Genomic DNA, 62,441 nt, shown 5'->3' on the forward strand with positions numbered 1-62,441 from the left:
TTCTCCAGCAGAGGGCGCAGTGTGTTAAGAGATTTAGCTCTGCTCTTCACTCTGCACTTCTTGTAAATCAGCTGCTTTACACACACTGCTGCCCACACAAAGACGCTGACTGATTTTCATTTGGATCATGTCTTTCTGTTATATAATCTATTCAATTCAATTCAATTTTATTTATATATCGCCAAATCACAACAAAAGTCGCCTCAAGGCGCTTCATAGGCAAGGCAAGGCAAGGCAAGGCAAGTTTATTTGTATAGCACAATTCAACAACAAGGTGATTCAAAGTGCTTTACAGAGACATTAGAAACAAGAACAAATAAAAAGCATGATTTAAAATTGAATAAAACAAGCAAATAAACTAACTAACTAATTAACAAACAAACAAACAACAGTATATAAAATCAAAACAGATAAAATCAGAACAGTAGATAAAATCAGTAGTTAAATGTAAGTTTTGAAATTTAAGCTTAAAGTGTGGATTTGGTGCTTTATTCAAATGCAGCTGAGAACAGGTGAGTCTTCAACCTGGATTTAAATAAACTGAGTGTTTCAGCTGATCTGAGGCTTTCTGGGAGTTTGTTCCAGATATAAGGAGCATAAAAGCTGAATGCAGCTTCTCCGTGTCTGGTTCTGACTCTGGGAACTGATGGGAACTCATAGATTCATAATCTAAAATATGAAAAGCATCTAAACTGTCTTCATACATCAGGCTGTAGAAACAGGATGTCAGGATTTCACGGAGCTCCTGCTGCACCTCAAACTCACAAAATAAATTTATATTAAAAAAATCGATTCAGGATTTTAATGAATCGATTTTACGTTATCCAAGCCAGAATCGATTTTAATCGATAAATCAATTATAAAAACCCACCCCTAGGCAGAACGCCAGTCTGTTAGTTTTATGTCACCAGTTTAAACAGTTTCACTTGCTGTGTTCAGGGGGAGGGGCTAAAGACAACAAACAAGTAAAGAAAGAAAGTTTGAGCCAGCACAAGGATCCAGTCCGTGCAGACCGCGTCATCAGAATTACTGCTGAATAAAGTATTCATCATCTTTCCAGGACCAACACGCAGGTAAACTTCCATCGTTTGGTGAAATGATCTATGACCTGTTTCTTCTTATTTGTTCTTAATCTCGACAGAACCAAGTAAGTGGGTCGATTTGTCTGTGCGTGTCACTAAAGCAGCTACAGCCGCAGTAAAAGGAAACGGGAAGGGGGAAGCATGGGGGGGGGGGGGGGGGGATTCACGTGATGGAAAAGAGGAAAAACAACATCGAAATAAGAGAGAGAGAAATGATTATTGTCTTGCACTGCAAAATGTAACCGCCCGCCACTGAAGGTAATAGAATCACTTCCTTACATTCAGTTACTGCACTTTCAGAGATCTACCTATCTTGCCTTTTGCTGGGAGTTGGCAACAGAGGCGGAGCCAGACATTTGAAACACCCGGGGCTTAGCCCAAAAAGGTAGTATGCATGTGGGATTTTTTTGGGGGGGGGGGGGGGTAGAAATGACTGAAAGATTAATTGGCTCTGTTTTGAGCTTTGTTCAAAAAAGAATGACTTCATATAGGGAAAAATATATATCACATATGCAGGACACCTTAAACTAGTTTTTTAATTAAGCAGCAAGGCAGAACAAAATCGGGGCTGTATCAAGACACGAGGACTAAACCCCAATTCAACCAGACCCAGAACTGATCCGGAATTAAAACAGGACTGCAACAGTTCAAAATCAGGACTACTTGGGACTTAACCAAGACAGAACCAGAATCAGAACTAGATGATAGTAGCACTAAAAATCATCATATATCTGCACTGCACTTATTTTTTAATTCTACCAAAGTCCACTATTTAGATTGAGAAAAGTTTATATAATTATTCAGCCTCGTTGTGCAAACAAGCCTGCAGAACTTAATAAATGTAGAATTTGAAAAATAACAAACCTAAAAAGAAACACTAGGTACGAGATACATGAGGACCTATGATACGGTGATACTTTTGGCAAACAACCATTTGTCTCACCTGCTCTTGTTCATCGCTGTTCTGTCCTCATTCTCCTCTCTCTCCCTCTCTGTTCCTCTCTCTCCCTCTTTGTGCTGACAATCATCAAATATACAGATATTTACAAACTCTTCAGATAAAAACACAAACACTTTTTTAATTGTAACATCAAATCAGACTAAATGTTTATTTTTTTAGATTGATAAATATAAAAACATATTTGTTAACTTTAAGAGTAAAGAGATAAACTGTCTGTATTTCTTAATTGTAAATGGCATCAAATTGTATTCAAAATTGAGCCACACTTATGGAGCTCCACAGTTCTTTTCCTGGTGTTTTGGTTCACATCTCTTGATTTTCCCATGTCAAAGAAACAGGCTCTGTGTTTTGCCTTATATGCATCCACAGCTGTGCCACCAATTTACTCACATGGACTCTACTAACCTATCAGAAGCTTCTTCAGCTCAGAATGGAATCGTCTGGAGTTTCTTATTAATTAACAATAAACTTAGTGTACGTGTACTCCTAAATTTGATGAAAGTGATGATAAATAGACAGCTCTGTCTCTCTTTATTCTGACATTTAACTAATTCAAAATATATTTCAATATTTTTTAAAACAAAAGTTTACTCTAAATTGATGTTGTACAGTAAAAATGTTTTATGTTTTCTCCCTAAAGTGTATGTAAATATCTGGTTACAAATGTGAATATCCTGCTGTGTACTGAAATCCCTCGTTTTGCATAGAAATATACTGAACAACATACAAAGCATAATATATAAAATAACATTTACCTGAGTTTTTTCTTTGAAAGAACCCTCTAATGTCCATTCTTATATTTCAGTACATAACTGAAACCGATTTAGTCGGGGAGGGTAAGAACTGAAAATATGAAATAAACACACGTAAGCTAAGACTCTCTAAAAAATAGCATTTGTTCGGCTTTTCATTTCGCCTTTTGTTGATTCACTTGAAGAGCAAGTAACGTAATATTGGTCAAGTGATCAGTTTGATATCAATCTTTGGTGATGCACCGTCATATTTACATTATTTGTACGGTATGAATGATTTGCTTTGGTACCTGGTCAAACTTAAGCTCTCCTTAGTATGGCTGGCTCCGTTTCTCCAAACGCGCACTCACAGGCAGCAGCTGCCCCGCCCCCTCGCTCAGTCGCTTAGTGCCTGAGCTCGGATCATACCAATATCAGGGGGGATTCACGCACAGTCGTAAATTCCCACAGTGTGCACTATGTGCTTCGAATATTGTGTGTACTTTTTGTTTTATACAGTTGTCAGCCAGGCATCTAACTATGAAAAAATTACACTCCAAAAGACCCCGGGCTTCTGACAAAACAACCCGGGCTTAAGCCCCGTAAGCCACCCCCACGCTCCGCCCCTGGTTGGCAACCCTATTAGTTAGGTTGTTTAATAGATCTACTAAGTACTGTTTAGAATACCAGAATAGGGAGGATGTGGTAGGTTTAAGTTTATTAGATTGATACATCTCCAACAAGACAGTGTACATCACTCTGACAACGGCGTTTCTTTTCATTCAAAGGCTTTATGGCTTTTCCTGTAATACTCTGCACTTCTTGTAAATCAGCTGCTTTATACACACTGCTGCCCACACAAAGACGCTGACTGGTTTTCATTTGGATCATGTCTTTCTGTTATATAATCTATTCAGTTCAATTCAATTTTATTTATATATCGCCAAATCACAACAAAAGTCGCCTCAAGGCGCTTCATAGATTCATAATCTAAAATATGAAAAGCATCTAAACTGTCTTCATACATCAGGCTGTAGAAAAAGGATGTCAGGATTTCACGGAGCTCCTGCTGCACCTCAAACTCACAAAATAATTACACTGAAAAAAATATGTTGTTGGATTTACTTAATTCAATGGTGGACATTTGTTGCACACAGATGTTTTGCTTTGGCAGCAACTTAAACAATTGAGTTAAATTAACACAATTTATTCATGTTCAATAAACTTGTGCAATTTGTGTTGATAAAATGTGACTTAAACATGTTTTGATGAAGTAATTTGAGCTCTTGAAATATTTTAATCCTTCACAATTTTCTCACTTTATCCCAACACCATTCAATAACTTTTACCCAATACTACTTGGTCACTTAAATGCTACATGTTATCTTCAAATTACATTTTGCTATTATATTCTAGTATCAAATACACAATTTTCAAATGGAGGCCTTATAACAGATTGTATTGTTCTCTTCCAAGATGGTTGCTGGCATCCACCAGTAACCTTTCAAAACAAAATGTCTAATTTCACTGCATTGACAGTAGGTAAAGAATTAAACTGACATTACTCCTCCACTGAATCTACATAAATCAACAGTTAAATAATGTCAGTTCTTCCGTGTTCTCTGGAATCAATCACAGCAAAGAAATTAGACTGTTTCTTTTGAAAAATGTTGGGAAAGAACAAATCAAAACATTCTATTTAAGGCCTCTGACGTCAAGATTCAGTTAAACAACAATTATAACTAAACAATTTGAGGTAATGTTAGTTTCCATTAACATTAAATTAGGTTACTGAATTGGCAAACACCTTCCTATTAACATTACCCATTTTACCCCAATAACTAAAGAAATTAGCACTTGCAGGTCAAAACCTTTATTCAAGAGATGCAAAAATAACATTGATACAGTGACTGTCAAAAATTACAGCACTGATCATACTGTGACATCTTGGTTCAAAACAGCACACTTAGAAATATTCAACGTTCTTTACTTCAACTGAATGAAACTGAAAATACCATTTCACACGACCCATATGGGATATTTAGACTGCATAACTGTTCATGCTACATCTCTTCACTAGTAAAAGAAAGAAAAAATACAAAGAGAAATTTAAAAATGCTGCCAAAATGCTGTACAGAGCAAAAGGAAAAACAAACAACAACAAGAAAAACGGCTCGTCCTCATGGCAGTTGCAGAGTATATAAAAATGAACCCTGCGATCTGTTCCTGGACTTGAGCTTCAAAAATGCAGCAGAACAAGTGTGAGATTTAAATGTCCTCTCACCTAGAGCTGATCAGCTTGCATGCATAACAGTGAGCTTTCCTTGCAGGAGCAGTTTTGTCTTAGTTGTGAGTTTTTCTTGAGAGCTGAGTTGCATCCAACTCCATTACCACCCTTTGAATCACCTCAAAAGTGTAGCAGAGTTGTGATGGGTAACTGATATTGAAGGAATAAAAAAGGTCCAAACAGCATGGCTACTGCAAAGGTCACGTTATCCAGATCTTGAAGAACTACTATACCCTCGATGATGATGCCAACATCAGAAAAGTCATTGCCTGGTGCATCCTCTGGAGACAGATGTTCATTGTGGTTTTCTCAATCTGTGCAGTGGCCTCAGTCAAGTCCTGGTTAAACACAAAACATTTCTTTAAGATTCCTTTTTAAACTCATCTCTTTTGAATCTACCAGTTCTAATGTTAGAGTAATTTAAACCAATGCAAGCAACATAGTAAATAGCTATAGCCAAAGAGTGGCCTGCCATGCTGCCATTCATGGTCTAACAGAGTTTCTAAGACAGAGTGAAAAACATAATAATTTCAAATGCTTTACATTAGTTTTTGTTAGAAAGACACCGGCCCATCAGAAATCCAGGTTATGTCACTCAGAAGATGTTAGAATTTAGACTTTCAGCCCCACAATTTGGTTAGCTGTTGGTCTTTTTTTTTTTCAAACAAAACCTAATGTAAATATTGGTGGGATTTTCCTTTGTTCACTAGAATGACAAATTTAAAGTTTTTTCACACTGATGTGACCCCTAATATAAGGGGGTGGGGCCTCAAGGGGGGGCGGCCGAGTTCGCTACCAGGCCTCATGTGAACTTCAAATTATTAAAGAGGACTACTGGTCCTAACCAGTCCAATGAGGATCAAGTGGATAACTAAATGCATTTTTAAATGTTGCAAAGCCACAATCTACTCATAAAACACTCACCATGAACTCCTGCACCAAGATGTTGCAATTATCTTTCACACAGATGCGGAGCACTTTGATGAGGGACTCCGAGCATTAATGTCATCCTAAAGTATTATAACAAAGAAAACAGAGATTTGTGAACTTTTCAGTAGCACAGAAGAAAATGATCCCAGACAAAAACTTAAACCAGTCAACATGCAACACCAGCATCTACAAAGAAATATCAAAAGTTCCTGTTTGACATCAACTTTATGGATATATAGTTCCCAGAACATTTATTTTTTTAAAAAGATAAATTTTTCTCAGTGGGCCAGTAAATGCATAATGAAAATTATGGCATCCTTTCGGTGGAATCAGTACTCACGGGTAATAGTTGACTGTTTCAATGGATGCAGCATAAAAATCTTTTACTGACCTAATGCAATACATATACACTTTGTAGTTAAAGAATTTTAAAGTTCTTACTGTCATCATGGCAGCTACATCCTTTAGCTTTGTGCCCTGTTCCCCCAAACACTTTCAGCAGACTGTCAGAGAGAAACTCAGCTCCGTCAGAAACCTTGACTGTAAAGGCAAGGTTGGGATGCACTGGAATGCTGCATTTCATCTAAAATGACATAAAATTATTTTGAAATAACAGCAGGCACTGTGCTTGGTTAATCAGTAATGTTTTGTTGAATAAAAACTGTGTTTCCAGATCTTATGGGATTAAAAAAATCCAAAGATGTTTGTTTCTGATTTGCAACCCAAGAACCCACAAGTTACAACCTCATTTTAGTTCAAGTGTGCATTAATGTGAGTCCAGTAATCACCTTTCTGACAATACATACAGGTATAAGTTAAACCTATGGCAGATTTTGGATTTCTCAGTTGTATTAATAGGGTGGTCTATTTGAGTATGCATGCACCTAATAATTATAAAAAACCTATTATAATTAAGTTACAGAAACCTTAAGCGAAAATAGAATATACTTTCTTACCATAACACCTTGAACCCACAATCCATCAGCTGACTCCTGGTGAAATGCAGAATAGAGGTAATCTCTCAATGTGCAGCAAAAAAAAACAAAAACAAAAGGACAGCAGGTGAGGGCAGGGATGTAAGCTAGCATAATGCCACTGATGATATTAGCTAAAGCTGTTCAATGTCCAAAATCTCACTAACACCACGGTGCAGTAAATACACAATGTAACTGAAGAGTCAGTTGGCAAATCTATTCACACAGAAAACCAAATTATGTTGTGAGTGCCTCGTAATTAGGTTTAATGTGATATTACGGCTCTTGTGCCAAAGACAAATTCAAATGAAAAAGCGCCAATTCTTTGACAACAGATAAAACAGCAAATAAGCTAACGGCTCTTTTTTAGCATGTTACATGGCGGCACTCTAGACGTTTAACTACATTTGGCTGAAATATGGTAAACATTAATTCAAAAAATCAAGACATACCAAAAAACGTAGAGTTGGCTGCTCGACTTGACTGAGATGGATGCATTTTTTAAACCACGATCCAAAGCCCGCGAGATGAAATCACGCGTGGTTTCACGAGATTTAACGTTGCTATCTTATTGACTTACTTCACCTGAACATGATATGAACAATTTAATACACCCTTTCTGCATATCATGTAGTTTTTACACTATATAGTTACATTTATCTTTAAAACATGAGGCAATTGTGTTAAATACATGCAAGATGCTTACATAAATCCAAGAGATGGCCAGTCCCTTTTTTTCAGTGTACTCATATAGTTCCACTGTTGAGGGAAAAGTCCTGTTAAACTGATGGAGGCAGAACTAGGGCTGGGTATCGTCACTGATTTCTAGAATCGATTCAATTCCGATTCACAAGGTACCGAATCGATTCGATTCAATTCGATTTGAATCTGGGAAATTTTGACAGTCAATAATATTATAATTCAGATCAGTACATTGACATATTTTTGTATCTATAAAAAGGAAGCTGACACACACAAGACTTTATCAAAGGTGTGAGCATCACAGCCGATGCCTTTGTGTCAAAGTAGCTGAAGATAAAACACAGAAACACATGAAGGTGATTTTCCTGGCCTGGATCTTTATGTATTAGGAGACCCTTCAGCTTTGAGTCACTTATCCACTTCTCTTGCTCATTGGGTACAAACGGCGATTATGCTGAGGAGGAAGCTGCTGGTGAAAGAGTGGAAGGCCTCATCGACTCCTACCTTATCTCAGTGGTATATCTCTTTGGGACAAGTGGCAGCTTACGAAAGATTATCATATAGACTGCTAAATAGACTGGACGACTATAATGATAAGTGGGCTAATTACTTTTTACATACATGTCAGTGACGCATCCGGCTAAAGTAGTTAAGTTCAGACTAAATAAGATAGCTGTAATCTGGTCTATGTGGAATGTTGGCATCACTTTTTTTTTTTTTTTTGGGATGGAAATATGCATTGATGCTCAATTTGTTCTGTTGTTACTGGGAATGTCCATTCTGCTAGTTTTTGGGTGGTTTTTTTTTTTTGGGGGGGGGGGGGGGGGTCTGGGTTTTTTTGGGGGGGGGTTGTATATTAAAATCTAATAAAGTTTGAGTCATAAAAAAAAATTCTGCAGTACATCAAAAACGAAAGACAACCATTAATCAACACATGAATGTTACCTCTGAAGTTACAGCGGTTTTATTAGAGACACGGCTAAGCGTTTTGCATTTTGCATAATTTTAAAAAGTTTAAATTTGTTCAATATTGAACGGCAGAAATTAGGTTCTTTTTTCAGAAGTATGTAAAACGAAAAAAAAAAAAACGTCGGCCGACAGCGCTGTAAACAACGGTAGACTTGTGCGTAACAAGCAAGTGAATAATGCAGAAAACAGACAGGGAGAGAGAGAGAGAGCTGTGCATGAAGTGTGATTTTATCGTGGTGGAAGCAAAACAGCAAAAGTCAGAGGGAATTCATGACGATGTTTATGTGAAGCGTAGTTTGAGTAGTTAGTTGATCTTCTTTTGCAGCTGTCGGCTTCCAGCCCCGAGCGTCAGCTGAGAAAGGCGACATCTCACTGATTCTGATCCGTGGGTCTGCGCTGTGTGTTTACGCCTTTGTGCAGAAGCCGTGTTCCTCCTCTCATTTACTGTCTTAGCTGTTTGGTGGTTGTTGAAATTTTGTGATCTTTCACCTGAGATTCTGGCATTTCGGGCAAAATAAATTTATATTAAAAAAATCGATTCAGGATTTTAATGAATCGATTTTACGTTATCCAAGCCAGAATCGATTTTAATCGATAAATCAATTATAAAAACCCACCCCTAGGCAGAACGCCAGTCTGTTAGTTTTATGTCACCAGTTTAAACAGTTTCACTTGCTGTGTTCAGGGGGAGGGGCTAAAGACAACAAACAGGTAAAGAAAGAAAGTTTGAGCCAGCACAAGGATCCAGTCCGTGCAGACCGCGTCGTCAGAATTACTGCTGAATAAAGTATTCATCATCTTTCCAGGACCAACACGCAGGTAAACTTCCATCGTTTGGTGAAATGATCTATGACCTGTTTCTTCTTATTTGTTCTTAATCTCGACAGAACCAAGTAAGTGGGTCGATTTGTCTGTGCGTGTCACTAAAGCAGCTACAGCCGCAGTAAAAGGAAACGGGAAGGGGGAAGCATGGGGGGGGGGATTCACGTGATGGAAAAGAGGAAAAACAACATCGAAATAAGAGCGAGAGAGAAACGATTATTGTCTTGCACTGCAAGACAACCGCCCGCCACTGAAGGTAATAGAATCACTTCCTTACATTCAGTTACTGCACTTTCAGAGATCTACCTATCTTGCCTTTTGCTGGGAGTTGGCAACCCTATTAGTTAGGTTGTTTAATAGATCTACTAAGTACTGTTTAGAATACCAGAATAGGGAGGATGTGGTAGGTTTAAGTTTATTAGATTGATACATCTCCAACAAGACAGTGTACATCACTCTGACAACGGCGTTTCTTTTCATTCAAAGGCTTTATGGCTTTTCCTGTAATACTCTGCACTTCTTGTAAATCAGCTGCTTTACACACACTGCTGCCCACACAAAGACGCTGACTGGTTTTCATTTGGATCATGTCTTTCTGTTATATAATCTATTCAGTTCAATTCAATTTTATTTATATATCGCCAAATCACAACAAAAGTCGCCTCAAGGCGCTTCATAGATTCATAATCTAAAATATGAAAAGCATCTAAACTGTCTTCATACATCAGGCTGTAGAAAAAGGATGTCAGGATTTCACGGAGCTCCTGCTGCACCTCAAACTCACAAAATAATTACTCATATAGTTCCACTGTTGAGGGAAAAGTCCTGTTAAACTGATAGAGGCAGAACTAGGGCTGGGTATCGTCACTGATTTCTAGAATAGATTAAATTCCGATTCACAAGGTACCGAATCGATTCGATCCACGATTCGATTTAATTCGATTCGATTCAATTCGATTTGAATCTGGGAAATTTTGACAGTCAATAATACTATAATTCAGATCAGTACATTTACATATTTTTGTATCTTTTTTTTTTCTGTGTCCCGTTTGGATCTTTAGCCATCAGAATTGTTGTCTTAAGGCCAAGAAAGATGCCAAGCGGATTTATTTTACCAAGTGGATCATCATGGCCTTGCCATATTGGTCCATTTGATTGACCTTTATTATAATTATGAATTTATTTTATTTTCAGTTGCTACAAACCGGACAGACATGACTGGGGGATAGGACAGGGAGAAAGAATGAAAGAAAGAGAGGGAGAGAAAGAAAACCAAAGGGGAGAAGAGAGGGTGAGAAGGGGGGGAAGAAAGCAAAAAACAAAACAAAACAAAAAAAAACACACCTGGGTCACCTGTATGGAGAAAAAAAACAGAAGAGAAAGCAAACAACAAAGAGCAACATAATAAAAAAATAAAAAACAGCACCATCACAATAAACTAGCTAGCAGTAGATATCAGTAGATACTAAATAATAAACGATATTGTGCAATCAATCAATCAATCTTTATTTATAAAGCACTTTTCATACAAAAAAAAATGTAGCACAAAGTGCTTTACATAGTTAAAAGCAGCCCACCCCACCCTCCAACTCACTCCCCACACTCTCAATACACATATATCCCCCCCCCCCCCAACACACACACACGCGCACACTTAAAGAGTAAAAATTGGGCTGTGTTCGCATGAGCCAAGTGAGGAAACACTATAACAGGGAGCCGTCTGCACCGGGAGCCGGTCACAGACCGCAGCCTCCAGGCTGGGCACACAGCAGGAGGGAGGCAAAGGAGCCCCCCAGCCAGGCTGAGAGGACCCCCAGAGACCCAGCAGCCACGGTCAATCACAGCCCCGGTGCAGAGAGCGCCCTCCGAGGAAACACTGGAGATATGACACAATACGATATATACAGGGTAAAATGATAAAATAAATAAGAACAGGATACAATATAAATATAAATATAAATAGAGTAAGAAGATTAAAAAATGAATAAGAATAAAATCAAAAAATATTAGGTAAATCCTAAATTAATAATAGAATAACAGGATAGAATAAATAAGCATAAAATAAATAAACGCTAAGTAAAAGCTAAATTAAAAAGGTGGGTCTTGAGCCTGTTCTTAAAAACATGTACGTTCTCTGCGGCCCTGAGCTCCTCCGGCAGGCTGTTCCACAGACGAGGACCATACCACTGAAAAGCTGCCTCTCCGTGAGTATGTGTCCTGACTTTAGGGACAATCAAAAGGCCAGTACCAGAGGACCTCAGGGTCCGCGAGGGTTCATATGGTAAAAGCAGATCTGAGAGATAAGAAGGCCCAAGACCATTAAGACATTTAAAAACCAATAAAAGAACTTTAAAATCGATCCTGAAACACACGGGGAGCCAATGCAGCGATTCTAAAACCGGTGTAATGTGGGCCCGCCCTCTGGTCTTCGTCAGCACACGAGCTGCCGAGTTTTTCAAAAGTTGTAAAGTTGAAATATTCTTCTTAGGAAGACCAGAGAGCAGGGCATTACAGTAATCAATGCGACTGGTAATGAAAGCATGCATCAGCATCTCCGTGTTGGCCCGAGAGAGAATAGGGCGGACTCTGGCTATATTTTTTAGACGATAAAATCCAATTTTGGTTACATGTTTAATATGTGGGATAAAACCAAGCTCAGAGTCGAAAATAACACCCAGGTTTTTCACTTGTAGCGAAGGACATAGTGAAAATGCCTCTAATTTAGACAAGAGTTTCTCTCTCTGAGCCTCAGGACCGACGATTAAAACTTCAGTTTTGTCCTGGTTAAGCTGTAAAAAGTTTTCTGCCATCCAAGATCTTATATCTAAGATACAGTTAAAAAGGGCATCCATTGGTCTGGTGTCATCAGGAGACACGGAGATGTACAGCTGCGTGTCATCAGCGTAACTGTGGAAGTTCACTCCATGCCTCCTGATGACACTGCCGAGAGGGAGCATATACAAATTAAAAAGTACAGGGCCTAAAACTGACCCTTGAGGCACACCACATGTCATTTTATGGATCTTAGAGGAGCATGTATCCATACTCACCATAAAAGATCTGTCAGAGAGATAGGAAGTGAACCAGTTGTGTACAGCACCAGAGAGGCCCACCATGTGTTTCAGTCTGTTTAAAAGACTGAAACACGTTGTGCGCTGTCTATCAGCACGCAAGATAGACAGCGCACAATGTGCTTTGAGGCAGCAGCCAAGAAAGCTGTAGTCCGCGTGTTACGTCTCCTGGCTAGTCTAGGGGGTTGAAGGGACGAACATAAATGTGGATAGAGAAGGAGGAGCCAAGATGGTAAATTTAGAAGGTTTATTTAATACTGGTGATGGGATTTGGGTTCAGACCGAGGTGTAACGTCAGGGAGAGCCAAGGCCAACATAACAAACAAAACATCCCTGACGTAGAAATAAAAGAAACTTACCTAACTCCAAAGAAACAAAATATACAACCTATAACCATAACCTACCTAACAACACATAAACAGGAGAAAACAGGGTGTCAAAACAAAGGGCAGCTCTCCCCTACAAGCAGTCTGAACATGAAACAATAATGCTCACACAAAATACAAAGGCATGCAAGCCTGCACAAGTATGGCAACCAAAATGGCCGGAGGGCCCAGAAGCACAGCTCCACAGGCCTTAAATAGTGCTCTGCTGATTACCAATCAGCCAGACTCTGCGCAACATCCAATCAGGACAGAGGAGGTGGAGCCTGGACAAAACAAAGGGTTAATAGGGAGAAGAGACATCCTCCTGGGGGATGTAACACCGCGTCTGTGAATACCCATGTGTACACCTGTGTGCATACCTGTGTGGATCAGCATGCTTGCATACTAAGGTTTCTCCATGTAATGATCTGCTAGGGAGTGTGGGGGGGCCACAGCCCCGTCCTCCAGGGTATGAAGCAGGTATGGAGGAGATCAAAACTCCAGACATCCAGAGGTCCCCAGAACACAAGAGACCAAGGAAGACCCACAGAGGGGCAGCCGCGCCACTGTCCCAGTAAGAGCTGAGGAGAGTCCCAGATGAGGGCTCATTCAGCAGCCGTGGAGCAGAAGCCAGGGGGAGTTGCAGTGACGCGCCCGTGAGCTCCGCCGGCAGCCAGCTGTGCCTGAGTGACCGAGCCCCAGGGCGAGAGGCCGGGGGCACCCCACCTCCGAAGTGGCCCGAGCGAGCCCCAGGCCCCAGGCCCCGATAAGCGGCCGCCAAGGAGTGAGCCGGTGTGTACCCGGACGCCCACCCCCAGACACAAAGAACCACCAACGCACCGACACCTGAGGGAGTCTGCCACCGGCAGGGGAAGTGGTGGTGGGTGGAGATAGGCCTCCAAACCTTGGAGGGCCTGAGATGTCCCCAGAGAGGTGGCGTCTGATACCCAACCTGACATATAGATACAGACATACAGGCACACACAGACACAAACATCCATTCCCACCCTCATGCTCTCATATGCACTTACTCCACACTCAACCAACGTGGAGACAGACATAAAGAGACGCTGTACACACGATCACACTCCCCAAGCGTACTCTACGAACCGGGTCTAGGTACCCTTGCCCCTGGAGGGGGGAACTGCACCCAGACCCAGGTGGTGTTACCCTTTTCCCTGCGGTGGGGAGAGGCAGACCGCCCCGACTCCGCAGCAGCAGGGAGGCCCCACACCCCAGACCGCAGTCGGACGGCCAACTCCTCCTAGCCCCCCCGCTCCAGCAGGCCGCAGAGAATGGGGGTGAGAGAAGACTCCAAACCTCCCTCCACCCGCTCATTGTAGTGTTGATGCATGTGTGTTCTAAGGTGCAATTAAAACCCAGGAGGGCATGGAGCTACCTGCCAGCGAGCAGCAGGTAAGCGCATAGTCCCTCCTGCTAGCCCTCAATGTCTACGTGTATTTAAAATTGAGAGGTGGGCAACGATGCCAGGGGTGAGGTGTACACCCTGATGGTAATTTGGACTCCGTGTATCGTGCCCACCCCCAAAATCCTATATGTATGTGTAATGAGGGTGTGAGTAATGTGAATGTCTAAGTTGTGGGATAAAATTGAGGCAGAGGCAGCCAGAAGGGGACAGAGGGGGGGGGGGGTAGCCTCCTCTGCAGAGTGTAACAACCAACCACCTGTGTGGGAGCGCGATACCACTTTATGTCCGATATGACTGATATCATAAATTTGGATATCTGCCGATATGACTCCAATATAGTGTATTTTATAGTCAGTAAAACTGTTTGTTTTTTAATATCGTGCTGCATTTTGTATAAGTTGATACTCAAGTTTTAAAAAACAAAACACTAAAGCTGTTCTGTTACACCTGTATGCAAAAAATACATAGCACCCAAAATATTTCATAGTTCAGCAACACTGATCAATCTGATAAACTTAAATCTACATCATGGCTGGACTTGGACAAATAAATCAGCCTGGGCATTTTGACTAGAGACCGGCCCACCGGGTATTACAGGAAAAGCCATAAAGCCTTTGAATGAAAAGAAACGCCGTTGTCAGAGTGATGTACACTGTCTTGTTGGAGATGTATCAATCTAATAAACTTAAACCTACCACATCCTCCCTATTCTGGTATTCTAAACAGTACTTAGTAGATCTATTAAACAACCTAACTAATAGGGTTGCCAACTCCCAGCAAAAGGCAAGATAGGTAGATCTCTGAAAGTGCAGTAACTGAATGTAAGGAAGTGATTCTATTACCTTCAGTGGCGGGCGGTTACATTTTGCAGTGCAAGACAATAATCGTTTCTCTCTCGCTCTTATTTCGATGTTGTTTTTCCTCTTTTCCATCACGTGAATTCCCCCCCCCCCCCCCCCCCCCCCCATGCTTCCCCCTTCCCGTTTCCTTTTACTGCGGCTGTAGCTGCTTTAGTGACACGCACAGACAAATCGACCCACTTACTTGGTTCTGTCGAGATTAAGAACAAATAAGAAGAAACAGGTCATAGATCATTTCACCAAACAATGGAAGTTTACCTGCGTGTTGGTCCTGGAAAGATGATGAATGGTGAGTATATTATTGAGTATATTATTGAGTATATTATAATATAGTATATTATAGTATAGTGAGTATATTATTGGTGAGACTTATTGGTGAAATAACTTATGTCCTGTTAATTTAATAATTTACTGTTTTAAAGGAAAAACCTTGGTCACTTGGACAAATATTACTTTGGTTGTAATTATTTTCCTCTATAAAATGTAATTGACTTCTACAGTGGCCTGCTTTTGTTACTGGTAACATGAGTAACATCAAAAATTTTCTCCCCTTTAGCATTTACCATTTTCCCCACAATATAATGTACTACCATAATCTACACCCAGTCAATAACACAAAATTTGCTTAAAGGAAACATCAGCAACCCAAAAAAGTCTGCAGCTCCAAACTTATGTAAACCTCCAGTCTCCCTTTCTCCCCTACGTGGTGAATTGTTTGTTAACCTTTATTCATCCTAACCTTGGTCCAGTCTCAGTGTCAAGTCAGTCTAACCTTTAGTCCACGTCGTCAGTCCATCGCAGTTCAGTCACCCACATCACTCGCATTCACACCAGATATTGCTGATAGTGGAGACTCCCGCGCAAATAATCAGATTCTCCACCCTCAGCAACATGAGCTCATTCATTTGTTTTATTTTCTAGAAAAAAGTTCTTTATAATCTTTAACTGGATTGACTCGCTGCAATCCTTTTAAACAGGAACTCAAATGCTCATCAGTTCCCACAGATGGCTTCTCCTCGGCCCATTATAATCTGGAAAAGCTCACCTTATATTTACTCTCCCGAAAATTTTTACAGCACTGTTAAATCAATCTTGCAGGCCTGCTTAAAACAAAAATGAGACAAAGAGAGCTGATTATTAGCTCATCAAAACACAATCCTGACAGGATTTCTCTAAGTGCACTGTTACAATTTTAAAGGGCCCAGTTCTAATGATTAATAAAACTCTATTAAAATAAGAAAACAACCCAAACCTAACTGTCAAAATCCATCACTAAAACAACAGCCCCAAAAATCTTAATCACAGAAAAGTTTTGCTCACTAATCAATATGTTATGGAGATTAGAACTTCAGGGCCACAAAGGTTTTGCCCTACTCTTGGTTAAATTAATACTTACAGTGGCGCCAGTGTCCGGCAGCCTCGCCTCTGTCAGTGCGCCCCAGGGTGGCTGTGGCTACAATGTAGCTTGCCATCACCAGTGTGTGAATGTGTGTGTGAATGGGTGGATGACTGGATATGTAAAGCGCTTTGGGGTCCTTAGGGACTAGTAAAGCGCTATACAAATGCAGGCCATTTACCATTTACCATTTACCAGAGTCTGAACTCAGACTTAAAATCACTCCCTCTGTTTATTTTCCCCACATCATATTTCAGTGGCCTCAGGTTCTTCAGCGTCCTGACAATCTGAGGTCAAATGACATAATTTCACCTGCTAAATACACAGAAAATCTTGTTAAAAGCCGCACAGTTTGCACACCATTGATATTCTCATTAAGCCCTTTCTAAAGATGTTATAACAATGTGTCATCACTAAATTCTAAATGTATTTTCCAAATCTGCACTACTGCACTTAGTCACAGACCTGACCACTTTATTTAATTATCCTGTATGTTACCAAGCCTTTCTTCTCACAGTCACAGTGTCTCTTTCAGTGCAAGCTTCACTCATCTGGTCAGACAGGAAACCCAAGTTCTCCTTTTTCTTTTCATATCTCAAGAAGTTGCCGTGACAAGAGAAATGCATATTTAAACATTACCACATTATTAAATTATTTTATTTTCTTCCTAGAGTAATCACTTGTTTAGCTCAATCGACACAAAAGCACTTCCAATTCACTATTTTAAAACTACTTTATGCTTTTAATCACTTTTCATTTTCGCCAAAGTCACTCTATTGTCGTGGAACTTTCCTGAGTTATTCCTCACTTCAAGCTTTAAGTATGTTGAATCTACCATTTCTGTCATGTATTCACATTCATGAATGTAAGCATGTCTTCATTGCGTTGTTGTTATGTGTTCATATTAATATTGAGTGTAAGCTGATTCTTCATTGCATATGTGTTTTATAATCAGGTTTAATTCATGCATCTTTGCACTGAGCTGTGGATTCAAACTGTCTCACTTCTGATTCTCTCCAAATATAATTTCACATGTAACAATTTGTATATGTGTGTTTTCTATTCATTAATGTAATTGTTAGTTAGTTTATTTATTTTTTTATCTCTCTATTTTTCTTTTTTTCTTCTTTTTTTTTCTTTTTCTTTTTTCTTTTTTTACCTCTTTGTTGTGATGTGGTGGACATTCCTGAACCTCCATGAGTTCAGTCTCAATTTTCGATCAAATTTTCCCACATGCTTTCACTATGTTATGTCTAGGTTCACCTCTCACTACTGATCCTCGTCCCTGTTCCCACAGTTTCCGGTGTGGGCTCTCAGATCAACACAGGCCCAAATCAGCTGTTTCTTCTCTACGACTTATTTTTCAGTCGTGCGACCGTTTTGGGGATCAGCCTGAGTTTCGCCTTCATCGCTTCGTGTACATGGGGTAACGAGAAGCGATTAACACCTCACTACCAGCTCCCGATCATTAATCATTTGGTCGTAAGATAATCAAACCTGTTTGAAATCCTGTCGGCCGTCGTGAGGGCATCACTGCAGCCTCTCACATTGCGCACACACAAACACAGAAATGAAAGTGAAAAGACGGAGCAGCACGGCAATGCAGCATGTGATCTGGACACAAGCGATGGAGGCACAACTTGTAGAACTTTGGCTCATCCGAGCCTTTTCGATGTGGCCTCACAAAATTATCACGACCACAACAACCGTGAAAAGAGTTGGATGGACACTGATGCTCAATCTCAGCTGCCCGGTCAATGTTTTTCATTAGCAATTTAGAAAGGTTGATGGTGGTGGTCTGTGTGTGAGTGAAAGACAGAGAGGGAGAGACCGATTTTGTATGATGCGTCCATATCATTTTATGGACACACAGTGTGAGCACTCAGGTCGCATCGTGATCTATGAACTTCTAACCCCTGCGAGTCAATCGTGCAGTTTGAGCAGGAGCTGAATAATGGGCCTGAAAAAAAAAGCGCAAAGTGTATGCCCAGCTTAATTTGGCAACACTGCTGCTTTGAGCGCAACTCTCTGTACGCTGTTATAAATGTCAAGGAGCCAGAAACAAAAAAAAGTGCAAACAAGGGAGCCCGGAAAGCAACATAACAAAACACAGGCTCACGACAGGCGCAGGCGGCCAGGAAAAACAGTTCACACAAAGTTCAGGGGGCCGGCCCGGAGGCTGACAGCACGATAGTCCAAACCCGGGCAGTTCAGGGGGGCGGCCCAAGAGCCCAGAAAACAGTTCAGGGGGCCGGGCAGGCAGGAGACACCGGCGGCGACGGAGTAGGTCAGGAGGCCAGCCGGGCGGGAGGCACCGGCGGCGGAGCAGGTCAGGAGGCCAGCTGGGCGGGAGGCACTGGCAGCGGCGTAGTTCATGGGGCCGTCCATGACGGCGGCGTAGTTCAGGGGGCTGTCCATGATGGCAACGACGCCCAGTCATCGGCCGGACAGGACGTGCAGGACGAGCAGGACGTGCAGGCCGGACAGGACGTGCAGGCCGGACGGGACATGCAGGACGAGCAGGCCGGACAAGATGTGCAGGAACAGACACCATGGAGACCTCAGGAGCAGACGAAGCTGAACACTCGGAGGCTGGACCAGGCGGAGCTGCAGAGGCTGAGGCCGGACCAGGCGGAGCTGCAGAGGCTGGGGCCGGACCAGGCGGAGCTGCGGACTCAGAGGCCAGACCAGACGGAGCTGCGGACTCGGAGGCCGGACCAGACGGAGCTGCAGACTCGGAGGCTGGACCAGGCGGAGCTGCAGACTCGGAGGCCGGACCAGGCGGAGCAGCAGAGGCAGGACCAGGCGGAGCTGCAGACTCGGAGGCCGGACCAGGCGGTGGAGCCGGTGGTGGCTGAACGGCCTCGCCAGAACCATCAGCAGACACTGGGACGTGCTGGCTGGGTCCTCCCGGACCCCCAGCTGACGAGGCAAGAGGCTGAACGGGCCCCTCGGACCCTCCAGCGGAGACGGGTGGCTGAACGGGCCCCTCGGACCCTCCAGCGGAGACGGGTGGCTGAACAGGCCCCTCGGACCCTCCAGCAGGAAGAGACGGCTGAAGCGGTTCCTCGGACCCTCCAGCAGAGACAGGTGGCTGAACGGGCCCCTCGGACCCTCCAGCAGAGACAGGAGGCTGAATCGGTTCCTCGGACCCCCCAGCAGGAAGAGACGGCTGAAGCGGTTCTCCAGAACCCCCAGCGGGAACAGACGGTGGAGTGAATGACTGAGGTGAGAACTGAGCAGGTGACTGAGCTGACAGGTGAGCTAATGTTTGAGCTATGGAGAGAAGTTTAAGTTGTATTTACTGTTGTAACGATGGTAGTAATGGTGGGTGAGGTGGTGGATGAGCACAAAGCTGAGCTATGTCTTCCGAGCCTACGGAAAACTGCTGGACGGGCTCACCTGAGCCTCCAGCGAGGACAGAAACCGGTGCAGGGGCCTGCTGGGCAGTAGCCGCTCCCACCCGCGGAATAGGCACGGGCGCAGAGACTAGCGGAGCCTCAGCCAGCCTGGAAACTGGAGCAGGGACAAACTGGGCCCTAGCCCCCCTCACCCGAGGAACTGATACAGGTGCAGGAGACGGCTGGACCGCAGCTGCCCTGGGCGGAGGAGCACCGGAAGGCAAAGGCGCAGGCTCACTGAAAACTGGTTCATCAAAAATAGGTGACGACCCTTTCCCACCACGTTTAACAGTCCGTACAGTCTTAGGTTTAGCAGTGTTCACAGTCTCAGAAAAAACAGACTCGGCAAACTTGGGTTTTAGCTTGTTCCCACTCCAACGAGCAGACCTCGAACTAAAAATCCCAGACGAATGCTTATTGTGATGAACTAGCGCGGGAGGATTCAAACCAAAACTGGCCTCCCAATCCAAATCCTTGTCGAGAAAAGAAATCCCAAAAGTGTCTGAGGTGAGTTCATAGTCTTTACCGTTTAACGGCTCAGGTGGAGTTTGGAAAGTGTAGTCCTTTTGACTCACCACCGGAGGTTGCTCAGACGTGTCCATATGACGGCGACGTGAGCGCCGTTTCCTTTGGGCAGAGGTAGCTGGCGGTGTGAGCAACTGAGCCTCCGGTGCACAGAACGGTGACGCTGAGGATGGAGCGTGAGCGCCTGAAGCCACACGGAGGACTCCCAACTGAAGCGGCCGCATCTTGAGTGCCAGCGAAGCAACAGGTGGAGACTTCTGACAGCTCCGGGGACCACCGAGAGCCAGCTGAGTGCCATGGAAAATGCGCCCGACGTCAGGGGTGAGCCATGGCTTCCAGCGGAGTTCCTCCTCCAGCTGGGCAAAGGCTGCTCGGCGTCGTTCAATGTCTGCTGGGTCCATAGTATGGTCGCGATCTTCTGTTAGGTGACGGCTGTGTGTGGACAGGGATAGGACCCAAGATGCAGACTCCAGAGAGAAACTTAAACCAAAACAGCTTTAATGCTGAACTCAAACATAACATAACTGGAAAAAGGTCAAAAATAAACTAGCACCGGCGGATTGACAAAACACACAGCAAAATAAACGGTAGATCGCGACACAGACACAGAGAAACACAGGGCTTAAATACACAGAGGGAGCAATCAGGGAATGAGTAACAGGAGGGAAACACAGCTGGGACAAATCAGAACTGAGGAGAGCAAAGAAGCGTAAACTGAACACACTGAGATAAGACAGAGACCTTCAAAGTAAAACAGGAAACACATAACACAGACTGAACAAAGACACAGACTCACATGCAGGCACTACAGAGGGAACAGAGACGTGGGACCAGGGCAGACACAAACACTGACTGGACACAGGGATATAGGAACTAAGGATACACAGAGACGCGAACTAGACAAGGGGATACAGGTGACAGGGGAGACAGAACAACTAGAGAAGACAGACATAAACCATAAGACAGAACTCAAAGAAACCAAAGACTAGAAAGTATAAATAATACAATAAACTCAAAACCCCTTGGTCAACGACCCAGGCATCCTAACAGAATTATAATATTTCTGACTGTCTGAGGCTAAATTTCCCCGATTCAAATCGAATCGAATCATTGATTGAATCGATTCTAGAAACTAGTTCGACAATCTCTCCGGCATTGGAACCATCATCTGTTTTCTCTTCGGTAACCTTCGGTCACGCTCTCGGTTGATTTTTCTCTAGTCGGCACACTCATTTCCTCCATTACCGGGCGGCACGGCGGCTGGCTGCTTCCCAAACAAATACACATGTGCGGCTTGGCACTTGTGCTGTACGTAACAAGTCACGTGACGTGACGCTGCGGCTGTGATTGGTTCGGCTCTGCGCTAGTTAATTTGGATTGGCTGTTCTTTTTCTTTTTTTTTAAGAGAGGAAGAGAGAGAGATGAGGTCTATCACAATAGTTTCATTTTTCTGTCAAGAAAAAGTTATTTCGCAATACATATCGTTATCGTTCTATCGCCCAGCTCTACTCCTCAGATATTATGGCAGTAGACCTGCCAGGAAATTTTAAGAACTTTAAATTTTCAGTGCCTTGAAATGTATCTTGACATCATACAGTTTTGTATGTTAACTGAAAAATGTATTATTATTATTTTTCCAATTGTGTGATAACTTTCAACATCTCTCTTACTGCAGTTATCAGGGATCAGGATGGCTGACTTTAAATTAGTTAGAAAACAAATTAAAGCTCTACAACTCCATGACAAACCATCAGCTGTTGGATTAGTTAAGGAGCCACTGGGGATGGATGACATCACACTAAATATCGCGATCACAGGAGAATCTGGCTCTGGGAAATCCACCTTTGTTAACGCTCTCAGAGACCTGTCCGATGGTGACGAGGGAGCTGCTCCTACTGGTGTTACAGAAACCACCTCAGAGGTCACACCGTACCCCCATCCAAACTATCCCAAGGTTACTTTATGGGATCTCCCTGGAATCGGCACCACCAAGTTCCCTGCTGATAAATATTTGGAGCTTGTTGGATTTGAGAAGTTTGACTTCTTCATCATCGTCTCAGCCGTTCGCTTCAGAGAAAATGATGTGAAACTGGCTCAGGAGATTCAGAGGATGGAGAAGAAGTTCTACTTTGTTCGCTCAAAGATTGACAACGATTTACGAGCTGAAGAAAGAAGTCAGAGAGAGTTTAAGGTGGAGAAGACTCTTTCACAAATCAGACAAGACTGCATTCAAGGTGAGTGTCACATAAGATCATTTATATGAGTGAGACCAGTTTCTGGATTTAATGATGGTGATGCAGTTGTTGGAGTGTTCAGGCCACAGTTGGACAGTTCATCTCTGTTAGTTTTATTACTGTGTGGCTGCAGGATGCTTCTTTAGTTCATCCTCTGTTAATCTCCTTCCTTTAGGCCAACTTTCTGCTGATTGGCTGCCCCTCCCTGACACGCATGTGCACGTTTCTTTCCTTCTCTGACGCAGGACTCACAGGATTAGGCATCAAGACTCCGCAGGTCTTCCTGGTGTCCAGCTTTCAGCTCCACCAGTATGACTTCTCCCTCTTACACAAAGCCTTAGAGAGCGGCCTTCCTGAAGTCAAGAGAGATGCTCTGGTTTTGGCCATGCCCAGTATCAGCAGCGAGATCATCAACAAGAAGAAAGAAGCTTTCAAGGTAAGATTGTACTGTCAGCCACTCTGTCTACAGCTTTACTGGAGTCTGATCAGCATACTCAAGGCTTTTTTTCTTAATCTGCCCTCACTCATCATAACATCAACATTCACTCGAACAAAGGAGGTTATCAGCCAAGGTTTATCAGTCTAAGAGCAAATTCATATAAGAGAGGCCATGGTGACACCATGCAACAGACCTGAACGCGTTTGATTCTACAAATACAGAGAAAACTATGATGTTAGAAACATAAAAAGAGACAGAAGAAGAGATGAAGCAGAAGCAGATAATCTCAGTGAGATGACCCATGTGACGAGTCTGAGGTTCACATTGAGGCTTATACAGTTTATGGGTGAAAATATTTACCTCTGTTGTGGGGACATCACCGTTTATAAATCTGATATAACTGTGTCTACATGAAGACACTGATTGTCTTTCAGCAGAATCATAATAAACATCTCAATTTTCTTAAAGCCCCAAAAGCACAACATACGATGTAAGACGCGCTAATGTTGTTTGTTTTTGTGCAAAATTACCATGAAATCTTCCATCCATCCATCTTCATCCGCTTTATCCGAGGCCGGGTCGCGGGGGCAGCAGCCTAAGCAAAGAGGCCCAGACCTCCCTCTCCCCAGCCACCTCCTCCAGCTTATCCGGGGGAATACCAAGGCGTTCCCAGGCCAGCCGAGAGATATAATCTCTCCAGCGTGTCCTGGGTCTGCCCCGGGGCCTCCTCCCGGTGGGACATGCCTGGAACACCTCACCCAGGAGGCGCCCAGGGGGCATCCTTGTCAGATGCCCGAACCACCTCAGCTGGCTCCTTTCGATGTGGAGCAGCAGCTGCTCTACTCTGAGCCCCTCCCGGATGGCCGAACTTCTCACCCTATCTCTAAGGGAGAGGCCAGCCACCCTTCGGAGGAAGCTCATTTCTGCCACTTGTATCCGCGATCTCGTTCTTTCGGTCACTACCCACAGCTCGTGGCCTGACCCACAGGTGAGGGTAGGGACGTAGATTGACCGGTAAATTGAGAGCTTCGCTTTTACACTCAGCTCCCTCTTCACCACAACGGACCGGTGCAGCGTCCGCATTACTGCAGCTGCAGCCCCAATCCGTCTGTCGATCTCCGGCTCCCTTCTCCCATCACTCGCGAACAAGACCCCGAGATACTTGAACTCCTCCACTTGGGGCAGGAACTCATCCCCGACCCGGAGTGGGCACTCCACCCTTTTCCGGCTGAGAACCATGGCCTCAGATTTGGAGGTGCTGATCCTCATTCCCGCTGCTTCACACTCGGCTGCGAACCATTCCAGTGCGAGCTGGAGGCCCTCACCCGATGAAGCCAACAGAACCACATCATCCGCAAAAATCAGAGATGAGATTCTGAGGCCACCAAAGCGAAACCCCTCCGCCACTTGGCTGCGCCTAGAAATCCTGTCCATAAAAATTATGAACAGAACCGGAGACAAAGGGCAGCCCTGGCGGAGCCCATCACCCACCGGGAACGAGTCCGACTTATTGCCGGCAATGCGAACCAAGCTCTTGCAACGGTTGTATAGGGATCGAATGGCCCGTAGCAATGGGCCAGACACCCCATACTCCCGCAACACCTCCCACAGGACACCCCGAGGGACACGGTCGAATGCCTTCTCCAAGTCCACAAAACACATGTAGACTGGTTGGGCAAACTCCCATGCACCCTCAAGTATCCTGGAGAGGATAAAGAGCTGGTCCAGTGTTCCGCGACCAGGACGAAAACCGCATTGTTCCTCCTGTATCCGAGGTTCGACTAGCGGATGAACTCTCCTTTCCAGCACCCTGGCATAGACTTTCCCAGGGAGGCTGAGGAGTGTGATCCCCCTGTAGTTGGAACACACCCTCCGGTCCCCCTTCTTAAAGATGGGGACCACCACCCCGGTCTGCCAGTCCACAGGTACTGCCCCTGATCTCCACGCAACATTGCAGAGGCGTGTCAACCAGGACAGCCCTACAACGTCCAGAGCCTTCAGGAACTCGGGGCGGACCTCATCAACACCAGGGGCTCTGCCACCAAGGAGTTGTTTAACTGCCTCAGTGACCTCGCCCCCAGAAATTGGCGGGTCATTCCCCTCATCCCCAGACTCTGCTTCCTCCTCGGAAGACGTGTCAGTGGGATTAAGGAGGTCCTCGAAGTATTCCTTCCACCGCCTGACAATTTTCTCAGTCGACGTCAGCAGCGCTCCGCCAGCACTATACACAGTGCAGGTAGAGCACCGCTTTCCCCTCCTGAGACGCCTGACGGTTTGCCAGAATCTCTTCGAGGCAGTCCGAAAGTCTTTTTCCATGGCCTCTCCGAACTCCTCCCACACCCGAGTTTTTGCTTCAGCCACTGCCCGAGCCGCATTCCGCTTGGCCTGTCGATACCTGTCGGCTGCCTCCGGAGTCCCACAGGCTAACCAAGCCCGATAGGACTCCTTCTTCAGCCTGGTGGCTCCCTTCACCTCTGGTGTCCACCATTTGGTTCGGGGATTACCACCACAGCAGGCACCAACCACCTTGCGGCCGCAGCTCAATGCAGCAGCTTCGGCAATGGAGACGCTGAACATGGTCCATTCGGACTCAATGTCCCCAGTCTCCCTCGGAATGCTGTTGAAGCTCTGCCGGAGGTGTGCGTTGAAGATCTCGCGGACTGGGGCCTCTGCTAGACGTTCCCAGCACACCCTCACTACGCGTTTAGGTGCACCAGGTCTGTCCAGACAAAGAGCGATTCAGAAGACCCTTATGAAAAGGATATCGAGGGAACAGTTTACCCTGCCCGGGATAGGGTTACCGGGGCCCCGCCCTGGAGCCAGGCCCGGGGAGGGTGCCCGAGGGCGAGCGTCTGGTGGCTGGGCCATGAAATCTTACATAATTAAAATTACTAAAATATCAATAATATGCCACAATTATTATATAATTATTATTACTCACTGCCTTTTATTATAGTGTGCCTTCTTTAAGTATTTGTAAGTAATAACACTGTAAATTCGATTTAATTACGGAGAACTTTTTCTTTCGATTGGGGAAATTTTTATAAACAGTTATTGAAATTTGTTTTTAGAATAAATTTAAATATTTCGGTGCTTTAAAACTGAAAAAGTGTAAGTTGATTTTGTATCAACATAATTAGCTCAAAAATATAATAACAGTAAACACAGACAGACGTAAAGGTGTGTGATGCACATGAATATAATAAAATACAATAAAGTGGCTCAGTTCACAGCATCCTAAGATATTGTAGTCAATTCTCTGTGGAATATTAAGCAGAGTGTGTCATGTTTTGTGTGATGATGATCTAAGATTAAATAAAGCAAAAGAACTCGAAAAAAAGCCCCAAAGTTTAAAGTTTATCCTCTTTTTTTCATTCCAGGTATCAGAGACAAGCACAGACAACCAATTTGAAATTGAAACTGTGAGAGAAGAAATCAAAGAAGCTCTGCTGAACAATGACAAATCGCTGGCTATCACAAAGATCAAGGAGTTACTGGACAAGGAGAGGAACACTCCACTGAATATCGCCATCACAGGAGAATCTGGCTCTGGGAAATCCACCTTTGTTAATGCCTTCAGGGGCATGGACAACAGAGAGGAGGGAGCGGCCCTGACCGGTGTTGTAGAAACCACCTCAGAGGTCACACCGTACCCCCATCCAAACTATCCCAAGGTTACTTTATGGGATCTCCCTGGAATCGGCACCACCAAGTTTCCAGCTGATAAATATTTGGAGCTTGTTGGATTTGAGAAGTTTGACTTCTTCATCATCGTCTCAGCCGATCGCTTCAGAGAAAATGATGTGAAACTGGCTCAGGAGATTCAGAGGATGGAGAAGAAGTTCTACTTTGTTCGCTCAAAGATTGACAACGATTTACGAGCCGAGAGAAGAAAGAGAAACTTCAGCAAAGAGGAGACTCTTAGGAAAATGAGGGAAAACTGCATTCAAGGTGAGACTGATTTGTGTGTTCATCATCTCATACCAAAAACGTTTGTTCACCAAAGCTTACTGAGAGAAAGCTGCTTGAACATCACCATCCAGGGTGATAGACGAGGTACAGCCCAGACAGGAGGAGGATGATTGTCCTGATGATGGTGACACAGCTGCTGAAGAAGTCAGGCAGATGCTGGATAGATTAACTTTGTTATAAGGAAACTTTATTATACTTATTATAGTGTTTGGGAGGAGCTTGCAGTCTGATATCATCAGGTGATTTTGTATTAAGATAGTTCTCGATGAGTCACAGACGTCAAAATCATTTTTGTTGCAGTCGGTAGCTTAAATGTTACACATAAAGTGGCACAGTGTATTTTAAAATATAACTATATAATAAGCTTAATAAGGAATATATAGCAACAGTAAGCTATAAAATCACCAATATGAAAACACGACCCCAGTCTGTATGTGGTGGCTTACACAGTTACACTATGAGTTCAAATCCTTTACACATCTATAAAGTCAGTCGGCTCACTGAATCTGCTGAAAGATAAAATGCAGTTTTAGATGTTTTTATTATTTTGTATCTTATCATCATACTGTTTGTTTTTTCTGTGTCAGGACTCAGAGATTTAGGCGTCGAGGCTCCGCAGGTGTTCCTGGTGTCCAGCTTTGAGCTCCACCTGTACGACTTCTCTCTCTTACATGAGACCTTAGACAGAGACCTTCCTGAACACAAAAGACATGCTCTGCTGCGTGCCATGCCCAACATCAGCCTGGAGATCATCGACAAGAAGAAAAAAACTTTCAAGCGCCGATTGTATTGGTTGTCCGCTCTGTCTGCAGCTGTAGCTGCTGTTCCAGTTCCTGGGCTTTCTATTGCTGTTGACATAGCGGTGCTAGTTGGTGCTGTCACAAATTACGTCTTTGGGTTTGGTCTTGATATCAAGTCTCTGCAGAGACTGTCTGCCAGCACAGGCGTGCCATACGCCGATCTGCGTGCCGTCATCGTTTCTCCGCTGGCTGCGGTGAAAATATCGAAAGAGCTCCTCCTGAAGGTGTTGAGCCAAATTGCAGGAGCAGCTACATTTATGGCACTGGAGGAAGTTTCCAGATTCATTCCAATAGTTGGAATCCCGCTGGCAATGGTGTTCTCTTTTACTACAACTTACAGACTTTTGAATTTCATCCTCAACCAGCTCGCTGAAGATGCCCAGAAGGTGTTCAAAAAAGCTCTGGGTCTGAACACCTCAGTGTGATTTAAATAGTTAAAGGCGATACAGTGACACGTTTAAAACTGAAGGGTATGAAATAAAATTCCTAAATCATTGAATATGCAGTGAATCCAGCTGTAAACCAGCATCCTTACAGCTGATCAGTGCATCAGAGGCCTCAGCAGGTCTCATGTCCTCAGAAACAACAGAGGAACCTCTCCCACCTTTACACAGCAACACAATAATGTGGCCTTTATATCCATCCATCCATCCATCCATCCATCCATCCATCCATCCTGCCTCCATCCATCCATCCATCCTGCATCCATCCATCCATCCTGCATCCATCCATTCTGCATCCATCCTGCATCCATCCAGCATCCATCCATCCTGCATCCAGCCATCCATCCATCCATCCATCCATCCATCCATCCATCCATCCTACATCCATCCATCAAGACCACCATATAACACATCATAACCCCAGCTGAGTTAGTGTCTATAATTACTGAATGTGGTGTGGACAGGATTTTACAAACTGTTTATTCACGTGTTATGTTGAACTTTCGTCTGTACCCAACTTATTGGTTACAAAATGTTTCATCTGCGATGGAATTTGGTTCGAGTCACCACTAAATATGAAATGAAGATCTTGAAAACACCCACAGGCCTGGCAAAAAATCTCCTGTATGCTGTGTTTTTGCTTGTTGCTGCCAAAGGTGATTCATAATGGTGACATATCTATAAAATTTTTAAAACTTCAAAGAATCTCTTTAAAGTTTTCTGCTCATAATAGAATAGTGAGTGTAGAATTATGAGCAGAAAAATAAATTTGAGCAATTGTAGTACGTTGCAGCAACATAATAAAGCTGAAAAAAGTGAATGTCTAACTAATTTCTGAACCCACTGCATGTATGTATGCATTTCTCTCTGATTTATTATCACATGTTGGGTTTGCTTTTGTTGAATAAATTTAACTGCCTGTGTAAGGCAAGGTAAGTTTATTTGTATAGCACAATTCAACAACAAGGTGATTCAAAGTGCTTTACAGAGACATTAGACACAAAAACAAATAAAAAGCATGATTTAAAATTGATTAAAACAAGCAAACAAACAATCTAACTAATTAACAAACAAACAAACAAAACAGTATATAAAATCAAAACAGATAAAATCAGAAGAGTAGATAAAATCAGTAGTTAAAATGTAAGTTTTGAAATTTAAGCTTAAGTGCGGATTTGGTGCTTTATTCAAATGCATATATATATATATATATATATATATATATATATATATATGCTCTCACAGCTAGAGATTGACGAGGTACAACACAAATGCTACGGCAAGGAGGAGTCAGGACGCCAGGTCAGGGGGGAGATATCATCACCCCCACCCGAGATTGGGTACATAGCCCCAAGTGCGATAGGAGAAGGATCGTTGAGTGCGAGAGGAACTGACCTGAAAAATAGGATCATGGCCAAGCTTGAAACCTGGATCCCCCGTAGCCGGTTACCAAGATTACGTGAAGTACCCTCAGAAGGTCTGCTAGATGATGTTAATGCAGCACTACGGGCAATACCTACAACCACGATTACCGACACTAACAAGCTGATCTACAGTACGGCAGCAGTGATCAGTGAGATGCTTGGCTACAAGTTGAACAGCCACAAGGGGCAGTACCCTCCATGGAGAAGGAGGCTAGAGGGCAAGATCAAAGTAGCACGGAGGGAGGTTAGCCAACTAACAGAGTTGCAGAAAGGTGCGACAAATAAGGTGCCTAAGAAATACAGCAAGCTGTCCATACCTGAGGCCTTGGAAACTGCCAAGCAAAGACTCACAGCCTTGGCCAGCCGCTTGAGGAGGTACACCAGAGAGATAGAAGGCAGGAGAATAAACCAGCTGTTCTCCACAGAACCAGCAAAGGTGTACTCTCAGTGGCAAGGGAACAATAAGAGAACAGCACCACCAAGGCTGGAGACGGAGCAATACTGGAAGAGCATATGGGAGAAGGATGCAACCCATAACGGCAATGCTCAGTGGCTAGTGGATCTGAGGGCAGACCACAGCGACCTCCCTGAACAGGGTCCAGTAACCATCACAGTGGCAGATATCCAAGAAAGGGTCTCCAGTATGAAGAGTTGGACAGCACCAGGGCCCGACATGGTTCACGCCTACTGGCTGAAGAAGCTGACTGCACTCCACGAGCGTCTGGCAGCACAAATGAACCAGCTGCTAGTTAACGAGAGACACCCGGAATGGCTAACTGAAGGCCGGACGGTCCTGATCCCCAAGGACCCCAAGAAGGGACCGGTCCCCTCCAACTACCGACCGATAACCTGCCTCAGTACTACATGGAAGCTCCTGTCAGGCATCATATCGGCTAAGATGAACAGGCACATGGGTCAATACATGAGCGGGACACAGAAAGGAATTGGCAAGAATACCAGAGGTGCAAAACACCAGCTACTGGTAGACAGAACAATCAGCCGAGACTGCAAGACCAGACTGACCAACCTGTGCACTGCCTGGATTGATTACAAGAAGGCCTATGACTCAATGCCCCACAGCTGGATACTGGAATGCCTAGAATTGTACAAGATCAATGGGACCCTAAGAGCCTTCATCAGGAACTCAATGGGGATGTGGCGTACAACACTAGAGGCCAACTCCAAGCCCATAGCACAAGTCACCATCAAGTGCGGGATCTACCAAGGAGATGCTCTGTCCCCACTGCTGTTCTGCATAGGCCTGAACCCCCTCAGTGAGATCATTAACAAGACTGGCTACGGATACCGACTACGGAACGGAGCAGTTGTCAGCCACCTCCTGTACATGGATGACATCAAGCTGTATGCCAAGAGTGAACGAGACATCGATTCACTGATCCACACTACCAGGCTATACAGCAATGACATTGGAATGTCGTTCGGACTGGAGAAGTGTAGTCGGATGGTAACAAAGAGAGGGAAGGTAGTCAGAACTGAGGGGATTGAACTACCAGAAGGCAACATTGCAGACATAGAGGACAGTTACAAGTACCTGGGGATCCCGCAGGCAAATGGGAACCATGAAGAGGCCGCTAGAAAGGCTGCAACCACCAAGTACCTGCAGAGGGTCAGGCAAGTCCTGAGGAGTCAGCTGAATGGTAAGAACAAGATCCGGGCCATCAACACATACGCCCTGCCCGTGATCAGGTACCCTGCTGGGGTAATAGGCTGGCCAAAGGAGGAGATAGAAGCCACTGACATAAAGACAAGAAAGCTCCTGACCATGCATGGAGGGTTTCACCCCAAGTCCAGCACCCTGAGGCTGTACGCTAAGCGGAAGGAAGGGGGCCGGGGACTGGTGAGTGTCAGCACCACAGTCCAGGATGAGACAAGATGGCCCCAACTGACCGAGTGCTCAGTGAATACCTCAGGCAGCAGAAACCCAAGAAAGAGGAGGGAGACGAGGAACCATCATGGAAGGACAGGCCCCTGCACGGTATGTACCACCGGCAGATAGAGGAGGTGGCTGATATCCAGAAATCCTACCAGTGGCTGGACAAAGCTGGACTGAAAGACAGCACAGAGGCACTAATCATGGCAGCACAAGAACAAGCTCTGAGTACAAGATCCATAGAGGCTGGGGTCTATCACACCAGGGAAGACCCCAGGTGCAGGCTGTGTAAAGATGCCCCAGAGACAATCCAGCACATAACAGCAGGGTGCAAGATGCTAGCAGGCAAGGCATACATGGAACGCCATAACCAAGTGGCCGGCATAGTGTACAGGAACATCTGTGCCGAGTATAACCTAGAAGTCCCGAGGTCAAAATGGGAGATGCCCCCAAGGGTGGTGGAGAATGACCGAGCTAAGATCCTGTGGGACTTCCAGATACAGACGGACAAAATGGTGGTGGCTAACCAACCGGACATAGTGGTGGTAGACAAACAGAAGAAGACGGCCGTAGTGATCGATGTAGCGGTTCCCAATGACAGCAATATCAGGAAGAAGGAACACGAGAAGCTGGAGAAATACCAAGGGCTCAGAGAAGAGCTCGAGAGGATGTGGAGGGTGAAGGTAACGGTGGTCCCCGTGGTAATCGGAGCACTAGGTGCGGTGACTCCCAAGCTAGGCGAGTGGCTCCAGCAGATCCCGGGAACAACATCGGAGATCTCTGTCCAGAAGAGCGCAGTCCTGGGAACAGCTAAGATACTGCGCAGGACCCTCAAGCTCCCAGGCCTCTGGTAGAGGACCCGAGCTTGAAGGATAAACCGCCCGCAGGGGCGTGCTGGGTGTTTTTTTTTTTTTTTTATATATATATATAAGGAGCATAAAAGCTGAATGCAGCTTCTCCGTGTTTGGTTCTGACTCTGGGAGCTGATAAAAGACCGGATCCAGATGACCTGAGGGATCTGGAAGGTTCATACTGGGTCAGGAGGCCACTGATGTATTTTGGTCCTAAACCATTCAGAGCTTTATAGACCAGCATCAGAACTTTAAAGTCTATCCTCTGACGGACAGGCAGCCAGTGTAAAGACCTCAGAGCTGGACTGATGTGGTCCACTTTTTTGGTCTTAGTGAGGACTCGAGCAGCAGAGTTCTGAATGAGCTGTAGTTGTCTGACTGATTTTTTAGGTAGACCTGTAAAGATGCTGTTACAGTAATCAAGCCTACAAAAGATGAATGCATGGACTAGTTTTTTCCAGGTCCTGTTGAGACATCAGATCTTTTATCCTTGAAATATTCTTGAGGTGATAGTAAGCTGATTTTGTTATTGTCTTAATGTGTTTTTCTATGTTTAGGTCTGCATCCATCCACCCAAATTTCTCGCCTGGTTTGTGGTTTTTAGGTGTATAGATTGAAATTCTCTGGTGACCTGTAATCGTTTTTCTTTGGCTCCAAAGACTATTAACTCAATTTTGTTTTTGTTTAGCTGGACAAAATTGCGGCACAAGCAGTCATTGATTTCCTCAATGCATTTACCAAGAGCCTGTACAGGGCCTCGGTCTCCTGGTGACATTGTGATATATATTTGTGTGTCATCTGCATAGCTGTGGATCAGATGTCATCATCAAGGATTTTTGATATGAAAGGAAGGTTGGAGATTGGCCTATAATTAGCTAAGACTGCTGGGTCTAGAGATGGCTTTTTGAGTAAAGGTTTAACTACAGCCAGCTTGAAGGCCAGTGGTACATAGCCGATTATTAGAGATAGGTTGATCATATTTAAGATCGAAGAATTAATTAATGGCAGGACTTCTTTGAGCAGTTTTGTAGGAATGGGGTCTAAAAGACACGTTGATGGTTTGGAGGAAGTAATTATTGAAGTTAACTCAGAAAGATCAATTGGAGAAAAAGAGTAACTTAACATCAATGGTACTAAGAGTAGCTGTAGATAATATTACATCTGTGGGATGATTATTGGTAATTTTTTCTCTAATGATAAAAATTTTATTTGTGAAGAAGTTCATGAAGTCATTACTAGTTAACGTTAAAGGGATGGTTGGCTCAAAAGAGCTCTGACTTTTTGTCAGCCTGGCTACAGTGCTGAAGAGAAACCTGGGGTTGTTCTTATTTTCTTCAATCAGTGATGAATAGTAAGATGTTCTGGTTTTGCGGAGGGCTTTCTTATAAAGCAGCAAACTATTTCTCCAGGCTAAATGATGATCCTCTAAATTTGTGACATGCCATTTCCTCTCCAGATTATGAGTCATCTGCTTTAGGGTACGTGTTTGAGAATTATACCACGGAGTCAGGTACTTCTGATTTGAGGCCTTAGTTTTCACAGGAGCTACAGTATCCAGAGTCGTATGTAGTGAGGAGGTGAAATTATTACAGTTTTTTCTGAATGCTTAAACCAGGGGCGGAGCGTGGGGGTGGCTTACGGGGCTTAAGCCCGGGTTGTTTTGTCAGAAGCCCGGGGTCTTTTGGAGTGTAATTTTTTCATAGTTAGATGCCTGGCTGACAACTGTATAAAACAAAAAGTACACACAATATTCGAAGCACATAGTGCACACTGTGGGAATTTACGACTGTGCGTGAATCCCCCCTGATATTGGTATGATCCGAGCTCAGGCACTAAGCGACTGAGCGAGGGGGCGGGGCAGCTGCTGCCTGTGAGTGCGCGTTTGGAGAAACGGAGCCAGCCATACTAAGGAGAGCTTAAGTTTGACCAGGTACCAAAGCAAATCATTCATACCGTACAAATAATGTAAATATGACGGTGCATCACCAAAGATTGATATCAAACTGATCACTTGACCAATATTACGTTACTTGCTCTTCAAGTGAATCAACAAAAGGCGAAATGAAAAGCCGAACAAATGCTATTTTTTAGAGAGTCTTAGCTTACGTGTGTTTATTTCATATTTTCAGTTCTTACCCTCCCCGACTAAATCGGTTTCAGTTATGTACTGAAATATAAGAATGGACATTAGAGGGTTCTTTCAAAGAAAAAACTCAGGTAAATGTTATTTTATATATTATGCTTTGTATGTTGTTCAGTATATTTCTATGCAAAACGAGGGATTTCAGTACACAGCAGGATATTCACATTTGTAACCAGATATTTACATACACTTTAGGGAGAAAACATAAAACATTTTTACTGTACAACATCAATTTAGAGTAAACTTTTGTTTTAAAAAATATTGAAATATATTTTGAATTAGTTAAATGTCAGAATAAAGAGAGACAGAGCTGTCTATTTATCATCACTTTCATCAAATTTAGGAGTACACGTACACTAAGTTTATTGTTAATTAATAAGAAACTCCAGACGATTCCATTCTGAGCTGAAGAAGCTTCTGATAGGTTAGTAGAGTCCATGTGAGTAAATTGGTGGCACAGCTGTGGATGCATATAAGGCAAAACACAGAGCCTGTTTCTTTGACATGGGAAAATCAAGAGATGTGAACCAAAACACCAGGAAAAGAACTGTGGAGCTCCATAAGTGTGGCTCAATTTTGAATACAATTTGATGCCATTTACAATTAAGAAATACAGACAGTTTATCTCTTTACTCTTAAAGTTAACAAATATGTTTTTATATTTATCAATCTAAAAAAATAAACATTTAGTCTGATTTGATGTTACAATTAAAAAAGTGTTTGTGTTTTTATCTGAAGAGTTTGTAAATATCTGTATATTTGATGATTGTCAGCACAAAGAGGGAGAGAGAGGAACAGAGAGGGAGAGAGAGGAGAATGAGGACAGAACAGCGATGAACAAGAGCAGGTGAGACAAATGGTTGTTTGCCAAAAGTATCACCGTATCATAGGTCCTCATGTATCTCGTACCTAGTGTTTCTTTTTAGGTTTGTTATTTTTCAAATTCTACATTTATTAAGTTCTGCAGGCTTGTTTGCACAACGAGGCTGAATAATTATATAAACTTTTCTCAATCTAAATAGTGGACTTTGGTAGAATTAAAAAATAAGTGCAGTGCAGATATATGATGATTTTTAGTGCTACTATCATCTAGTTCTGATTCTGGTTCTGTCTTGGTTAAGTCCCAAGTAGTCCTGATTTTGAACTGTTGCAGTCCTGTTTTAATTCCGGATCAGTTCTGGGTCTGGTTGAATTGGGGTTTAGTCCTCGTGTCTTGATACAGCCCCGACTTTGTTCTGCCTTGCTGCTTAATTAAAAAACTAGTTTAAGGTGTCCTGCATATGTGATATATATTTTTCCCTATATGAAGTCATTCTTTTTTGAACAAAGCTCAAAACAGAGCCAATTAATCTTTCAGTCATTTCTACCCCCCCCCCCCCCCAAAAAAATCCCACATGCATACTACCTTTTTGGGCTAAGCCCCGGGTGTTTCAAATGTCTGGCTCCGCCTCTGGCTTAAACCCTAACTGTGATTCCTGTAGCACAATCTCTAAAACTATTCAGACTTATAGCAAAACCACTCACTGAGTTTGCAAAACTAAAAGCACAAAAACTGCTTTGCACTCAGTTTGCAATTTTGTAACACACACTTTGCAAAACTGTAGGCACAATTCACTGCACAGCACTCAATTACCAAAATTCCAACACACTCCTAGCAAAAGTATACACATGTATGGCTATCATTAACACTAATTTGCCAACTGTCTGGCACACTTTCACATGTGAAAACTTTTTTAGATAATTAGTTCAGCCTAAGCACTATAATACAGGTAAGCTGTGTGTGCGGAGTACAATGGAGGGAGCAGAAAGAGTGAGAAGTAGAGGAGGCCGAGGAAGAGGACGTGGAGGTGAAGAAGTAGGATGAAGAGGACGACAAGGACAAGGAGGAGCAAGAGGAAGACGAGGAGGGGGGAGAGGAAGATGAGGAGGGGGGAGAGGAAGGGTAGGAAGAGTAAGAAATAGAATTGCTGATGACATCAGAGCTACAATAGTGGACCATGTAATCAACCGTGGAATGACCCTGAGGGTAGCTGGCCAACGGGTCCAGCCTAACTCGAGCCGCTACACTGTAGCAAGCATCATAAGGACATTTTGAAATGAGAATCGGTTAGTACAGTCACTTCGCACAAAGATTTGTAGCACTGCCATATGCCAATGAGAAACACACCAATACCATTGATGTAAAAATACTGAAATTGTTACTTTACAGAATTGCTAGATGACCAGATGCTGGGGGCAGAGGAAGCATGTTCACTGCAGACCAAGTAACCCATATAGTCATTATGGCGATTGCAAATAATCCTATACTTGGAAATAAACACTTGTGTTTGTTTTGATGTGTTTGAATAAACACCAGTATTTGAAGTTTGGATCCCTCTATGCTTATGGATCTATGACAGAAGTATGAGCTCAAACTGACATAGCCTATCTTGTGCACAGAGAAAGCAAAAGCCAGATGTGTTTTGTATTCATACCATCAGTGTGCAGTTGGCGCATTGTGTGCTTAGTAGATGATGACTTGTGTGTACTGTTTGATACGGAAACACCATTTTTATGAAGGTGTGAAGAGTTAATCTAGCTGTGTTTGCTTTTGCAAGAGAACTACAATGTTTTGATGATTTGGTGACAGGTTTTCTTATTTGTGTGAAGAGTTTTGCAAAATTAGCCAATAGTTACAAAAAATGTGCTTAAGCAATCAGAAAAAACTGTAACAAGATAATCGACCTCTGTTGGGGTAGCGTTCAGATAGCTGCTCTGCTCTGTGTTGGTAAAGGGCATTGGAGATGATAACAGTGGGTGGATTATATTCTTAAACTTAGTTACAGCACTTTCAGAAAGACATCTACTGTGATAAAGTCTACTCTTCACCGCTGTGTAATCAATTATTGTAAATGTAAATGTTATCAGGAAATGATCAGACAGGAGAGGGTTTTCAGGAAACACCGTTAATTGTTCAGTTTCTATGCCATATGTTAAAACAAGATCTAGAGTGTGATTGAAGTGGTGGGTGGGTTCTTTTACATTTTGAGAGAAACCAATTGAGTCTAATAACAGATTAAATGCCATGTTGAGGCTGTCATTTTTAGCATCTACATGGATGTTAAAATCACCCACAATAATTATTTTATCTGAGCTCAGAACTAAATTAGATATAAAGTCTGAGAAATCAGACAGAAACTCTGTGTAAGGCCCAGGTGGACGATAGATGATAACAAGTAAGACTGGTTTCTGAGTTTCACGGCTGGGGTGGACAATGTTAAGCATCAGGCTTTCAAATGAATTAAAAGTCTGTCTTGGTCTTTCATTAATTAATAGGCTGGTGTGAAAAATTGCTGCCACACCGCCCCCTCGGCCTGTGCTTCGAGATTTCTGGTAGTTAGAATGACTCGGGGGTGTTGATTCATTTAAACTAACATAATCATCCTGCTGCAACCAGGTTTCTGTAAGGCAGAGTAAATCGATTTGTTGATCAATTATTAAGTCATGTACTAACAGAGACTTGGAGGAGAGAGACCTAATATTTAATAATCCACATTTCACTGTTTTACTCTTTGGTTCAGATGTGGATACTGTATTGTTCTTTCTTTGTAATTGTTTAAGTTGTTTGTTGGTGGTTTTTAGTTTGTTTTTTGTCTTTTTGGGAGCTGACACAGTCTCTATGGAGATGGGTTTTTTTGGGGGGGGGGGGGGGTAGCAGGAGGAGAGAAGCTGCAGAGAGGCGTGTAAGACTGCAACTCTGCTTCCTGGTCCCAACTCTGGATAGTCATATTTTGGGGGGTTTAATAAATTTGTCCATATTTCTAGAAATGAGAGCTGCTCCATCCAAAGTGGGATGGATGCCGTCTCTCCTAACAAGACCAGGTTTCCTCCAGAAGGTTTGCCAATTATCTATGAAGCCCACATCGTTTCTGGGACACCACTCAGACACCCAGCAATTTAAGGAGAACATGCGGCTAAACATGTCACTCCTGGTCTGATTGGGGAGGGGACCAGAGAAAACTACAGAGTCCGACATTGTTTTTACAAAATACCACAGTTTTTGTTTTGGTCGTATCATTTTATTTGGTTGTATTTATCCACGACAATATTGTCTGACATTAAACCGGTCCATGGCACAAAAAAGGTCGGGGACCGCTGATTTAGAGAGTTGAAAAAAATGTTTGGAGAAGTGCAGCTGGCTAAAACTCTCATGGATGGAAATTTGTTGATAGCCGTTAGGACAGAAGAACAGAAAGTGTTAAATGTTGAAAGCATGTGTGAGAAGACTGTGGGAGAGAAAAGATGTATTAAAGGATGTATTAATATCAAGTGGTGTATTGATGATGGTGAGGTCAGCAAAGTAAAAAGACTATTAAAAACAATTAATGGGGAGAGGGTTGATAGCTTATTGGTACTCCTGGATTTTCAGGAGGCTGTCCTGCAGGATAAAGTCAAAATAGGATGCATAGGATTCCTCATAGGCATCTGATGGAGCACAACACGCTGCTCAGTAGAACATTTTATACCTTTATTCTCTTACAAAATTACTTCTAGAAGGGAGATGCGTCCTGCATGACACTCCGCCATGGATCTCGAAATGGCGGTATGTGCTCAACAGTTTTATTACAGGCTGTCCCACTCTACACTGTTCCAAAAAATAGTAATGTCAAATTATTTTACTGTGTATTTTACAGATGTGTACTGTTTTTCTAGAATATCATTACATTTATGTAAAATAACATAACATCACTGTAAATGTAATAAAACACAATTTACTTGTTTGTTAAATATATTTTGTTGTACATATGCATATTTAGATCGTAAAAATACATCCAGAAATGTCTCCCATCATGCCTTGGGACATGTGCTGCTGTTTAGATGTTCTTGTTTTATTGTTTATGGTTACGTTACTTTTAACTGTTATCTTGAATGTTGTGTTTACGCCGTGGTGCAGCGTCACTGACAGTTGTTGTTTTGTAGAGAGAGTGTTGTACCATGAGTGACTTCTGTTGTGCTGTTGTTGAACCTTGAGGCACATTGTAGCACCACAAGTGTTTTAATAAGGAGCTCCCACTACCAGCTTGGGGTTAAATAACAAGCTCAATCTCTCTCTCTCATGTTTGAGGACAGTAGTGCGAGACGGAGTATCAGCAAACAGAGATGGGTAAGTATTGATCAGAGAACACACATCGGTCTGGGCAGCCTCATCTAAATGTTTTAGGTGGGATTTCAAATTATCCAATATTTCAGAGTTTCTGAGTCGGGAGCAACCCTCAGCACAAACGAAAGCTAAGCCATCACTTTCTGGGCTATACTGAGACGGGGATGCTGGCACAACTACCGGCACGGCAGACAGCGCAGCGGGGGATGAGGAGGAGTTTACACCTGCATCATGAACAAAATAAGGCTTCATCAGATTAACATGACACACACGACGCTTTCTCCTACGGTCTGGGGTACCTATAACATAATCTGTGTCACTCAGTTTCTCTTGGACAGTATAGGGCCCACAGAACTTTGCCTGGAGAGAGGATCCAGGAACAGGTAGGAGAGTCAACACTTTGTCACCCACTTCAAATTTTCTCTGCACGGACTTTTTATCAAATTTCCTTTTCATTTTTTCCTGAGACGCGGAAAGAGCCTCGCGTGCAATTTCGCATGCTTTATGCAGACGCTCCCTAAAACAACTTACGTAGTCTAATACGTTCTGCTCGGGGGTAGCTGTGTCGGACAGATCTCTCTCTTTAAGCAGCCGCAGGGGACCACGCACTGTGTGTCCAAACACCAGCTCTGCGGGACTGAAACCTGTGGAGTCCTGCACACTCTCCCTCACCGCTAGAAGGAGAAGTGGCAGACCTTCGTCCCACTCTCTTCCTGACTCGAGGCAGAACTTCCTCATCATGGCTTTTAAAGTCTGGTGGAAACGCTCAAGCGCACCCTGTGATTCGGGGTGATATGCACTGGATTTTTGATGCTTGATGGATAGCGATTTTAAGACCTGAGCGAATATCTTGGACATGAAGTTAGACCCTTGGTCCGTTTGAACTGATTTAGGCAAACCAAAAGTGGAGAAAAAGTTTACTAATGCTCTGATGATGGCTTTGACTTTGATAGTGCGTAACGGCATAGCCTCGGGGAAGCGTGTGGCGGCGCACATCAAAGTCAAGAGGTACTGATGTCCTGACTTTGTTTTTGGAAGCGGACCTACACAATCGATGATTATGTGCTCAAATGGTTCACCTAAAGCCGGGATTGGGTGCAATGGAGCAGGAGGAATAACCTGGTTGGGTTTTCCACTGACCTGGCAAATGTGGCAAAAACGACAATACTTGGTCACATCAGACTTCAAACCTGGCCAGAAAAAGTGACACAGAATAAGATGGTAAGTTTTCCTAATTCCTAAATGTCCAGAGAAACTGTCATGTGCGAGGCTGAGTACTTGGGGTCGGAAATTTTGCGGTACAACCACTTGTTGAAATACGTTCCAGCCAAGATCACTAGAGGAGGGAGGATGCCATTTGCGCATTAACACATCATTTTCAATGCTGTAGACACGGGGATTCTGATCGCTGGAATTTGCGGCAAGTAAACATTTGGCCAAAGTCGGGTCATTCTGTTGCGCATGAATAAAATCTGTTTTGTTTACCTCAAAAGACATGTCAGGTGTAGCGGGTAGCATTTTATCAGACACACATTTTTCGGCTTTTTCCACAGGCAGTTCAGCTTTCTCAGGAACAGCTTCAGAACATAGAAAAGAGTCAGACAAATCAACATCACCATATTTGCGCTTGTGGGCGCGTGTGACAACACAGGCAGGAAAAACAGAGGGCAGACTGTCAGCAGCAGGCTCAGAAACAAAAACAAAATCATCGACGGGGTTTTCAATTACTTCAGGGATCGGGAAAACTTTTCCATTGGCTAGATCATTCCCCAGAATCATAGTAACCCCCTGCACGGGCAAGCGAGTGCGCACCCCAACTGTTACCGGGCCCGAAACGAGAGGTGACTGTAGGAAGACTCTGTGCAGCGGAGCTCGTAACACACTCATTTTCACTCCCCACACGAAAGCATCAGCACCACAAAACGAGTTACTTGAAAAAGGCAACGCGCTTTCCAAAATGAGAGACTGGGCAGCCCCAGTGTCGCGCAAAATTACAATCGGCACGCGATCCTCCTCTATTCCAGTCAGTGAGGCGAACCCTTGTGAAATGAAAGGTCGGTAACCGCTGTCAAGACTGTCATTTCCTGGTTCATCACTGACGGGATTAGGAGTAGAAACCGACTGAACAAAACCAATGCTTTTTGGCTTTATCCATGTGTGAGTTTGCTCTTTGCGACGGAGCGACCGACAATTGGCAATGAGATGGCCAGTATCATGGCAATAAAAGCATTCTCGGACAGTCATGGGGACCTGATCAGGGCGCGTTTGACGCTTAGGAGAAACCCTCAAACTCCTCTCAGGTTTAGACAACCGGGCACATTCACGGCGCACAGCTGAAAACGTAACGCGATGGGTCAACACAAACTCATCTGCGAGAACAGCAGCTTTAGACAACGAATCCACCTTTTGCTCATTGATATATACAACAACATTCTCTGGAAGACACGTTTTGAATTCTTCCAGCAGGACCAATTCTCTTAGCTGAGCAAAGTCCTTCACTTTACTTGCAGCTAACCACTTATCAAACAAGACAGTCTTCTCCCTGGCAAACTCTACATGTGTTTGGTTGGCAGATTTTTCACATGACCGAAACTTCTGGCGATATGCCTCCGGAACTAGCTCATAAGCCCTTAAAATAGTGGATTTCACAATATCATAATCCAGGCTGTCATCAATAGACAAGCTCGCACACACTTCCTGTGCCTTCCCCACCAATTTACACTGCAGCAACAAACTCCACACATCCTTGGGCCATTTCAAAGTGGTTGCGATGCGTTCAAAGGCATTAAAGTAAGAGTTAACCTCACTTTCTCTGAAAGGTGGCACTAAAGCAATTTGCTTGCTTGCATCAAATTGGTCAGAGGAGAACGAATCAGAAGATCTACTCACAATTTTACTAATTGGGGTAGAGGTAACATTGGGTTGTCGGGAAGGATCCAGCTCCATAGCCCTTATGCGGAGATGCATAAGCTCAACTTCTTTGGCTTTAGCCGCAAGCTCCACCTCTTTCAGGCGAAGGGCGAGCCTAAGATCCTCCGTAACCAATCCTGTTGATTGTCCGGCTGGGCTAACGTTTGGGATCCGAATGGCAGCAGGAGCCTCCGCCCCTGGCGACACCCGTCCACTGGCAGCTTGTGGGGTGGTTGCAGCAGCTTCTGCCCCCGCATCCACCACCAAACTTCAGGCTTTCTTTTTTGCTCTCAGCGAAGGCGGTCGCACTTTTCTCCTCACCTCCTCACCCTTATCTTCCCTGCTTAGCCTCTATGTCCTTGTCTTGTCTGGTGTGCATTACTTTCCCTGGAACAGTCTCTCTGTCATGGTCCTGGGTCGTGCGACCCAGTGTTTTGTGTTTAGTCTATTTTGATGTTTATTGATTGTTTAGGTTCATTAAGTTAGTCCAGCCATCTGTATATATCACCCTTGCATTACATCTCCCTTGCCCTTCGTGTGTTTATGTCTGTGTGTCTTGTACTGTTAAGTTCATGCTGTCAGTTATGTCACCTCCCCCTGTACTACGTCTCCCCGGTTCATGTCTCATGTTTCCTGTTTTACTTTGAAGGCCTGCATTCACTGTCAGTGTATTCAGTTTCACTCCTCCTGTCCTGTCGTTAAGTTCATGTGTGTCAGCTGCGTTCCCATGTGTGGCCACTTCCCCTGATCATCCCTCATGTGTATTTAGTCTCTGTGTTTCATGTAGTCTGCGTCGCGTCGTCTGTGTTCCCACCCCCTGTGTTCCGTATCTCCAGCCATAGCCTTTCCTTAGTTTGTCCAGTTTAGGTTTCTGTTGAGCTACTACTCATATGCTGCCTTCACTCTGTTTTTTTCCTTTCATCAGCCATAATAAAAGGCTCGCTTTTGTTTAAATCCACTCCTGCATCCTCGCTTGTGTTCGCACCTGGGTCCACCACACACATTTCCGCACGGTCTGCCTCCGCAGACCGTGACACGCTCACTGTCGTTCTCTAAAACCTAAAAGAGAATTATGGATTTGATCAACTGGTCTCTGACTGCTATTGACACCCTTTTCTCAACGAGAAGTCGGGGCTCGGGAGAGCCTGAGTGCCCTGGAGGGACTTTCCCTGCCGGTTACACGATGGACGGGTGGCAGAACTGGAGGATCATGTGCCTGGCGGGACTGTCGATCGAGGACGCTGAAGATATCTACCTATTCGGAACCATGATAACAGGGTTCATGCTGATCGCCGTTGGCTTAGCCCTGGTTTATCGGAGAAATAAGAGAGCGGAACCGGCTGTTCAAACCCCCACATGGCTGCCCGCTGGAATCGAAGCGACGGGACGAGGCGCGACCTCTCACAACGAACGTAATATGGTCAACACCTTGGAGACGCTTACAGCTGCTGTGAAGGCTCAAAACAACACCATTGAGCGTATGGGAGGACACATCAGAGAAAGGCCTGCTCAAAATGAGACCCTTGAGCGACAGTTGGAAAACATCGCAGAACGGATCACTGCAGTTGTCAAGTCTCAGAATCAAAAGAATGACAACACCATGGAACAGAAGTTTGATACCATCATGGGGAGGCTCGCGACTCTCCAACGGGAGATTGAGAGACCAGTGTCGGAGTGTTAGGGCAGCCTGAAAATTCTCCTGGGCTGCTCGCATGGAAATTTACACAATCAACATGAACATTGCGGATCCCCATCACGGCGCCAGCTGCAGGCCCAAGGCTGGAGCCGACCAATCACTCCCTGATAACGACTGTGTTACGGCTATTCTTCCCATCCCCTGCAAGGACACCTGGCTGGCTGGAGGACTGTTTACTTAGCCTGATAGGCCGAAGGACACTGTCTCAGCTGAACTATGGACACGCACACACATACACTTACACTGATAAGCACGCACTCATCCCCCTCCCTTTCCAAACGCCTTCGATGCTTGTTTCCTGCGGGGGAAGACGGCGGGTCTGCGTGCTGCGCTGTAATGGTAGCGCTGTGCAGGACGACTGCTGTGTTCCTTCGGATTACCCCCCACTCCCCTATCCAACCCCTGTGGCTTGTCACGTGCTCTAATGTTGTGATGTGGACGTTAATGTGCTCTCTGTGCAGAGGAGTTTTTTTTGTTTCCTGTTCTCTTGCTGTCCTCCCATAGGTGCCCAGCGTGAGAAGAGGTCTCTTTTTTTCCTCTTGTACTTCCCCATTGTTGTGTAATTTTTCAGTGTTATTCTCTGCAACGCTGCCGATCTCCGACTGTATTCCCATGTGATGTCTTTGTTGTGTGTGTAAGTCGGGGGGGTCCTATTCCTCTGCGGGGCAACCTGCATATGGCCAATAAAGCATTCAATTCAATTCAATTCAATTCAAACCTCCAGTCGCCTCAACCGGCCGAGGTTTCTACTTCGCAAATACCCCCATATCTACCAGCTGAGCTGTCAGGCACTGCTTAATTTCTGCCTTTTTAGCATGTAAAGACACACTAACATTAAACAAATCTGCCACCAACAACAAATCCGCCTTTGTGCATCGATCCAACTTATCCACGGTGGGTTGCAGTGCAAAATCATCCACGTCAAAAGTCATCGTGACTAGATCACCCCCAACACTACAAGAAAACTGCCAACCAAAAACTGCAGACAACCCACAAAACACAATGAGCAAAAAGAATGGCAAAAGAAAAAAAAAAGGACAAGCCCCCACTTTATGTTACGCCCCAGTCTAGGGGTACAGGAACGCAACATAAATTTGAAAAGACTACCCCGCCCTGGTCCCCAAAACCATACACAGAGGGAAACCAATTTCTTAGTGAATCGTGTTTTATTATCTACACTGCAAAAATGAAGCTCCGGGGTGAACAAAGGCCAAAATAACAAACAAAACAAGCTAAGTCAGGAGGAGGTGCTATCTAAAACCCTATGTGAAATCAAACATCAAACCAAAGACAAGCGCTACACCTAACTCCCTAACTGAAATAAACAGGAGAAAACAGTGCAAGGAAAAACAATAAGGCAGCTCACCCCTTCTGTTGCAGTGCTATTTACAATGTGCTATTTACAATGTGCTATTTATAATGAAAACTAATGTACACACTATATACAAAACTCAGAAAAACCGCAAAAATCACGAGCACAAAAGTCTCAGGTTTTTGGAGGTGTTAGATTATAATATTATTTTATGCCATGTTAGACCCCTAATTAAAGATTGGGAATTATTATGTAGTTTTAGTTGGCATTATTCTCCTGAATTAGAAGAAGCCGATAACTATTGCATTAGTTAAACTGATTTGCATTACATTAGACTGCTGATTTATTGTGGATGAATGATATTGTTTTATGATGCATTATACTGCTGAGTTATGAGAAATACTGTTTGCAGAAAGTCATTGCCTTATTTGTCTGATTAGAAGAGAACAGAATATACTGGAGTTTTCTGCCCCATCTCAGCAGGAGCAGATAGACGGGGAGCCAAGGTCGTAGCTTAGGCGCTGTGTGAGAGAAAGCATGTGAATGTTTAGGCTTTTTATGATAAGGTGGAGGCACCAGAGGCTATAAGAGTTTGAGCAATGCTCCACCATTTTGAGATCCGAGGCTGTCTGCATACAGTGTCCATCTCCCACGCGTGTGTTCATTAAAATCATCGTTTGACTTAACCCGGCCGGACCAGTGTTGTTATTGTGGTTTTTTTCTCTTGTCTCCATCCCCAATTTTGAACTCGTAACAGTTTGGGGGCTCGTCCTGTGGTATTGGGGTGGAAGTTAGAGGTTTGGACGGTCCGAGGTTGTCGAACGGACAGGCACAAGCCAGTGGTCTGACGTGAGTGGGCATAAGCCGGCTTATCTAAAGGTAAGGCACTACCTGTTGAATTATTTCCAAAGTGTGCCAAATTGGATATGACTAAATTAAAGTCTACTCACTGAAATTACTGGTAGAGGGTCTGTTTTGATTTTGATGAGAATCACCGTGTGTGTTATGCAGTTAAAGTCGGTTAATGGTTAATTAATGGTTTAATGAGTGTTTAATGCAGTCGGAAACTGCTAAGAAGTGTTTAATGCAGTCGGAAACTGCTAGGAAGAAATATTGGGTTTGAGTCCCAGGATATTGAGTTAAAGTCTCAAGTAGTTTGGTAGGGAATTGGCTATGTGTTGTTCTAGAAATTAGGCCAGAGACTGTGGAAACAGATACTGGTTAATTGATTACAAAAAAGTTAACTTTCTTCGGTCGGACCCGTTATGATAAATTTGTCAAAATCGGTTAGGTGAAAATTATTATAGGACGGCAGTCGGAAACTGCTAAGAAGCGCATAGCCCGGGGGTTACGCCCCCTCCTGGCCGTGGACGCACGGCTTTGACCTGTCGTCGAACAGGGTTAGTTCAGTTTGGCTTATCTGTGGGGTACAGGGCATCCTGAAATAAGCTAGGAGTTACCGAGTCTCCTCATCGTTGGAAACGGTGTCATGTGCTTTTTTGGACAAAGTTAAATTGAGTTAGGGACTTTAGAATTTAGGCCAGAGACTGTGGAAACAGATACTGGTTAATTGATTACAAAAAAGTTAACTTTCTTCGGTTGGACCCGTTATGATACAGTTGTCGAAATTGTTTAGGTTCTTTAGAGATTAGGCCAGAGGCTGTTCTGGAAGAAACAGATACTGGTTGATTGATTACAAAAAAGTTAACTTTCTTCGGTTGGACCCGTTATGATAAATTTGTCAAAATTGTTAGGCGCTGAATCTGTCAGGCCTGTCAGTGGTTGTAAATATAAGACGTCTTTGTAATATAAAATAATAGAGTTTTGTCTGAGCTTTGTGTGACCCTGTGTGTGACGACAGCGCACTGCAGCGCTGCGAGCTATTTTTAGACTGTGTGAGCATGCAAATGAGCTGTGACGCGCACAGAGGACTTTTGTTGCTGTTTAGCGTGTTTTTGAGTTTTATAATTATGATTTGCAAATAATGATACATGCCTGTAATTAAAACGCTGATTTTGCTGATTATAGTATTACCAATAAGGTTATGAATGACTAGGGTGAATGTTTGATGTTTGGCTGGGTTTTGATATAGAAGAGATAAATCGAGCATGATTAAGACCGGCACGTCAGCCGGCAGAGTAAGATTGTGATGAAAATGATATTAAATAAATCTCTCAGTGTGTTGATACAGGTGGCTACGGGCCTGGACCAACTGCCCCCACAAGCACAGCGGCCGAAGCAAATTATAGTAATGGAAACCACACTCAGCAAGAATCAGCAGCTGTGGAAAAGACAGCAGCTAGCAGAGAATTAAAGGAGAAATTAAGAGAAGCTTTTACACATAAAATTGGGGCCAACAGACTTGTGGAGGTTGGGAAGGCGTCCGGAGCATCACAACAAAAGGTGAAACAAAACACACAAGCAGAGAAATGTGAGAGAGAGGCACATGTTAGAGAAATGCCTTGTTTGAGAAAAAACGTTAAATTAGCCCACCTACAAACGCACATACACGCAATGAAGAAACAGCTTACATCCATGAACACGTGAAGATTTTCCAGCAAGTTTCAAGCAGTGAAACTTAACATACACCCGCCGTTAAATAATAAAGGTTATCCATTACTAACAAATAAACTCTCTGGGTTGCAGGACAACAACTTAACTTCAAAAAAAGGCACTGGTCTGACCAACCAGTGATAACACGACAAATTTAGTGGTTAGAAAAGTCAAATTGTGACATGTTTTCTGCTGATTGATTAATACAAGTGATTACCAGATGAAAGAAAATTCCAATTTTTGTGCTTTTAAACACGATCTTAAGAATTTTAACATGTACCTGTGATGTCCTGTCAGCTTGGTGGGTCATGAGTGGATTATATGGTGAGAAAAAACAAAAAAGGGGGAGAGAAGGCTGACACAGGGCCTGGTCCTGTTGTTTCTCCCCTCTCTGAATAGCGCAGACAAAATAACATCATTTTCCTGTTCGTTTGTTTTTGTTTTGTGTTTGTTTTGTTTTTTCTCTTTATGCTTGATTACAGGCTGCTTTGCCGGAAAGCCGAGGCTGACCCTGGACTCCTGCTCTCCCCTACCATCTTTGCTCTCTCCTCTACCATCTTTGATGTGACCCTGACCAAATGCTAAAGCAGCTGGACCCACAACAACAACTTGAAAATGTCAACAGTGCTGCAGGAAAATGATCTCATGCAGCAGAGACGGAGAGAGTTAAATCCAAGGCCCGTTTCACTACACGGGGAGATTTCCGTCAGCGTCTCTTCTTTCTGAGAAGACTGAGAAAGGCTTCGGGAACAGCACCATGCCGGACAGACGAGCTCTACAGAGGGTTGTGCGATCAGCTGAGCGCACCATCCGCTCCGAGCACCTTGACCTGCACTCAATCTACAGCAGGCGGTGCTGGACCAAGGCCAGAAAGATCGTGAAGGACCTCAGCCATCCCAACAACAGACTGTTCCCTCTGTTGCTGTGTACGTGACAAATAAAAATCTGAATTTGGAAAACGAGGCATTCGCAAAGCCAACAGCATTGTGCCTGATCGGACACACCCCTCTCACACACTCTTCATACTCTTGCCATATGAAAAAAGACAGCTTCAGCTGATAGAACTGTGATTAGACGCCCATTAAGCCCAGATGAAAAGTGAGGCCGAGCAAAACAATGCTGACCTTAACCACTCTGCATTAAAACTGTGCAGGACAGTGACGGACCAACAATGATCATCGGGCAGCAAAAAGGGCGTGCCAGAGACAAAAGGAGCAACTGAGGTCAGGAGGCACCTCGAAATGAACAAAAGCACCAGGAGAAAATAAGCTGAAGGCACAGGTGTCGGGGCTCGGCCAGGAGCTGAACTCTGAGAAGAGCCGAACAGCAGAGCTGTAGAAGGCCGTGGAGCAAAGCAAGGGAAACATCTATGGACTTCAATCTGACCTGTACGGAAAAGACTGAGGTTTCTGCCCTCAGTAAGAGCTCAAGGCATCAGAGCAGAAACTGACCATGGCTCAGGAGGAGCTGGCTGATAATCGAACCCATCAGGCTTGGAGTCCCAGACACAGGACTTGAAATCAGGCCGTAGCTTGCAGGAGCAGGAGGCCGCCAAACCTGACGAAAAAGCTCCAACAGCAGGAGCAAGCCCTGAAGAGGCTACAGAAGCAAAAGGGTCAAGTTAAGGAGGAGCAGAACAAGGAGAAGATGCAGGACACTGGAGAAAAGGACTGCCTCAACTGGGGCCAGAACCAGTATGGACAGAACTTTGAGCAGCAGCACCAACGGATGCAAACGGACTGAAAAGGAGGAGGGCAGGACCCCAGGGCACGCTTCAGGCCGTGGTTTACCCAGAACACCAGAACAGGAAAGTGATGAACACAAACACCCACACAAACACACACATCTACATGCATTGACTCAGAATGAAGAGAAACACACATATGAACATATGCATTCGTTGATTGAGTGAGAAATGACACACACACGTGCAAAAAAAAAAATCGAAATGCTGATTCAATTCACTGAGAAGTGATCCACACACACACCCACGCTGATGCAATGAAGAATGCTTTACTAACAAATGCTGCACACAAACATCCGAATATGGAGTCGGTTACAACAATAAGAAGCCATTGATTGTTTATTGGTTAAATGCATTTCATGCCACACAGAGGGCATTTGTGTAGATTTAGGAGACAGGGTCTAAAGTAGTTTGGTTGTGAAAACAATGTCTGTGCGTGATGTCTGTGTATGGCTCAAGGCCTCCACTGAATTGTTTATTGTGCTTCACACAGCCTGATAAGGAGCAGTGGTACAGAGCGAAAATGATGAGTGAATGATGTGAGTTTTATTTCGGAGAGAATATGAAAAGGTTGTGTTGATTTAACTTAGTTGTTTAAGTTTCTGCCAAAGCAAAGCATTTGTGTGCAACCAGTGTCCACTATTGAATTAAGTTAATCCAACATGTTTTTGTCAGTGCAAAAAGGAGTTACGGTGCCTGTATGCCTACACAATATAGTGTGTGAAGTTTTGGTTGATTTTTGGGTTTTGTTTGACACTAGGTTGATTCTATCAGTGAGGTATGGATTGTTCTCTTTCCCTAAGAGAGAGAAAGATGGGTTGATCTTTGGACATGTTTGCAATGGGCCCCAGTATCTGTTATTATATGAGTGTTTTATTGGTTACGTTTGTTTGTGCTTTTGTTACAGTGCACTGAGATAAGAACATCTGAGAGGTGTGATCCACCGGTGGTGATATTTTGGTATTTTATGAGTTCCTGATTTAACAAATCAGCTCTTTAATCCAGGCCTGAGAGATTGAACTTTAAAGCGCTATAAAATATTCTTATTGAAAACAGTCGCAAAGTATTTTTTCTCCATGATTATAATGAGCTTGGGAGAAATTGACTTATATGGGACACTGATCGAATGAGAAGTCCTGAGCCTAAAAGGATTGCAGCGAGTCAATCCAGTCCTAAAAAAAGGAATTGTTTCTTTTAAAATGATGACGTCATCTTGCTGGTGAGGGAGGCTCGAATAGGTTGCGCGTGAGACTCCATTATCAGCAACTTCTGGTATGAATGTGTGTGGATGTATGCATGTGACTGGACTGTCACGGACTGACGACTAAAAGTTTTAACTGACTTGATACTGAGACAAAAACGGTGCCGACTTTAGGATTATTGAATGTCCACAGACAATTCACCCAGCCTGTAAAAGAAGGGTGGAGGTTTTGTCTTGCTTTGTTTTGTTTGCAAGAACAGAAGAATGACAGAGACCAAAGGGGGAGGCTGTAGCTTCACAGCAGTGTGAACTGCAGACTTAACCCTTTGGTTGCTAATTTTGAGTTACTGATGTTTGCATTAAGAAAATTGTGTTTAATAACTGTGTTTCGATTAATGTATCATATTATATGGTTGGGAATGTTAAATGCTAAAGTGAAGAAAAGGTTGGATTCCACTCATGACTGAACATGTTGTTATTATTAACCATAGTGGGTCACTGTAAAGAGTCAATTAATTTTTATAGAGGTAAAAAAAAAACAAAAAAACCCCTCCACCGAGGTCTATGAATAACAGGGGAATGATAGACAGCCACACTCAAAATGGAGATATGTAATGATAAACACTGGTCCCCGTCTTTTGGGCGCTTTCTTGAAGTAGTCAACAATTTAAAAGTAAGATAGAATAACAGGGGCATGTGCTGCGGGGTGGTGCTGCACAAGAACAAGAGTAAAATAAAGAGAATATTGTTTTCAGTTTTGAGAAGTGCAAATTAAAATGTACCATTACACTCAGAGGATCAATATGAAGTTCGATATATGTTAATTTTGAATGAAGTACATGATTGGTGACTGTTCTGTCCTGAGCTTTTGTTTTTACAGCACCCGCTTGACCACACCAACAGTTTCTCGCCACCGAAGAGGGGTACTTGCAAAAAATAGAGAATGGGGAGGAATATCATCAAAACTGGAAAAAGGTAATCCCCAAAGGGGGTGATAACGCCATAACTTTCACTTATGGTCAAATTCTCAAAATTTGACCCCGAACTTGAAAAATTCTTCAAACATTTAGAGACGAAGTGGAGATTTAGATAAACATAATGTCACAAACCACGTAAGGATGGAGCACTTGAATCGATAAGATGGTGAATTGACACGCAGCAAAATGTTGATCAAGTTGATTATGTTTATTCCAGGGTGCAGAGCAAGGTTATTATTATCAAAGACAACAAATGAAATAACGAAAACTAGAAGTTGAAAATTTGCGTTAACGGAAATAAAATCAAGACAAAAAGGAAAACTAACTAAAACTGTAATGAATGTTCACAAAACTAACTAAAATTAACTAGATTTATAGCAAAATGTGTTTAGTTGCATTGATAAGTATTTTCATTTTTTCTTTTTCTTTTTCTTTTTTCTTTTTAAGATAAATCAAGAGTGTTGGGACGGTAAAATAAACACATTACAAAAACAAAATTGTTTTTAATTAATTTTATTTAAATTTTACAACATGTGCACTACAGTGCACAAGGGGAGTTCATTGATCACGAATGTGAAACTAACAACATTCAAGAGCTATTTAAGAAGATTACATGTTCCTCTGAAATTTTTGTAAGCAGGATATTAAAACTTATTTATATAACATTATCATAAAAATGTAGATCAGGGATCAACTTAGAAGTCACTGACACTTCACTAGCTGTAAGCCATTGGTTCAGGAACAAGTGATTGCACTGGGCTTTCTATTTCACAAAAGCCAATTCATTTATGATATCTGAGGAAGTACTGTGATTTTTATTTGGAGACACAAAGGAACATTTGGCACTTCCCACATCTCACATATGTTTTACTGTTGCACCCAACCATTCTACAACTGAAATGCCTTGGACTGTTAACCATGTCAGGCAAGTGGAGTGAACCATATTTTGCTACACTCTTATCTGATTAGGGCTTCCTTTTCTTGATTTTCGGAGAGAACTTTTCATTATTGGTATTATTCAGGTCTTGTTCACATGTTTGTCCCAGGTTTCTCAGCCAAGAGGAGCTTGAACTCCAGATACTGGGAGTTCTGTTCGCACATTGAGATCACTGATAACTTTTAGCAACGACGTGATCTTGTAGAAACAATTAGGTGTCATGGAGTCAGCTATAATTGCGACTCTTATTTTTACTTTACTGGAAAACATTTCTGCATTTTACCCATATTTTATTTTTAACTCAAAATCAAAAATTCCAGATTCTCCTACATGTTGGTTTTGGACCAGATAGGACGACAGTTTTCAGGTGGCCCTGTGTTTTTCTCTATTACATCTGCCACTGCATCTCGATAATCTTTGTGTGGTTCTTATTGGGTTGTGACCCTCTCGTATCTGGCTCACATGACTCGCATCCTCAGAAGAATCTATGTTTGAATCTCGCTCAATTATTCTGCTATGAATTCCCCCTGAATTATGAATTCTCTCTGCCTTTGTCAAAGAGTTGTCTATTAGGAAAAAGTGAAATAAATATAAGTACAAAGTCCCAATGTGTAGAGCACACATTAATAAATTAGTCATGTTCTCCGTGAAACTAAATAAGCTTAATCCTTAAAGACCCCTCGAATTATTTACTAGATGTTTATTTTTAAAAATTAATCAAAACCTGAGTTAAAAAAAAAAAAGAAAAACAATTGGCAAGGCCACACCCCCACACATGTGATATAATTTTAAAGGTACTGTTGTCCTCTCTAAGAAACATCAGGACTTAGAGGAGTGGCAAGTAGAGTATGAGAGCTACAAGCAAAAACTAAATGTGTACTACAGTGTGCAAAAATGAAATATTGGGTGATTAGGGGGTTATGAGGGACATGTATAAAACTAAAAATCCCACAAACCTCGAAGTGCACTTGAAAAGCTCACACAAGAAGGTTAACCTAGCTTACCTTGAAGAGCTCATCAGGGGGAGCACACTCCCCCTCCTTGAGGAGCTCCCCCACTCAAACCGCATCCCCAGAAAACAGCTAACCCCAGATAAGGCAGCGTGATGTATCCCGAGACAACAGGACTGGGACATCTAAATAAATGTGTGAATCAATTGCCTTCAAAAAGGTTATCAATTCACTTCAACCAAAATTAGGAACACTCTGTGCGGCAAGAGTTAATAGTTATTAGTCTCAACACCCAAGGATAACCAGAAGAGCATGATTGATATGATGGAACTGAGATTTTGTTACACTTAATTTTTGCAAAACACAACTAAAACTAAACTGAAACTAAGGATTTTCAGAGAATAAAAACTAGACTAAACTAGCAAAGAATTGGTAAAAACTAATTACAACTGGTAAAAATTGAAAATCTGGAGTCGAAACTAAATAAAAATAACAACTAATGAAAATGGCAAAACGATTAAAACCCTGGTGCAGAGATTGGCAAATCTGACCAGGAAACGTTATAAAATGGATTGTCAGAACAGTCAGCGTTAAAGTCACCTTTGGCAGTCCAGACTAAGATGGCGTTGGACATCTTCGGGGCGGAAAAGGGTTGGTGTGACCAAGGTGTGGTTTGGCTTGTTGTATGTATATTTTGAGATCATATGGCTCTAGATGGACCAGTTACCGGGGCATGGAAGGAGGACAGACTCATTAAATGAGGAGAAGGAATTTCCTGGGATTGGAGATCCTCTGGGTGAGTGGTTGATTAAAAGCATGCATAAAATAGAAGTTATCTGTTGTTATTGATTGGTAATAGATTGATAATTGGCCACATTTACAGCTGTATTGACTTGTTGTGGACGTAGTCGACTTCAGGTTTAAGCACTCTAATTAACAGGTTGAAAATAGTGACATTAAAGGAAGAGTATGCAGCGCCACCCTGTCAGATGCCAGTGATGGTGGAGCTCACTGATGAATCAGGTGAGCTGGATTCATGGCTGAGTCAAAACTAAGATCCCCCTGCTGTGGTCAGTGAGGGAGAAACCAGGGGGAAATAAAATTTAAAAGAGGCATCTATACACGTTTATGGGTCAAGTGAAACGGGATAAAAGGGGGTGTTTTACTGTTATTTTAATATCAGCATTATTATTGTATGAGAATCATGCAACAAGCATTGCATCAATGATCATTTATTGAAGCTTTTGACCTTATACTAACATTTGTGTTCCTGTGATTGTTATAACCTCTGATGAATCTTCTATTTACAGGTGTTAGGATAATGATATAATTTTTCATTGCAGGTGTAACCATGATCATTTTTATACATATCGCGATTTGTTGCTCATTGTAGAGTTGTGCTCAAGTTAATAAGGGTTAAAAGCTACAGTTAGCGTGAATGTCTGACTGATCTATTGAGGGAAAAGGCTTCGAGCATAGAGGGCCGCACGCACTTACAAAACACTGATATCATGTTATTCTTTGTGATCTTTTCTTGAATTAGGTCTTTTGGTTAGTTTACATAGTGGCAGTTAATTAAACGACATTTATTAAAATATTAAATACCTGAGTCAGAACATTACACGCAGATCACCATAACAATCTGGGAAACCTTGTAGCTGCCTAACTTTTTTTTTTTTTTGAATGTTCTAGCTCCGTTGATTTGACACATTGGGATGTGTCAAAAAAGGGGGGGAGGGGGGGAAGTTGAGTTTTAACATAACTTTTTATAACTTTATTTGTGTCTTTAATACCTTAGGTATGGTAAAGCTTAAGCTAATAGCGGTCCGAGAAGTTTCTGGTCCTTTGTAGAGAATCAGTGAGAAGCATAGATCATCACGTCCATGTTTAAGCATTAATCATTGAAATGAACTGAATAGCGTTTAGAAGATTTGTTAATTTGTTTGTCTTTTGTTAAAAAGAGTGGTTTCAATAATTTTCAGACACACCTTGCAAATGTGCTTATAATGAGTTGGCACTTGGTCTTTTGAAGGTCATAAGCTTCGTTCGGCGTGATGGTCCGGACTGATATATTGTAGGTATTGACTTTGAGTGCAGGGGGCTAAATGCAAACACGCTTACACACACATAGGATATGATTAGAATAAGTCCCTGGGACATTCTGAATGTTTTTAAACCAATTCTGAATCACTAGAAGGTCAGTAGATAACAACATTAGATTATTAGGGTTAGGAAGAGAGGTGTTTTGGTTTTCTGTCTCTTACAGAGAAAGGAACAGACACCAGACGAGGTCACAGATATACGAGGATCCTCCGCAGCAGAGACAGACACAGTGACTGCCAAGACACCAACTGGGTCCAAGGGTCATGGCGTTTGGGCTCCAGCTAGTCACCACAAAAGGATGGATCCCATAAACACAGCGATAACCATGAAGGGGTTGGCGGAAATCCAGGAACACCAGACCAACGAGGTTCGAGAGGCTCTTGGGCAAAAAGGGGGACACCTTCCTGTTCCTTTTTCTGGAGGATACACAGATCGTTGTTTGAAATCGGGGCAGAATAATCCCCTGATCTGTGCCACGACTGAAGGGTTGTCTAACCCCTAAGGTTGAAGAATGAAGAGCAGAGGATCACCCAACTGGACGACACTGGTAGCTGCAGCAATAAAATAAAGGCTAAAAGCTCCTTGGACAGAGGTTCTAGTCTGAGTACGTCTGGAGGGTATAAGGTAGCACCAAATAAAGCTGTGGGAGAACTGGAGAGTGTCATCTGTACCTGCTATTGTTGGAATAATAGTTTTTCTTTTATCTGAACTGCGCAAACACAGAGGTCATCTCACATATGGTTCGCCCATCAGGGGGACAAAGGACCTCAGGAGTGAGAAGAGATGAACCCGGCCACACTGAATTGAAGGGTGTTGGTGAGGTCATTATTCTAATCATCAGGGGGAATTGTTAGATTATAATATTATTTTATGCCATGTTAGACCCCTAATTAAAGATTGGGAATTATTATGTAGTTTTAGTTGGCATTATTCTCCTGAATTAGAAGAAGCCGATAACTATTGCATTAGTTAAACTGATTTGCATTACATTAGACTGCTGATTTATTGTGGATGAATGATATTGTTTTATGATGCATTATACTGCTGAGTTATGAGAAATACTGTTTGCAGAAAGTCATTGCCTTATTTGTCTGATTAGAAGAGAACACGAGGCACCAGGACGCTCTAGGCCGTAGGTCGATGATCGATTTTGTAATCGTATCAGCAGACCTGCGACCATATGTTCTGGACACTCGGGTAAAGAGAGGGGCTGAGCTGTCAACTGATCACCACCTGGTGGTGAGTTGGATCAGGTGCCGGGGGAGGACGCTGGACAGACCTGGTGCACCTAAACGCGTAGTGAGGGTGTGCTGGGAACGTCTAGCAGAGGCCCCAGTCCGCGAGATCTTCAACGCACACCTCCGGCAGAGCTTCAACAGCATTCCGAGGGAGACTGTGGGGGCAGTGGCTGAAGCAAAAACTCGGGTGTGGGAGGAGTTCGGAGAGGCCATGGAAAAAGACTTTCGGACTGCCTCGAAGAGATTCTGGCAAACCGTCAGGCGTCTCAGGAGGGGAAAGCGGTGCTCTACCTGCACTGTGTATAGTGCTGGCGGAGCGCTGCTGACGTCGACTGAGAAAATTGTCAGGCGGTGGAAGGAATACTTCGAGGACCTCCTTAATCCCACTGACACGTCTTCCGAGGAGGAAGCAGAGTCTGGGGATGAGGGGAATGACCCGCCAATTTCTGGGGGCGAGGTCACTGAGGCAGTTAAACAACTCCTTGGTGGCAGAGCCCCTGGTGTTGATGAGGTCCGCCCCGAGTTCCTGAAGGCTCTGGACGTTGTAGGGCTGTCCTGGTTGACACGCCTCTGCAATGTTGCGTGGAGATCAGGGGCAGTACCTGTGGACTGGCAGACCGGGGTGGTGGTCCCCATCTTTAAGAAGGGGGACCGGAGGGTGTGTTCCAACTACAGGGGGATCACACTCCTCAGCCTCCCTGGGAAAGTCTATGCCAGGGTGCTGGAAAGGAGAGTTCATCCGCTAGTCGAACCTCGGATACAGGAGGAACAATGCGGTTTTCGTCCTGGTCGCGGAACACTGGACCAGCTCTTTATCCTCTCCAGGGTACTTGAGGGTGCATGGGAGTTTGCCCAACCAGTCTACATGTGTTTTGTGGACTTGGAGAAGGCATTCGACCGTGTCCCTCGGGGTGTCCTGTGGGAGGTGTTGCGGGAGTATGGGGTGTCTGGCCCATTGCTACGGGCCATTCGATCCCTATACAACCGTTGCAAGAGCTTGGTTCGCATTGCCGGCAATAAGTCGGACTCGTTCCCGGTGGGTGATGGGCTCCGCCAGGGCTGCCCTTTGTCTCCGGTTCTGTTCATAATTTTTATGGACAGGATTTCTCGCGAGTGATGGGAGAAGGGAGCCGGAGATCGACAGACGGATTGGGGCTGCGGCTGCAGTAATGCGGACGCTGCACCGGTCCGTCGTGGTGAAGAGGGAGCTGAGTGTAAAAGCGAAGCTCTCAATTTACCGGTCGATCTACGTCCCTACCCTCACCTATGGCCATGAGCTGTGGGTAGTGACCGAAAGAACGAGATCGCGGATACAAGCGGCGGAAATGAGCTTCCTCCGAAGGGTGGCTGGCCTCTCCCTTAGAGATAGGGTGAGAGGTTCGGCCATCCGGGAGGGGCTCAGAGTAGAGCAGCTGCTGCTCCACATCGAAAGGAGCCAGCTGAGGTGGTTCGGGCATCTGACAAGGATGCCCCCTGGGCGCCTCCTGGGTGAGGTGTTCCAGGCATGTCCCACCGGGAGGAGGCCCCGGGGCAGACCCAGGACACGCTGGAGAGATTATATCTCTTGGCTGGCCTGGGAACGCCTTGGTGTTCCCCCGGATGAGCTGGAGGAGGTGGCTGGGGAGAGGGAGGTCTGGGCCTCTTTGCTTAGGCTGCTGCCCCCGCGACCCGGCTCCGGATAAAGCGGATGAAGATGGATGGATGGATGGATAGAAGAGAACAGAATATACTGGAGTTTTCTGCCCCATCTCAGCAGGAGCAGATAGACGGGGAGCCAAGGTCGTAGCTTAGGCGCTGTGTGAGAGAAAGCATGTGAATGTTTAGGCTTTTTATGATAAGGTGGAGGCACCAGAGGCTATAAGAGTTTGAGCAATGCTCCACCATTTTGAGATCCGAGGCTGTCTGCATACAGTGTCCATCTCCCACGCATGTGTTCATTAAAATCATCGTTTGACTTAACCCGGCCGGACCAGTATTGTTATTGTGGTTTTTTCTCTTGTCTCCATCCCCAATATTTGAATCCGTAACAGAGGCCAGGGTCAGGTCTGCTGCTGCTGTCAGTGGCTGCCCCAGGACAACTGCTGGTGAGGGATTTGAAGAAGATCACATGGCCAGGGGGCCAATCAGCAGCCATCAGCTCATCCACTCCGGGACCTGCAAAGACTTAAAGGCACAGACAACAACAGCCACCAAAACAGATTATGGACAGGGCCATAACACTAATTATATATTTTGAAAAAGAAATGTAGAGGTAGGAGTTGCAATTAATATAAATAACATGACGCTAAGCATCGGCCAATGAATGTGAACTAACAACAAGGTCGCGGGTATGGCTGCGACCGTAGGAAAAAACCCTAATATGAAGGTATTTTACTGCATTTCACAGTAATGTTCTGTTCTTCTAGAGTATCATTAAAGTTACGTAAATAGACTTTGACTTCACATTTTGAATGTAAATTAACGTTAAATCACTGTAATGTAATACAACATAATTGTCATGACTATTAAATGTATCTGTCTGTACATATGCATATTTAGATTGTTAAAATACATTCACAAATGTATCATGATCTCACAAATATCTGTCCGTTATTTGAAAGATCGAATTCAAATGTAATGCTATGGAAAAGTATATAACTGTCAGGGTTCCTGGGTCGTTGACCCAGTGATTTCAGTTTGTTCATGTTCAGTTTAGTTCGCCACATTAATGTTCTCACTTCCTGTTTTTTCCCGTGTCAGCTTGTCTCCCGTGTCATTAGTCAGATTATGTTCAGCCCTGTACTCACCTGTTTCCAATCATTGTCATCATTCAACCTGTGTATTTAAGTTCCTCGGTTTCACCAGTTCTCTGTCGTGTCATTGATGTTGATGTTCATGTCGTCCCTCCGTCTGTATGTTCAGTTAGTCAGCCAGCCATTCTTCCAGTCTTTCAGCCAGCCAGCCAGTCACTCCATCGTTCCTGTTTTGTTCATTCACCCTCCAATAAATCCTCTTCATTTCTGCACCGTGAGTCCAGCGTTTGGGTCATCTCTTCCACGCCTCCACACACAACCTCTGACAGAATGACACGACCCGTGCCAAGAAGACACGCTTTTGACCCAGCGGACTCGGACCTTTACGAGCGGCAGGACGCAGCGCTCTCCATTTGGGCGGAGAAGCTCAGGTGGAAACAGCGGCTCTTCTCAGAGAGGGAGCACGTCTTTGAGGGGACTCGTCTGGCTCTGGGCGGGCCTCGGAGACGCCGCGGTCCTCCACCTGCTGCCTCACCTGCATCGGAGCGTTCGCCGCGGAGAGTGGGCGTCGCAGGCCAAGCTTCGGCCGCTCGCTCTCCCGCTGCTCCGCTCCTCGCTCGCCCGCCAGCCGTTTTACTCACCGGACCTTCAACCTCGCCATGGCACAGCGGCTCTGCCTACCACCTCGGCTCAATGGAGGCTCCCGTGCCAGAGGCTCGGCTGTGTACCCCGCCTGCTGTCTCTTCCCGAAGAAAGCGGCGCACACGCCGCCATAAAACGGACTACTTTCAGCCACTCCCGATGGTGAGCTCCAGTGACTGTTTTTCGCACTCACCATCTGATTACTCACTTGAAACGCACCATAGACCCACTTCTGATTCATGGGGAGTCTCCCTCCTAGACGAGGACGTGGACTGGGAAGAGTTTTTCTGCTCTTCTCCAAAGACTGTAAATAGTGGTGGCAGAAAAACCCGAACCTTCTCCAATAAACCTGCCAGTAACACACACACCGTCACTATTTCCACACCCATTATTCAGCCATTTCCCACCAGCATGGGGGCCCAGTCCACGCCCACACCAGTGCCAGCTCTCAGGAGGAGGGCAGCTGCGACCCGGTCTACTTCCACACCTGCTTCTGTTTCTCAGGTGGGGGTGACTGGTGTCCAGCCACCTTCCGTGCCCGTCCCAGCGCCCAGGCTGAGGGCAGCCAGAACCCAGCCTGACCTCCCTAGAGACTTGGAAGAGCTAACCGGTTCACCTGCTACGTCACCACTTCATCCACCTCCTGACCCAGCCTTTCACGCCCTCGCACTATCCCTAGTTAGATTAGCTGAACTGTCCCCTGCCCAGGCACCAGCCTTACTAGCCCAAGCCGTAATTTTATCCCCGTCACTAGCTCAGTCTGTAGCTCAGCCATTAGCCACACCAACCTCAGCTCCGTCGTCAGCCTCGCCTACCTCTGTTCATCCCTTAGCATCTCCGCTCCAGTCAGTTCCCTTACCTGCTGTTCAGCTTTCAATTCAGTCAGTTCCCTCACCTGCTGTTCAGCTTTCAATTCAGTCAGTTCCCTCACCTGCTGTTCAGCTTTCGCTCCAGTCAGTTCCCTCACCTGCTGTTCAGCTTTCACTCCAGTCAGTTCCCTCACCTGCTGTTCAGCTTCCAGCCCCGTCAGTCCACTCACCTGTAGCTCAGTCTGCTCCTGTCCACTCACCTGTAGCTCAGTCTGCTCCTGTCCACTCACCTGTAGTCCAGTCTGCCCCTGTCCAGTCCGTAGCCCAGTCGCCCGTCTACCATCCTGTTCAGTTCCCGGACCTGCAGCCACAGCACCCAGAGCCAGCTGTGAGCTCTCCTGCTCCTCAGCCAGGGGTTTCCGCACCCGCTGGCCCGGCCGCTCCTCAGCCAGGGGTTTCCGCACCCGCTGGCCCGGCCGCTCCTCAGCCAGAGGTTTCCGCACCCGCTGGCCCAGCCTGTCTCCAGCCAGAGGCTTCAGCTTCGCCTGGTCCGGCCTCGGCTTCTGCTTCGCCCGGTCCGGCCTCTGCCTCAGCTGCACCCACGCCCGGTCCGGCCTCTGCATCGCCTTCAACGTCGCCCGGTCTGGCGTCGGCCTCTGCTTCTGCTCCGCCTGGTCTGGCTCCAGCCTCAGAGCCTTCGTCCTCGTCTGGCCCAGCCTCGACTCTGGCTTTTGTTTCGCCTGCTGCAGCTCCAGCCTGTGCTTCGCCTGGTCCGGCCCCGTCTTCGCCTGGTCC

At 44.1% G+C, this 62,441-nt stretch overlaps 3 protein-coding genes and 1 long non-coding RNA gene across 8 annotated transcripts in view; 3 read left to right on the forward strand and 1 right to left on the reverse strand.

Moving 5' to 3' along the window:
• The first annotated feature begins 937 nt into the window (after positions 1-937).
• LOC146646317 (interferon-inducible GTPase 5-like) lies at positions 938-29,531 on the forward strand. 5 transcript variants are annotated; one of them, XM_085391561.1, is made up of 6 exons: positions 938-1,073; positions 1,383-1,467; positions 22,181-22,739; positions 22,985-23,175; positions 26,559-27,129; positions 27,738-29,531. In XM_085391561.1, exons 3-6 carry the CDS (start codon positions 22,196-22,198, stop codon positions 28,373-28,375), a joined length of 1,944 nt encoding a protein of 647 aa, XP_085247687.1. In that variant the 5' UTR covers positions 938-1,073; positions 1,383-1,467; positions 22,181-22,195; the 3' UTR covers positions 28,376-29,531. The 5 variants fall into 5 exon arrangements, with proteins under 5 accessions (XP_085247687.1, XP_085247688.1, XP_085247686.1 ...); XM_085391562.1 differs by lacking the exon at positions 1,383-1,467 and having other exon boundaries at positions 948-1,073; XM_085391560.1 differs by lacking the exons at positions 938-1,073; positions 1,383-1,467 and adding an exon at positions 8,578-9,455 and having other exon boundaries at positions 27,738-29,530.
• LOC146646318 (uncharacterized) lies at positions 6,055-7,064 on the reverse strand. Its single transcript, XR_014908797.1, has 3 exons — positions 6,948-7,064; positions 6,433-6,574; positions 6,055-6,071 (listed from the first exon to the last, which is right to left on the reverse strand). It is a non-coding gene; the product is annotated as an uncharacterized LOC146646318 (long non-coding RNA).
• Positions 29,532-43,824: 14,293 nt separating the features above from the next.
• LOC146646319 (uncharacterized) lies at positions 43,825-44,433 on the forward strand. Its single transcript, XM_085391567.1, has one exon. The coding sequence runs from the start codon at positions 43,825-43,827 to the stop codon at positions 44,431-44,433; it is 609 nt and encodes a 202-aa protein (XP_085247693.1).
• Positions 44,434-60,506: 16,073 nt separating this feature from the next.
• The window catches only part of LOC146646320 (uncharacterized), a 3,719-nt gene continuing 1,784 nt past the window's right edge, over positions 60,507-62,441 (forward strand). Inside the window, exons 1-2 of the mRNA XM_085391557.1 lie at positions 60,507-61,845; positions 61,963-62,441. The exon at positions 61,963-62,441 is cut by the window's right edge and continues 1,784 nt beyond it. Of these exons, the coding sequence (XP_085247683.1) occupies positions 60,526-61,845; positions 61,963-62,441 (1,799 nt within the window). The 5' untranslated portion in view covers positions 60,507-60,525. The remainder of the gene's footprint in view (positions 61,846-61,962) is intronic.

The sequence above is a fragment of the Rhamphochromis longiceps genome, linkage group LG19 (assembly GCF_057381845.1).
Source record: "Rhamphochromis longiceps isolate RC_006_pf linkage group LG19, R_longiceps_female_GT1.1, whole genome shotgun sequence".
NCBI classification, from domain to species: domain Eukaryota; kingdom Metazoa; phylum Chordata; class Actinopteri; order Cichliformes; family Cichlidae; genus Rhamphochromis; species Rhamphochromis longiceps.

Bases quoted from the DNA above. Each gene is read 5' to 3' on its own strand.
- LOC146646317 (XM_085391558.1), top strand. The intron at 23,176-26,558 runs GTAAGATTGTAC...TTTTCATTCCAG, and splicing joins AGAAGAAAGAAGCTTTCAAG to GTATCAGAGACAAGCACAGA. The intron at 27,130-27,737 runs GTGAGACTGATT...TTTCTGTGTCAG, and splicing joins GAGGGAAAACTGCATTCAAG to GACTCAGAGATTTAGGCGTC.
- LOC146646319 (XM_085391567.1), top strand. From the start codon at position 43,825: ATGGATTTGATCAACTGGTCTCTGACTGCTATTGACACCCTTTTCTCA.